Below are 69642 nucleotides of genomic sequence, written 5' to 3' on the forward strand. Positions count from 1 at the left end.
TTTCCTTAACTATTGAACCTTTTTGGGGGGGACGTAGCAAGTAGGTGCATTCAGTCACCATGAAATGTCACTGGAGCTTTAAATGTGTCCAGCAAAACAGCACACATCTATACACAATGCTGCGGTAAAAAGAAACTACAGTTAAACGCAATGAGGTCTTCATGGTGATTTTTAGACATCATCTAGCAAAGAAGTGCAATTCCTTGATTGGCCACTTGCCATTGGCGCAAAAAACGAGTCATTTCCCAGAGACGCCCATGTTGAAATGCCCAAATTCAGCATGACATGAAAATAACATATTTACAAGAAACAGCTGGGCGAAGCTAATTTCTCCCACCATGACAACTAAACTAGAGCTGAGTTTCTTTTTAGCTATAACCATCCATCTGGATAAAGTTAAAGGCTTAAAGTGAGGGTGTGGCTCCTTTATTTCACAGGTGTGCCACACAGGCAAGTAACTTTCTGCCAGGCCCCTCGACTATGGAACCAGCTCTAGTTTGGATTTGGGAGACAGACACTATCTCTACTTTTAAGATTAGGTTTAAAACTCTCCTTTTTGCTAAAGCATATAGTTAGGACTGGACCAGGTGACCCTGAATCCTTACTTACTTATGCTAAAATAGGCATAGGCTACTGGGGGATTCCCATGATGCATTGAGTGTTTCTTCTTCAGTCACCTTTCTCACTCACTATGTGTTAATAGACTTCTCTGCATTATACTAGTCATCATACTAGTTATTAATCTCTGGCTCGCTTCCACAACATGCTTTTTACCCTGTCTTCCTTCTCTCTCCCCAACCAGCCGCAGCAGATGGCCCCGCCCCTCCTGAGCTTGGTTCTGCTGGAGGTTTCTTCCTGTTAAAAGCAAGTTTTTCCTTCCCACTATCGCCAAAGTGCTTGCTCATAGAGGGTCATATGATTGTTGGGTTTCGCTTTGTATGTATAAATTTAGGGTCTACCTCATAATATAAAGCGCCTTGAGGCGACTGTTGTTGTGATTTAGCGCTGTATAAATAAAATGTCATTGAACTGAATCTTTTAAACCAACTTCCCTAAATTGACGTCTCCATTGTGCCGATGCTTTGTGAAAGACTTTTAATGGCTGTCTGTGTGGAAAAGCCCATCCAAGCTGTCCGTGAAACTTAAATATTCATTATTATTTTCATAATTTGAAGTCTTTTACTTGGAACTATTTAGGATCAATGTTTGTGGACCTGTGCACTTTATGGATGCAGTTTGCTAACGAAAGTTAGCTGAGCCCTAGCTAGCACCCCACCCTCTCATCTAAATATGGTCACTTCTGACTCCAAAAGAAACACGGCGTGGAAGCTTCCAAATTGCTAATGCTGAGGTTTCAAACTGTGGGTTGGTGATGTCACAGTGCCTACATCCATCCTTTATACACAGTCAATTCATGCTGCTTTATAGAAAACAGTAAACATGTTCCGTATTCTTTGCTGAAGCAGGTTTGAAACAGATTCCAGGAGTTAATCTGAGTCAAAGGACCTTTTGATTACTGCCATGTAAAAAAATTTAATAGATATTTACAGTGAGATTCACATCTAGAGTAGAGCTTCAAAGAATAATTCAAGTAAACTCAGGAAATGGTGGCCTAACATCTGTGGCAGTATAAAACTGAACAAGATTGCTCTGCTCGCTTTCTCTTGCAGTGTTACAGGAACCAGTGTCACAGTCGTCTGGGACTGGCGGGGGGGGTTCCAGCCAGTTTTCCTTCACTAACCAGCTAAGAGTGCCAGCCTTTACCTACAGCCAAGTAAAGTGCAATGGAGTGTCTTCTGCATGTCAGTGTACAACAATCTTTCCAGGAGCTTTGAAAGGAGTCAGGCAGCTTGGTTACAACATTAACCAAATCACCTAAATCACCTGTAGATTGTGGCTGTCTTTAATTAGACCTGGCTCACGCCCGGCGCCTTCAACTTTCCAAGTTTTAAGGAGGAGATTTTTGGCAACAAAAAGCAGGTACTGCTGTAGGTATTTGATGCCAACTTGTTTCCCACGGGAGCAGGGAGATAGTCTCACTTGTTTGTGATTGTGTGACTTGGCAGGTCACAGTGAGGTTTCACGAGAGAAGCTGACTGAGGGCTCCATCTTGTCTCCATTGGATTTCTTTTCTGAAGGGCAGTCTCCAGGACAATCAGTAGTAAGCTGGGACACAAACAAGAAATCAAAATGAACTGTAATGTAATTAATCAGACTTGATGCACACATCTCTTTTTGGGCTTTTTCTAGTAACTGCCAAATAACCCACAAAAGAACAACTCCTGTGACTCTTGTAACTATAAGATATTTCTGTCATGATCCTGGGTCTGCTGACCCAGCGTTTTGTGTTTAGTTTATGTAGCCTTCAGGTTTCCTAAGTTCATCATAATCATGCCTAGGTGTTTCTAGTTATTTTCCCCTCGTGTTTCCACTATGTTAAGTCTCCCCTGCTTTTCATGTATTTCATGTCTGTGGCTTATGTTGTCAGTTCAGGTTGTCATGTCTATATCTCACTGTGTTTCCTGTTTTATTGTGAAGAGGTCTGGTGTGTCTGTGTTCATCATGTTCAGTTACTCTCCCCCTGTGACGTAATTATGTTTATGTGTCAGCTGGGTTCCCATGTGTTGCCACTTCCCTCATTATCCTCCTGTGTCCATTTAGTCTGTGTGTTCTCAGTCATTCTTTGTCAGGTCGTCCGTTGTACTGCTCCGTTGTTTCCTATGTCTCCGCTCCAGGTATCCCTGTCAGTTTGTTATGTTTAGAGTTTTGTATGTTTCGTTTTAGTTCACCCAGTTTAGGTCATTGTTTAGTTTTCATCGATTCCCTATTATTTTGTACCCTCATTTCTTGCCTTAATAAACGGCTTGTTTTGTTATTCACATCTCATTTTGGTCTGCGCTTGAGTCCTTCCCTGCAACATACGGTCTGCCCTAGCCAGACTGTGACAATTTCCTTATTTACATCTCTTCTCATGGTTTTAGGTTTTTCTGAGCTGTGGATTTCAGAAATGTGGCAATTCAGGGTTTTATCCAAATCCAGCATTACTCTTTATGTAATTTATTATCTACTATTTGTAGATTTTGTGTGATTAAATCTCTGTTCTGATTGAAGCTGGCACAGTCCTGTGCTCTATTTAGCACCTACTAAAACGTTATTCTTAACACTGCCACCAGATGGCACCAATAAAAACATGCAGGCATTACTTGTGACCCCTGAAGCAAAGGAACAGTTGGACAAATCATTTTTGCTATTTTATTTTTTGCATTTATTAAATTGTGGTAACCTCATAACCTACAAAAGATTGTGTGAACCATTTTTAAAAAAAAAAAAACTTCAAACGTGATAAAAGCAACGAAGGAGAGCCTGAATAAACTCGGGTCTCTAAAGGGCGCTTCAACTGTGACTCAGCAGGATGGTGGGAAGGTGGTCTATCAACTGAATGGAGAGTCCTTAAACAGATTTAAAGGCCTGGCTTGTCTAAAGGGTTTTAAGCAAAATGATTAGAAACAACCAGCTGGCAGCAAGATAATGTGCGAAAGATAGGGTTTTAAAGCCTTGTCTGCTTAGAGGACAATTTGCAAGGCTAAATGCCAGAACAGAAACAAAAAGAGACTCAATGTTCAGGGAAAGTAGAGAAAGGTTCAAGAATCTGTCACCTCTGAAGGTCACATTAAAATATCACACAAAGAGACACTCAAACTAAATACAGTCAGCTGTACAGGACACAGAAAGCCAACAACATAATGTAAAAGAGATATTTTGAAAGGTGCCTGTGAATGGTTTCCATTTACTATCAATTATTGCTACTTTTCTGCCATTACAATAAAAATATAATTTTTATTTTCTGTAAGCGTGTGAATTTACATTTGTTTGTTTCCGGATAAAGACTCTACTTTCAAGAGGCAAAGAACTTTATTAGGTTACATTTTATAATACTAATATTTTATTTTACTGTTTAGCTAAACTGTTTAATCTAGTTGAAACATTCCTGGAAGGACTTACCGCTTTCAGGTGATTGCTGTCTGCTCCCATGTTCACATTGTGTCTTTTCAGTTCTGATTTGATTAAGGCTGAAAACAAAACATCATGAAATATTAGAAATCTAATATTTCATTTAATGAACACATGAACACATAGTGACATCCATATATACCCCCCCCCCCCCCCACCCCCACACACACACACACTGCTTACCTGTAAGAATTATTCCCAGGAAGATCCAGGCACAGAGAAAGAGATTTCCAGACAGTGGGCCATGGTCTGTGGTCAGTTTTCCCTGAATCAGAGTGAAAATAATCCCAAATATCTGCAAGATAAGTAAACACCCACATAGCATGTTAGCAACAATTGCTAATAAAGTACATTACATCCTTAAAAAACATTCCAGTCTCTGATCACTGGCAAAGTGATAAGAAGATGTGGAAAATTTGTAGCCAAAAGGTATAAAATGAAAAATAATATTTAGCTTCTTTAAATAAATGCTTCAGATAAAAAAAATGTTTTATTATTAGAGGAATCAAAAGCTGTTTGGAGAAAGAGGTCCAATCTTATGTTTTCTTACTGCAGATGTGGCCCATAGTGCAAATAGAAGGCGCTCCTTAAGTATGAGAAAGTGTTGCACAGCTTCTGGAGTACCTGAGCAAAGGCATTGAGGAGTCCTGATGATGTTCCCTCAGACTCAGGGTAGGTGATCTCCACTCCAAACTCAAAGCCCAGTGGCAAGTAACCTGTCATGAAGAACCTGAAACACAGAAGTCACAGAAACGAGGTTTAGAGTCAAAACAAAATCCAATGACCTGATCTACATAATGTGCAAGAATATGTATTTTCATTTGGTATTTACATGTAAACATCGGCACTGTATCTCCCTAGGGGTGGGGTGTGTTTCAACAAAAAACACTGAAAGATGTGTGGCCTGCAAACAAGCTAATTTAACGTACTAGCATCAGCAACAGAGCCTGCAAAATGAAAAGCAGCTTTTGTAACTGAGATCTGTATACTCAGTTTAAAAGGAAGGTAAAGCCTGTTCTCTGTTGGTTTGTTTGTTGTTGTTATTAAATAATATAACTATAACACTAAATATATTCTATGTATATATATTTCTTTAATGCTTCTTAAGAACAGCTGGACCTACCCCAGGACTCCAGCAGTGACAAAGACCAAGTGGATGTTTTTGAGGTCCAGAGTGAAGGTGAAGACCAACATGCCCACAAACGACAGGATGTACACGATCAGTGTGGTGATCCTGTGAAAAAGCAACAGCGCGAACATGAGAGCCCCCGTACTCATTTGATTATGGTCACCAAGCACAAACACAGCCTTCATACTTCTCAACATATCAAACTGTTTTTTCTCCCACACAGACCAAAACAAACTGACAAAAACTATGAGAAAACATTAAAATAGAGCTTTAATTGCAGAAACTGAATCATGGCCAAAGTGGCAGGTGTTTGACTGCTTTAATTTACTGTACCTGCCCTCCTGGCTGAGGGATTACCACTCTTTGTGTCAGACATATGAAACAACTCTGATATCCCTCTATATGATCAAAAGTATGCAGCCTGGTCTTAGCTGTCATGAAGGGGAATCTTACTGCTACAGTTCACAATAATATTTTAGTAATGTTATGTCAGCTCTCTGGGGAGGGTTTTTTCCTGTCTCAACCTTAAAATGCTTCCTCCGTTGGTTCAGAGCCTGTTCTCAAACACATTCAAAAGTGCTGAATGTGAAATAGACCTTATAATTCAAGCAAATGCTGCTGTGGCAGTGTCCAGTAAGCAGAGGAGGCTGCCATAGCATGCCATAGCATGCCATAGCATGCCATAGCATGCCATAGCATGCCATAGCAGTTATTATACACTGCAGTGTATAATAACCGCTGAAAAAACACTTTTCACTTTTCAGCAATATGTCTCAGTTTTTCTTAAATCAATCAACCTTTTGTAATATCCCTCAGAAACACACTGGCACAGCTCCTTGGTTTAACAGTCTTACTTCAGTGTCCTTTGGCAGATCAAAGGTAATGTCTTTGTTATTAGGAAGTCTTTCTGCCTTTAATGGATCACCGTTCTTAAAGATGTGCAAAATACACTAATATTTCTGCCATCCAGAAACCATCCTGCAGGCTGATGGGTCATATTTTTGACACCAGCCTATAACATAAACTATATCTATAGCTTGTGTAAGTGTGTAAGTGTCGCTTACTTGTACAACTTTGTGCGGTCCAGCCAAAGGCCACAGAGGATAGATCCAACCATCCCAGCAACAACCAAAGTCAAACCGATTCTACCAGCATTCAACTCCTGGTTCTGAGGAGAGGAGAGGAGAGGAGAGGAGAGGAGAGGAGAGGAGAGGAGAGGAGAGGAGAGGAGAGGAGAGGAGAGGAGAGGAGAGGTTACAAGAGCCACAGAGCAGACAGCTGATTCAAAGGCATTAGCCTCCGTTTAAACTGAGCATACAGTATCTCAGTTGCAGGTGGAGATTAAAAAAAAGTCACATGTTTTGTCAGTATGATGGCTGTTAATTGGAGGCTGGGGGGAGGGGGGGTCAGAGGTTTAAAATGCTTCTGGTGGGAGAGGGCTGCAAAGTCATCTAACAGTTTAGCCAAGAGACGGAGACTTTTTTAAGGTCATGTAAGGTTGAGGATCTGTGTGTGTGTGTGTGTGTGTGTGTGTGTGTGTGTGTGTGTGTGTGTGTGTGTGTGTGTGTGTGTTTGTATTGCTGAGACAAGCAGCAGCTGAATGAGCATCAGCTTTTCCATCACTCAGTGTGTGTACAGTGTCTGATGGCGACAGAGAAAAAAAGACATGAGTCTTTCAAAGTGGCTGAATCAGCCCGCTCTCTGTTGATTTAGCTTTGTGTGTGTGTGTGTGTGTGTGTGTGTGTGTGTGTTATGGTGGGATGCAGGCATGCATGAAAGCAGCTAATGAACTCAGAGCCATAGACAATAACCTCGTGTCTCATCGCAGCCGTCACAAGTTGCTCTGTTCTTTGCTTTCTCAATAACCTCTCTGTATATTTCTCCCTCTCAGCCTCTCCATCCACTCTGCAGTTTTCTAACACCTGTTTTATCTGCATTTTACATTCACCAGAGTAACATAAATGACACAAACATGGTTTACAGTGGTCGAAGTGGAGCAGCTGGTGCACATATGTGCTGACAGAGTAACAATTTTCCACTATGATGACAGTATTTTACCCACATTGCGTCCACACTCACGCTCTTTTCATCATAACCTTTAAGAACATGAGGGTCAAATCAAAGAGAAACAGTGAACTGAAGGCTTCACTTTGCCCTTTGGCTCAAAATACAGTACACACAGAACTGCAGCTGCTGATATTAAAGTGCAATATCAGATGGTTTTATGTGTAATTTAAGCGTTTTTTATGCTTAAAGAGTCTATTGAGTTCTGTGTTGTAGAGGTTGGAAATCGGTATATATATTAGACACTTGTATGCAAGGAGGAGAGATGTTTAGCTTTGTTGACTGTCACCAGTTATTGTTTGGGTTATTTTTAAAAGCATTTATGTCTCACATTCATGACTCCCCAACTTTGGTCTCTAGGTGGCTTTTACTTGTTTCTTGAAGTCTCAAAAGCATCAAAACAAAAACAGATGCATCACAGTTATTAGCCTAAGTAAAAAAGCCAGATAAACATGAATAAAGTTAGTAGGTTGTGTGGTATTACTTAACATCTTGCTATATAAGAAAACGGAGTTATCTTACCAATAAGTAAGTAAGCATGTTGATTGCAAGTTTCCAGCGCTTTTACCAAACGAAAGAGCTTCTTAACATCAAAAGTATCAGAATAAGTAAGATGGAAATTTCAAACCAGTGGGTTTCCAGAGTTATTGGGCTTGATCTTGTGCAAACATCAAAATGTCTGCACAAGATTTATTAATATGTTTATTAGTATATCAAACTAGTGAGCAATCCATTGACCAGTTTAATGACACCAGAACCAATCAACCTGATCAAAATTACAAAACTGTGAAGATCGTCATGAGCTAAGAGCTCAGAATAACGATTACTATGTTAATTATTAATAACAACCTCTTCACAATCAAATCAACTTGATTGTGATGAGTGTTTGTAGTCATGGATGTCTGCTACATTATTGTACTGTAATGTGTAACAGCGGTTAGCACTAACTGCCTCACATGCTCTGTGGGGCCTCTCTGTGTGGAGTCTGTTTGCTCTCCCTGTTCCTGCTTTGGTTTGCCTCCGGGTGCTATGGATAACTCCCAGTCCCAAAATATGCATGTTATGTTAACTGGCATTTCTAAAATGACCTCGTGATACTCATAACTTCTCCAGAGTCATCTTGCCCAGTCTCAGCTGGGACGGATGGATGATTTTACCTCATAACAGGCCATGATCATCTGGTTGAGAAGTGTTGAGACAGAGTAGAAGGAGCCAGTCATTATACCTGCAGACAGACAGCAAAGGCAAAGGTGAGCACAGTTTTGCATTTAGCTTAAAATTGAAATAATCCATGAGGATTATGACTGAGCTAGAATTGGATGTTTATAATTATAAATAATAAATAATAAGTATAATTCTGAATGTAAACACCCAAAGCAGACATTAAAATAAGAACCAAACAGTAAAAGTAGCATTAGTAGTAGTGATGTACTGTAAATTGATGTTATAGCTCTTCTTTCATTGAGCCTCTGAGACCCCAAAAAAAAGCAAAATATCAAAGTTTTTGATATTTATTTATTTTTATATAATATAAGTATTGTGGTTGAAAGAAATATGTGACAGTAAAATAAAAAAAATATTTATTTTTAGTCCTATGTAAAGGACATCTGGTCTTGCTTGACTGCAGAATGGTTTAATGTAATGATATTGTTTTCATTTTTGTGTGGGTTTCTGGTAAAATGTATTTTTATTTCATGGACATCAACAGTTAGGTGAAGGTAACATGTCTGAAGACTAAAACATGATTTTAACAAAGAAGTTTTAGCTTAAACTTCGTTCTGCACACCTGATTATCACTAAGGTTGTTAGGTCATATCTCCCACTGATCATGTGTGACATGACAGAGTGATATGAGTGACGCAGAAAGGATTTCACTCAGAATTGTGAAAGGGGACTCAGACTTAGTGCTGTCAGGAGACGAGGTAGAGAAGGGCCAGACAGCAAAACAGGAAAGCTCAGAGGAGGGAATACTAACTTTTGAGGAAATGACTATACCTGAAGTTTATTACTGATACGAAGTGTTGTGTATGTTAGGCTGAAGTTGTGGGATTTGGTTTCTCTGGCACAAAGTGGAGAACAGGACATCTCCTCAGCTACTGATGTAGCACTGATGTAGTCCTGTTGCAGTCCGTTTAAGAGAGGTCTCACCTTCCAGAGGGCATTATTGTTTTCCCCTCAGAGCCAACCTTTAATGTACTTTTAGCAAATGTATTACTAATGACAGAAATCAAAAAAAGTTTTTAATGTAAGCTAAATTTTAGCTCATTATGCATTCTACATTTATGTGTGTGTGTGTGTGTGTGTGTGTGTGTGTGTGTGTGTGTGTGTGTGTGTGTGTGTGTGTGTGTGTGTGTGTGTGTGTGTGTTTAGTGTACACATTGTAATCCCAAAAAGCTTTAAAGCCCTGGGTTACAAATTGCTTCTTACCCATAACGGTGCTGTCACTTTTTCTCTGCTCAGGCTCTGCAATAACTTGTACAGCCTCCTCTGCACTTTCACCATCTTGCTCTAATTCCTACCCTCCTCCACTTCCTCTTCTGACTACAATAGGTCTGATTCTCCTTCTACAATTCTGAGCAAAATCCTTTCTACCTCACTCTTTCCTCAGCTTCCTGAAGGAGGGACGTAGGTTGACACCAAGAGTTAGCAAGTCATTTATCCACGTACACTGCCAAGGACACGGAATACCCTTTGTTTTAAAAGGGTAAAACTGATGTATATTTCTGAAATCCTACTAAACTTAATTAACGCACCCCATATCGAAGAAACAATCTGATATGATTTTAGAAAATATGTGATCTGTTAGCCCAACCCTCAGATAGGATGCATCACTACAAAGCCCACAATGTCCTCTTGCCAGTGCAGTAGGACTCATGTAGGGTGCATACTTTGTGCTTGATGCAGAGGCCTCAGACTGATTTCACTCACAAAGCACAAGAATGAATTGCTGCGACTTTAGAAGTTAATGTTTATTTGATGGAAAATTACTAAATGCACAGCTCTGTTTGTGTGTGTGTGTGTGTGTGTGTGTGTGTGTGTGTGTGTGTGTGTGTGTGTGTGTGTGTGTGTGTGTGTGTGTGTGTGTGTGTGTGTGTGTGTGTGTGTGTTAGATTAGCCTTTATTGTCTCCTTTAGGGGAAAATTGTCTTGGACAAATGAGGAAAACACATCATGTAAGATAACAGTTTGATACCCTGTACCTTTTTCTTGAGGGTTTCAACTCATACTCTTTATAAAGGATGTGATTTATACCCTCAGTGATTTTCAGACAATGTTTTATTAATGACTCTTCAAATATCACCTGGAGAGAAGATGAAGTGAGCATCCCAGTTATCATTAGCATATCCAGTTATTATTATTTAAGTATCCCAGTGCTGCTCTTTTTAGAACAAATCGCCCCAAGCATCTTGAAATTTACACACTAGCAAAAAAAGGTTATGAAATTCAACCTTGGTGCCACAGTGTTTGTTTAATGGAGCTTATCAAAGGTGAGACAGCGGTCAGCTGTTTTCTAAGAATGCAGAAACAGAGGTGTGCATAGAGAAGTAATTCTAGCATAAAAAGAAAGCATACCAAATGAAAGAAAATATGTGTAGCAGTACTGTGGGTAATGCTGCTATCTGGAGTAACTTTATAGTGATAAGGTTGTGACATTGTAATGATAATCTGTATAGGTGATAATGGTGGGTGAGAAGAAGTTGCTACTATTCATCATGATGATAACAGCATAGGCCGTAAGTCCGGATAACATAGGTAATGATCGTAGTATTACGCAATCTTTACTGGACTCCTGCTTCATATCATATCAAATAATTGGAGGAAATATCAGGGCTGAATATGCTGAGTGTGGCCAGGGTTTGTTTTGACTAATGGTAATGTATTAGATCTGCTGACCTGAAAGAGTCTCCAAAATGTTACCAAAAATAAAGACAAACAATGTAAAAGTCAGGTGTTTTACACTTGCCATAGGTGATGAGGAGCAGGACAAAGGCTTTATTCTTCACCAGGTTGAGGATGGACTGTTTGTAAGAGTAATCTTCAGGAGGGGAGTCTGGTAAGACAGCCTGTGCTTGACTGGGAGGGAGAGGAGGTCTGTCTTTTATGACTGTGGAAAAGGCAGAAACAGTGAAGTCATGGACCTTTTATGTGAGAAGAAAATAAATCAGAGCCTCTGTGAGCATACAAGAACCAGAAAAGTTAGGAAATTATTGATATGTGGTATCAAATGTAAATAATACACATCTGCGTACATACAGCCCACATTTTGAATTATAAACTATTTATTTAGATTATTTTTGACTCAATTCAAGTATGAGGTTAAATCAGAGATTTGTTATAGAGTCTGAGGTAGTTTCAGGAAGTCAGCTGCCAAAACCAGGAGTTCCTGAAATTACTGCAATGGAACTTTGATAATATGTCAACTCTTGATTGGCTCGTTTTAAACCAGCTGCAGTTTCAACACTGTGTGTTTACATACGGTGTCATAGATATTTAAAGACACCTACTATTAACCCCACTTTACAGAATGATGCAGAATCTTAATCTCAAACCCAATTCATGATCCTGAACTGGATGCTTAGTGTTTTTTAGAATATTTACAATAATCTTAGTCTCAAGAAGACAACCTGGCCCTTAGATGCACAAAAGCATACTTGCACACCTGTGTACCTGGAAGCAGAGGTGTGCCAGTGTTCTTTGTACCTGCAGGCCTCTGTACACATGTACACAACAGAAGTCTGAGTTTGAGCACCACTCCCTGGCAACTGAAACATTTGGCAGTACCAAGAAAACGTATGCTGCTTTGCATAATGTAAGCCAGCGTGCGACTGTGTGATATTAAATGTGTACCTATCACTGCCAGGACGAAGAGGACCGTGGAGACGGCAGCTGTACCGTAGAACATAATCATGATGTTGTGACCTGTGAGTTCAACATTATCAGGGGTGTTAGGAACCAAAACAGGAGGCAACAAGAAGCCAATGGCTGTCCCCAACTACAAATAAAAGGCACAGGAAGAGAGAGAAGAAGAGATTATTTACTTACACAAATATTACTATTGCTAAACTGAGCATATAAAGAGCTGATAATCTGGTGATGATAGTGTTGTCCATTAGTTGGCTGTGGCTAAGAAATTATTTTTCATCTACTATAGGCCTATTCTTAGGTTTTATTAGTCCTAGTATGTTCCACTGGTCCCTAGTTTTTCTAATTTCTCTATTTCTAGTAATGAAAATGTTGGAATTTAGACTGTTCGTTCGTGGGTACAATGATTTTTGGGGGGTCAATAATTGTCAGTGAGTTCTTGGCTGTTATTATTGTATTTGTTGTTCATTTGCTGTAAAAACTTTGAATGATCACTAAAATAGAATCACGTCTCTATTCCCCCCTGACTCGGTCTGCTCACTAAACTCCACACAAACCTAACCTATCAATAATCTGTGACACGCGCACGCGCTGACCTGATTTCCGAGCACTGCCGTGGCGCACGCAGTGGAAACCTCTCGGGGTCCGAACCACACCGAAGCCACGCGGGAAGGCAGGCCGAGGATGAACACCTGCGCCACGGAGCAGATGACCTGCGCGGTGACGGTGACTGCGAACAGCTGGGGGTTCACGCTCGCGCATTTCAGCCAGGCGCCGGCGCAGTTGAGGCCGGCGCCCAGCAGGGCCGTTAAGCGCAGACCCTTTCGGTCCAGCAGCCAGGTGGCGGGGAAGATGAGCGGCACGTAGGCCACCATGTAGACGATGGAGAGCCAGTCCACCTTGTCGTTGGTCACCCCGTAGTACTGCGTGAACACGTTGGTGATAATGCTGTACTGGATCCACTGGAAGGCGTTCACGAGGGAGTACAGGCTGAAAACAGCCAGCACGGCGAACCGGCGGGCGTACACCCTGGTCTCCAGCCTTTTCTCTTCCTCCTCCTCGCCTTCTCCTCCTCCTCCTCCGTTAGGTAGCATCACCTCTCTTTCATCAGGCGGAGCTTCCTTGTCCTCCTCCAGCTCCTGCGCGCGCTTTGAGATTGTCTCCCCGGCCCCGCCCGCGTGCACCGCTTCGTTTGGCCGTTCCTCGTCCTCTGGCTCCTTCCTGCCGACCATGATGTCGTCAGGTGCGCCGGTACCCGCGCGCAGATGCTCCTGCACGAGCTCACCGGCGACCATGATGCGTGTTCGCAGCCTTTTGCTCTTTTTGCGCGATGCTGAGTCCAGAGATGATCGACTGAGGCGAGCTGAGCAGGAAACAGAGAGGTTTCCTCATTTGGTTACCGGTGAAAAAGAAGGCTGAGCTGCAGATGACTGAAATATGAACAACTGCTGACTACATATCCTTAAATATGAAAATACTCGAACACTCAACACTCCTTAGAAAACAATACCCGGCTTCTGTCAAACAGCGTGCTGCTCCCGGTCTGACACACTTGATTCTCTCTCTCTCTCTCTCCCTGTCTGGTGGTTTCAATACGTCTCTCTACCTTTTAAGCCGACTCTGACACAAAGCCTTTCGATAACGATGAGCCAATAGCAGAGCAGCATGAGCTTGTAGTAGTATCTAGTAGTGCTGCCTGTCTGGGCGTATGTGTGAATGGTAACCGTGGAAGCTCTGATGCACACGTAAAGAAAAGTCTCTGCTAGGAAGTCAAAACGAGTCAGTTTCGTCACTAAATCATCTTCACTTTAATCTGCTTTCTAATACCAAAAAAGTAACGCGAGATCATTTAAATGTTTGTGGATGTTAGACTGTTTCTAATTTCTACCAAATTAGATGAGTGAGTTATTTTCATGTAATCTGTGCTTCTTGTGAGATCTCTCGGTACCATAGTCAGCGGCTCCTAGAAACACGGCCTTAAACTGTCAGACTCTCCCGTGGAAACAGCTCAGTTTGGGAGCAATAGACACACCCTCTACTTTTAGAGCCCTGCTTTAAACAAAGTAGAGGCTGCTTTGTTTAAAGCAGGGCTGGAGCAGGCACGCTTGACTCACCTGATATTTATGCTGTTGTATGCCCAGGGTGCTGGGAGACTTCCCATGATGCACTAAGCATTTCCTTCTTTTTCTTTTTACTCCTGCTGCTAATATGCCACTACTCTATGCGACTAATGTTTGGCCACTCTCTCGTGGATTTTATGTTTACACTGTCTACACTCCTCTTTCTTTGGTCACAACAGATGGTTGTGCCTCCCTGAGCCTATGGGAGACGTGGATAAAACAGTGTTCTTCCTCACCACAGTCGCCAAGCCCTACCTTAATGGGGATTATCAGATTGCAGGGGTTCTTCCTCTAATACTGTAAATGGTATACAAGTAAAGATGAACAGAACTGATAGAAAAAATATAAAACTAATCAGTGTTCCTTTAGTCTGTAGCTACGCTGCCTGTTCCATATACTCAAAGTAGCCTGTCCATATGCTGAGCATTATCTGCTCTAATCCTAGTGTGACCCAGTGAGACTGGATGCCGCAGCAAGTCTGATCCTACAGGTGATTCACACCTACAGTAAAATCTACACGCATCTGATCTCTTTACTGGACTTTAAAATGCAAAGCAAGCAACATTTCACAGCCCTTTCTGTGTTTCTTTTCCAATGAATGGCAGTGCAGTGTTGTTTGACTTCACTGAACAATGTGTAAATATTCAGCTTGCAATCATTTATAAATCTCCAGCTTGTAAATATCCCAGTTATTATTATTAGGTTCTTTCTCAGTGGGCTTAATCAAACTTCTGTCCACTCCGGACGTCACAACTACGTTAATTATACACAGTGGTTGGTTTTATTTATTTTGTTTTTATGCAGCTGGCTTTACAGGTTCTGCAGACTGTAGAATACCTGATGTTGAATCTCGTACAAGGCTTGTTTTCTCATGTATCAGTGTTTTATGAAAGCCTGACAACTAAAGAATAAAACAAAACCAAAGGAAACTAAGATCACACCTCGACTAAATTTGAAATTTAATATCTGATGTGGGATTCTTACTCCACATTCTAGTAATCTCGAGGCGAGGGATGTTCTACTTTCGCTCGCACAGAGTGGCTCATCTCCCTTAATAAATTATCTTTGAGACCCCTCTTCCGGTTTCTTGTTGCCCAGGTAACTAGTGCATTCTCACAGCTTACCTTTGGATAATTTATGAAAGGAAATCTAGTCCACATTAATACTTCCTACAAAGATAAAAAGTAATGTCCGGGTATGAGGATCGGGCTCTGCTGGAGCTGAATCAGAGCAGGGAGACGTGGTGTCAGGTGGAGATGAACCCCCGGCAGGGCTGGGAGAGATCACAGAGGAGACATTACCGGAGTCACTTGAAGTCCAGCTCGGTTCTCCTTACAGCTCTGACCGGCGGACCGCAGCGCAGAGAGGCCTGCACCCAGCGGCCTGCCCCCATCAAGCTCCCGGAGAGAAGGCACTTCGAGGAGGGCTGTAAGAAGGCTTCTCTGAAGATTTTACAGAAATGTTTCTGTAGATCTGATATGGACACGAGAAACTGTGTGTCTGTCCCAAATACTTTAAAGATATTAATATTTAATTAGGTAATTAAATTCTAAAAGGCTGAAAGATTCAATATTTTAAAACTACAGCAAACCTGTATCCACAGTTATTTAGTTTATCAAAGAATCCCACTTTCCAGATATTCCAATTTCCCGTATTACGTTATTAAAGATGAAATTTGTTTAGTACCTTCATTTGCTCCACAGTACAGAGAAATGAAATGAAATGTTAGTAATGAGAGATAGTTTGCACACATGCCATTACATTAGGACCCTACAGGTCACCTGTTTTATGACTGCTGTTGTCAAACATGTGGCCCACATGTTTTTGCTGACAGACCCAGCCTCAGTAGGTCCTTTCCACCTCATTGGATGGTTTTGCAGAAAAGGAGAGCATGGCTGTTTAACGTGCTAAATCTGAGCCTCAACCCTGAATCATGGTCAGTTTCTCAGCCTTCTCATTAAAAGATTTTACCCACAATGTGTCATACAACACCTTACTAATCTACTTACACCTAGGAGCCACGCTGATGCCTTTCTCTAACAGTAGACGGGAAAAGTAAAAAACGAGGCGTATTATTATTAGCTTGATGTTAAAAACTTGATGCAGTGGTCTTACCAGTCCAGTCTACTTAAGGTTAAATTGATGGTATGTGGCCCACAAAGTAAAATGAGTTTCACATCACTTACCCAGGCAATCATCTAATGCAAATTTACCACTTGTACTGTAGTTAACTGGCTTAAAGTTTAAAATCTGTAGTGCACCACTTAATTGCTGCATGTCTTGATCAGGCTGACATAAACATATTTATCAAAAACATGAGGTGGAACTATGCTGTATCAATGATTTATGGAGGAAAACAAAACTGATGCTATTCTTCTTGCTTTTATTTAACTGAAATTCTACTTAAGTATTGTTTTGTTAATGTTCAATAGAACTTGTTTGAAAAACAAGTTTGAGAACAGCCGTATTATTTGATTTTCTATAAAGTGATCAAAAAGAAAATGAGCAGCTGTTGACTCCTGAGATCTGTCTCTTCTCTTCCAGATAAAACTCACCTGGTCTAGAGAGCTGCAGCCTTAGAAGATGACCTGAGCTCATACTGCAGATACACCAGGGACCCAGACGTGGGGCAACTTTCAATATTTTATTTTCACAACTAATATATGACGTGATACAAAACCCCAAATACGCTGGAGATCATGGCACATGAGGTCTTAAAAGATTTGATTGTACTTGTTATTGACAGTACCGAAATTAAAAACTCATTTTTAAAAAATAATTTCCATGCATCACTCGCTTTGGTCAAGAAAGACACATCTCATTAATTATTAAAATCATCTGCAAGACTTTGCAAAAAGCTTCTAGCTTGTGTGAAACTTAAAAAAAACCCTCAAAAGTAAAGAAAAACCTTTCTGATATTCAAACGTTAGCAGTGTTCATCACGTGTTTAAAAAAGTTCACAGCCTCGCAGTGAAACACTGAGAGGCGGACAGTAGTAATAGGGCATCGTCACTGATCTCTAGAATCGATTAGATTCCGATTCACAAGGTCCCGAATCGATTCGATTCAATTCGATTCGATTTGAATCTGGGAAATTTTGCCTCAGACAGTCAGAAATATTATATATAGGTGTGAGCATCAGAGCAGATGGCTTTGTGTCAAAGTAGCTGAAGATAAAACACAGAAAAACATGAAGGTGATTTTCCTGGCCTGGGATTTTATAAAAAATATGCTGCAGTAGATCAAAAACGAAAGAAAAACATTAATCAACATATGAACATTACCTCTGAAGTTACAGAGGTTTTATTAGAGACACGGCTAAGCGTTTTGCACAATTTAAAAAGTTTAAATTTGTTCAGAAGCCTATTTGAACGGCAGAAATTACGTTTTCTTTTTGGAAGTAATTAAACAACGGTAGACTTGTGCGTAACAAGCAAGCGAATAATGCAGAAAACAGTACAGAGAGAGAGAGAGAGAGCTGTGCATGAAGTGTGATTTTATCGTGGTGGAAGCAAAACGGCAAAAGTCAAAGTGAATTCATGACACTGTTTATGTGAAGCGTTTGGATCTTCTTTTGCTGCTGGTTCAGTCAATATATTTGGAGAGAGATAAAACTAACAGCTTTAGAATCAGCGCAAAAAGGGCGTAAACACAAAGCGCGACCGCTTTCAGCCCCGAACGTGTCCGTGCCGTCGGGTGAGAAAGGCGACATCTCACTGATTCGTCAGCAGGTCCGCGCTTTGTGTTTACGTCTTTGTGCAGAATCCGTGTTCCTGCTCGCATTTACTGTTTTAGCTGTTTGGTGGTTGTTGAAATTTTGTGAGGTTTAACCTGAGATTCTGGTGTTTTGGGCAAAATAAATTTATATTAAAAAATTGATTCACCCCTAAGTAGTAAAGGGAGTTATCTTTTCCATGACGTCACACACTGGGTGAGCCTTGGATTTCGAAATCACGCTCATGTCACTGTCAGCGTGTTTTAGCTTTGGGGAAGAGTCTGTATGCATTGTGTGCGGTGACCAGCCGAACAGTTTCTGGAGGGAGACCTTTGACATCGGCGATGTAGCGACATGGCAGGATGATGTTAGCGGGCTCATTCCTCACCTGGCAGACAAAAGACAGATTAAACATGTCTGCACTTGTGGCGCTGTGTCTCAATATGATGATGACTTTAAAGCCTTTAAAACTTACATGCTGGTGAAGCCCGAGGGCAGGAGAGTCGGTCTCAAGACAAATGTGCTCCAATGGGATCTGCTTGATTAACTTGTCTCTCTGTGTGGCGGTACTAAAACTGTTTATTCAGGTGACTCAGCAAAAAATGTTAAAAAATGTTTTTCCACAGGACGACATTTTTCATCTCACCTGTTTGCTTCTGCAGACGGCGGGGGGAAAAGAGAAGAGGTAGCCCGCCTTCACACCTTCCAGAGCGACCGATGGCTTCCCCGCAAAGTTATGAAGCAGAGCTCGGCTGATGCCTGACAGAAAAACAGAACATGAGATAACGTTCAGATGTCGGCACGGTTCGCTGGAATCTAACACTCACCTTGTTCCTTCATGGTCTCAATCGTGACCCTAGCAGCTGATCTGGAGTGGACGTTCCTGAACAGAAATTCACAATCGACACGTTACACAGACTTCTATGTGGATTAAAAACCTTCACTTAGCGACTTGTGCATGCTCGGCAGACTGACTGTTTGATTATTTCTGGGAAACACAGGCTCGGGGTAAAAAGCTCAATGTGAGCTTCATATTTTTATTCTTGGACTCTGCATGATTTGTTCATTCATGTTTACACTGAGTCTTGATGCACTAGGACTTCTTTAAGCTATAAGATCTTGTTTGGTCCTAAAATGTGTTAAATGAAATCCGTCATTTAAAAGTTCAAACACTTTAGAAGTTCAAACCTTAAAGCAATGAAACAATGGAATTCAACACAGTGGAGTACACAAATATAAACCCTGTGTTATATTTGTGAAAAGGGAAAGAACTTGAATTTGAACTCTAACAACAGCTATTTTAATTAGTCCTCACACAGGTAAGTCCAGCTCCTTGGCGATGCTGAGCTGTTTGATGAAGACGGTCACTTGGTCATCTCTGTCCTGCTGAGTCGGGGCGCACCAGGGAGTGAAGTCTAAACCAATCTGAAAAATTAAAAGAAGGCTGTTATGGCCCTAGCAGGGCCTCCTGTGAAATTGAACTTGTGTGGGTGTGTCCTGCTCTCTCCTACCGTAGGTGCCACCCTTTTTGCACAGCTGACTCTAATCAGCAATTAGGACCAGAGACAGGTGAGGTCTAGTGCCAAAGAGCCTTGTTGGGTTTTGTAGGTGGCCTGCTCTGTGGAGAGGAGTGTGTTTCGGTGACTAACCCTTTTTTGACTTACTTTTCAGTTTATTGACCAACTACTGGGTTTTGTCGTTTTCCTTCTTTAAAATGTGATAGGGCTTGTCCGTCTCTTTTAGTTGAATTACTAATAAAAACATTAATAAAACCCTTTAATTTAACCATTTTGCCTCCCACGTCTCCTTTAGATATTTCCCTCATCCCCTGGACCCTTTAAGAGTACGTAAAAGTTTGGGGCTGATCCGGGATTACACACCCCAAGCCCAAATCGTAAAAAATAAATACATTTTTTTTTAATCAGTCATCCCATCCCAGACTACTATTAATGTAGGAAAAGTTTTAGAAGACCAGAATCACTTTGCATTTCTTTTTCACTATGATCGTTCCAAATTTTAAGTCGTTTTTAGAACAAATTTAATCAAAATTTCATTTCCTGAAAAGGTACACTCAGACTAGCATCTTAATGCTCACCATTAACTTGACATAAACATTTAACGCACTGATCTACAAGTTCAGTATTCAAAGGGTTTATGCATGCTACGGTAGAAACTAAACCTTGGTCTCAGGTTCGCTCTTTAAACTCTCAACTTTGATCTATGTCAGTGAATCGTTACTGATTAAGTTTCATAAGAGAAGAAACATAAGAAATTTCTATAAGAAACAGAAATGAGGCGCACCAAATGCTACATTGGATTTGTGTGTGCCACCTTAAAAACTGACACCTGCTCTGGTGCATGAGCCTCTGGCAAGGAAGAGGTTTAAGTCGCCATCTCTCAAGTGAGTCAGTTCTCACAGAGCTTATGTCCAAATGAAGTCGAGTCAAACTGGTTTGATTGCTCAACCTAAAACCACAAAGTACCCTCAACCACTCAAGCATCCGCAGATTAAAGAAAAAACTGCCAGACCAGATATGAGGGAAAAGGTTACAGATTCAAACTGTAGCTGAACTAAAATGTGCTCAGTGAAGCAGAGGATGGAGCTCTACGTCTCCAACCTAATCCAACAGCTGGAAACAGCAGTAGGAGAGTGTCGATTTAGCCCTGTGACGCCTGAAATGTGCTGAAAAAACACACATTCCTCATTGAGACCATGTAGAAATTCCCTGCACCATCAGCGCCTGCTGGAGAGCAGTTAGTGTGTGTGACTGTCTGTGAGCCTGAGAAAGATTGTTACTGACCGTGTGCATTAACCTTTTCTTACAAGCGAGATTAGCAGGTAAATCGGGGCTTTTAACAAGTTTAATCTGCTTTGCTTCAAGACAGGTTACGTTAACAATGTAAAGATTTTTTTAACATGGGGCAGACACAGTGTGTGTTAGTGTGTGTGTTTGTAACAGTTGAATCCATGACCACCCTTAAGCCTTCAGAAGCTGATATAACTTAAATGATCTATGAAGTCTTCCAGTCATGGAATTATTTATTATATAAAACTTTGGTTAAACTTTTTCCTACTGAGCTCCATTTCATGGAGTCTGAGATGCAGCACACTTCTTAGTCAATTTAAAAAGACGTTTAGCTTAGACATATAAACATGTTTTATTAAATCCGCAGAAAAATTAAAAATAGTTTAATAAAAGAGATTATTATAAGGTTCAGTTAGAGGTTAAAAGTCTACCTCTCCAACAGCGACCAGGCGTTCTTTGTGATTATAGAAGTGTGGAAGGGCGACGTCCAGATCCTGTAGAACATATTTCTTTATTAAAGGTGAGGTTTAAAAAAGAAAAAAAAAAAAAAACATTAAAAAAAAATATTTTTCTGGGTATTCAGCAAACACTGATCTACTGGAAATTTCCCACACCATCTTCAGGGTTTACAGAGAATAGTCTGAAAAGGAGAAAACAACCAGTGTGCAGCAGTTCTGTGAGTTTAAATGTGAAGTTAATGACAGTGATCAAAGAAGAATGGCCAGACTGCTGCAACAATAACTCAAACAACCACTTGTTATAGCTAAAGTGTGCAGAAGAGCATCTCTGAGCACACAGACACGCACTCACAGATACTTGAAGCAAATGCGTAGCAGAAGACCACAATGGTGGTCTGATTACATCATTTCCTTAGGGATTAATAAGCATTCTGTTTCTGATGGGCTGCCGCTCCCGTCAGCGAAGAAAGGAAAACTGACGCTAAAATTAAACAACAATAAATTTGAAAAACAGAAAGCCAGAATTTGGTATAAACAACATGAAATGGATCCTGCCTTGTATTAACTGTTCAAGTCTGCGGTGGTGTAATGGTTTGACACGTTGCACCACCTTAGAACAGATTGAACATCCTTTAAACATTACAGCCTTTCTGATTACTGTTGCTGACCATTTCCATCCCTTTATGACCACAGTGTGCCTGTCTGTTGATGGTTGCTTCAAGCTGGTTGGTACATCCTTGTCAAACTAGTTTCTTGAACATGTATGCAAATGTCCTCCACAGTCACCAGATCTCAATCCAACAGAGCACTTTAGGGTGTGGTGCGGTGGAACAGGAGATTCATATCATGGATCTGCAGCCAACAAATCTGTACTGGATGGATAATGCTATCTTGGACCAAAATCTCTGAGGAATACTTCAAGCACCTGGTTGAATTGCTGCCATGAAGAATTAAAGCAGATTTCTACCATAGTAAGCAAACTACATGAATCACTGGATACAGTCTGGATACAGATTTCCTTCCCATTTTTTCATGATTATTTAAGTAAAATATTTAAAAGACAGATGCGCTACACATTGGTTCACTACCTGAGGTTTCACGCTGCGCTGCTGAGGGCCCTCGGCAGCCTGCAGCGGATGGATGCCAAAACACGGAGCCACGAGATCTGGATAGCTGTGAGAAAGGAATTCAACATAACATCAAAGATAATAAATGCAATGCTTTCCAGCTGTGAACAGCTGTGCAGAACAGTATATACACATTTGTTTTCTTTACACTCTGCATGACTGACTTTAGAGGAAAAGTAACACAAGCTCTGTTCTTACTGTGAGCGCACCTCAGTGTGTCTGTGTACTTTTACTATACAAATATTAGTTCAGAAAACCTAACCTTTAGTTGCACCCAAGTTCCTGGATAGTTGTATTTATTTCATCAGCAAATAACTGAAATTTTGTCTCTTTTTCTCCTGTCTTATTTCAGCTTAATGATTCTTTTAGGCTTTATGCTGTTGATGTCGTTTTTCTTCAATTTGGTGTCCTCTCAATAAAAAGCAAGCAGCATAATATATGTTTGTGAGACAGACAATGTGCTTTGCAGACGTGCAGACCTTTCCTGCAGCTGGAGAACTCGGGCAAACTCTCCGACTTCTTCTGTAACTGCAACCAGAGTCTTCACACCAGCCTACACATAGACACACATAACTGCATGCTTACTATTTTAAATATTATATTAAACTGCACTTATTGTACTTGTGTGAAACAAGATGAAACATACAACTACACGTTTTCTTCATCTGTAGTTTCAGGCTGTATTTCCAAATGGCTCTGAAAATATCTACAGGTTTCAAATGGCCAAGATCTGTAAGGCATATGTGAAGGTATAAAAGGAATTCATTATGCTTACCTCCCTCGTCCTCAGGATCACATCCTCGAAATCCTAAAAGTAAAAGAAAGGCTATATTTGAGTAGTATATATAAAGCTAGGAGCTGTAATCAGACTGTAAATAAAAAGAGTAAATAATGCTCCAAATTTCCTGCAGTTCATGAAGAGGTGACGGATAATTTCCAACATGTGACAATTTACCTCTTCAAACTCATGAGCCGAGATATGACAGTGACAATCAACGAAGCCATTCTCCATTGAAAATCAACAAATAAACGCTAAGAGACCAAATAATATTAGAATAACTTCTCTGCGTTAGTAGCATAGCTAACAACCATCCCGGAACACTCCTCCAGAAATAAACGTTGTTCCTTCACGGTCATTTATGGTAGAAGGACCGGTTCGTTTCTGTTCAGTTCCGGGTTGCGTTAAAAAAAATATAAACAAGTTGGCGGTAAAGATGGAGGCTGTAGAGAGTGAAATCTTACCAAGTGAGGAAACAAATCCAGAGTACAGGGTCCAGGTAACCTCGAAGAAAGTAGTAAGTGAGCAGGTGAACAAATACAAAGAACTTTTAAAGACGGCTCTGGACGGGCAGCCGGAGGACTTTCCGGAGGAGACGAAGCGAGTTTTACTGCAGGAGCTGCTGGCAGTGAGTCCGAGTCCTTTCTCACATTTTGGGATTGACTGTAACTGAACATGATGTGGGCAATGCTAAACTGTAGATGCCAGGCCGCTGATAGTTGTTTTAATGAAGGCGTATTTATAAAATCTTTGCATATATACTTTACAGCTTGATATTATTAAGCCACATCTGTTAAGCTCACCAGTAATAGTTATGAGGTCAGGCATTAGTGTCTGTGGGCTGTGATGTTAGCAGACCACACTGAGAGTAGGTGGAAGAGGGGAAATGGAGGTATGCTCTGGAAAGTCAGTTGAAGCAAGACAGGATAGATATGTGTGGATGAGAGGAAGGCAGGTGTAGCAGCGAAGATGCAAGGAGCGGATGTAGCGAAGGTAGAGGAGCCTAAATACCTGGGGTCACCTTTCAAAGAAATGGACAGTGCACGCGAGAGGTGGAAAAAGATGATAGTTGAACGTGATGAGACAAAATTAGATATAAGTACATCAGAAGGACAGCTCAGGTTGAGCATTTTGAGACAAAGTTGGAAAGGTGAGGTACAGATGGTGTGGAAAAGTGCAGAGGAGGGATAATGGCTCTGTTGGACAATGGATGTTGAAGATGGAGTTGAAGAGAAGATGAGGATGCATGGGTTAGGATGAGATGGAGACAGATGATATGCTGTGATGACCCCATTTTTTTTGATCTAGTTATTTTTACAAATCCTTTATGCACCTATGATTACAGACTGTCTGTGCCAAAAAGAGACAACAGACAGACAGCTGAAAAAATGCCACTATGGTGATTTTTTTTTTTTTTTTTTTTAATTACATAGAGGAAATCTGATATGGTGACAGTACTAAATTTCACTTAGGGGTAGTCTAAATGCTCTAGGATGGAGAATAATTAAATGGAGAGTGTGTAAATACTGTGTGTTTGTTTGTTTTGTGTTTTAAGTTGTGCTGACTGCTGTGTGGATACTTGCGTTATAAACTTACAATCTACAGATATTGCCGGCTGTCAGTATTCTAACGAATTATTTTATTGTAACCAACGCAGCGTTTGAAGTTTATGTTGTGACTCGTGTCAGTTTTTGCACTGACTAAATCCTCAAAGACAGGCATGACTGTTTTAGTCTTTTTATCACACTATTTATCACACTATTATTTTAAGTACACAGTAAGTGCATCCCACGTATTTCAAGCTATGTGCTTCATACTGAATCATCATCACGCTGCAGCAGAAGAAACCAAGTTTTCATGGAAATTTGGGGAAAACAGTGTTTCAGTTGTGCAGATTATTTGTAGCCCACTTTAAGCTTCATGTGAACTAAGTACAGAAACAACTGTGATCAACGTTTGACCTTTGTATGGAGGACTGTACAGTGTTCATATAATAACAGCAACAGAGTTTCCTGAAAATGATCCTGGTAGTCTTCTTTGGGACTAGATTAATCAGGACAGTCCTGCAAAATAAAGTGTAATATGGCTTCCTGTGTTGACCAAAATAGAAACGTTATCAAATTGATCTGATCCTGCTGCAGTTGAACAGCTGACATCATATTTTAATGTGTGTTGCCACTGATTGTGTGTTTGTTTATTTGAAACTGTGCAGAATTTTGAGGCTGCTGTTCAGGCTAACGTGTTGGTGAATGGACGGCCTTGGGAGGAGGCGCCCGATGATGAAGGTGATCCTTCGCCCTTTTCATACTCTTGTTTCAATTATTATATTTTAAGGAAAGCTTTATTAAGTCAACTATGCTGTCTGTTTCTCTACCACCAACACCCTCAGCAGAGGATGAAGCTGTAGATCTGGAAAGCCTCCTGGACGATACTATTGTTGAGACCACAAGAAGGCGCCGTACATTCCCCAAAAAGATCCTTCCTCATGTGGTGCATGCCCTCAAGGCTGAACGGAAAATCATGGTGGGGCTTTTTTTTTCTCCTTGTTTATTTTTTGATTTACCAGCTCTGATTATTGTGCATTACTCTCAATTTGAGTTTTTTGTATAAAAATAAACAAATATATTGAATAACTAAAGTGCAAAAGTGGCAAGTGTTTTTCAAAGCAAAGAGTATTTTCTATCTTTGAGAAAATGTTTATTGCTAATTATAGATTTCACAGAATCTTTCATGAACAGATATTTGTCTAAAGATTGAAACAAACTGTTTCATGTTTCAGGGGCTGTATGAGCAGGCCATCAAACCTCAAGAGGTGGTCAAAGATCCTGATCAAGGTAGTAGCCTCTGATCATTTCTATAGACACAGACATTTTTTATTTTAGCTTCTTCCCCAAATCTTTACAGGTATACCAGTGACTGTTCACCTGCAGCTGACTTGAATTGCTGAGCACCAGCTACAGAGTGCTGTACTGCTGGCTCAGGACAGTGTTACTGTCTTACTTTGGAGAGTAAATTTAGACATCTTATGGTTACGTGTAGAGTCAAAAAGAAAAACACATAAAGCGCCCTTTGTTCAGTGAGGGGGTGTTTGCTATTTTAAAGTGCATTTAGGAAGAACTGGTTCTTTTTCAAGGCAGACATGAAAGTTTCAGCATCACTGAAGTGAAATACCTAAACACATCAGTACTTCTTGTTCACCGTTTTTAGTAGAATGAAGCAAAGGCTGTGAATAAAAACATATCGGCAGGTTGTAAATGACTCATGAAGCGATAACAGTATCGCAGGTCACACAGTCATTCATACAGTTGCCATGAAAAATGTTTATTTATATATATATATATATATATATATATATATATATATATATATATATATATATATATATATATAACTTAAACACCCAGCACGCCCCTGCGGGCGGTTTATCCTTCAAGCTCGGGTCTTCTACCAGAGGCCTGGGAGCTTGAGGGTCCTGCGCAGTATCTTAGCTGTTCCCAGGACTGCGCTCTTCTGGACAGAGATCTCCGATGTTATTCCCGGGATCTGCTGGAGCCACTCGCCTAGCTTGGGAGTCACCGCACCTAGTGCTCCGATTACCACGGGGACCACCGTTACCTTCACCCTCCACATCCTCTCGAGCTCTTCTCTGAGCCCTTGGTATTTCTCCAGCTTCTCGTGTTCCTTCTTCCTGATATTGCTGTCATTCGGAACCGCTACATCGATCACTACGGCCGTCTTCTTCTGTTTGTCTACCACCACTATGTCCGGTTGGTTAGCCACCACCATTTTGTCCGTCTGTATCTGGAAGTCCCACAGGATCTTAGCTCGGTCATTCTCCACCACCCTTGGGGGCATCTCCCATTTTGACCTCGGGACTTCCAGGTTATACTCGGCACAGATGTTCCTGTACACTATGCCGGCCACTTGGTTGTGGCGTTCCATGTATGCCTTGCCTGCTAGCATCTTGCACCCTGCTGTTATGTGCTGGATTGTCTCTGGGGTATCTTTACACAGCCTGCACCTGGGGTCTTGCCTGGTGTGATAGACCCCAGCCTCTATGGATCTTGTACTCAGAGCTTGTTCTTGTGCTGCCATGATTAGTGCCTCTGTGCTGTCTTTCAGTCCAGCTTTGTCCAGCCACTGGTAGGATTTCTGGATATCAGCCACCTCCTCTATCTGCCGGTGGTACATACCGTGCGGGGCCTGTCCTTCCATGATGGTTCCTCGTCTCCCTCCTCTTTCTTGGGTTTCTGCTGCCTGAGGTATTCACTGAGCACTCGGTCAGTTGGGGCCATCTTCCCAATGTATTCTTGGATGTTCGTTGTCTCATCCTGGACTGTGGTGCTGACACTCACCAGTCCCCGGCCCCCTTCCTTCCGCTTAGCGTACAGCCTCAGGGTGCTGGACTTGGGGTGAAACCCTCCATGCATGGTAAGGAGCTTTCTTGTCTTTATGTCAGTGGCTTCTATCTCCTCCTTTGGCCAGCCTATTACCCCAGCAGGGTACCTGATCACGGGCAGGGCGTACGTGTTGATGGCCCGGATCTTGTTCTTACCATTCAGCTGACTCCTCAGGACTTGCCTGACCCTCTGCAGGTACTTGGTGGTTGCAGCCTTTCTAGCGGCCTTTTCATGGTTCCCATTTGCCTGCGGGATACCCAGGTACTTGTAACTGTCCTCTATGTCTGCAATGTTGCCTTCTGGTAGTTCAATCCCCTCAGTTCTGACTACCTTCCCTCTCTTTGTTACCATCCGACTACACTTCTCCAGTCCGAACGACATTCCAATGTCATTGCTGTATAGCCTGGTAGTGTGGATCAGTGAATCGATGTCTCGTTCACTCTTGGCATACAGCTTGATGTCATCCATGTACAGGAGGTGGCTGACAACTGCTCCGTTCCGTAGTCGGTATCCGTAGCCAGTCTTGTTAATGATCTCACTGAGGGGGTTCAGGCCTATGCAGAACAGCAGTGGGGACAGAGCATCTCCTTGGTAGATCCCGCACTTGATGGTGACTTGTGCTATGGGCTTGGAGTTGGCCTCTAGTGTTGTGCGCCACATCCCCATTGAGTTCCTGATGAAGGCTCTTAGGGTCCCATTGATCTTGTACAATTCTAGGCATTCCAGTATCCAGCTGTGGGGCATTGAGTCATAGGCCTTCTTGTAATCAATTCAGGCAGTGCACAGGTTGGTCAGTCTGGTCTTGCAGTCTCGGCTGACTGTTCTGTCTACCAGTAGCTGGTGTTTTGCGCCTCTGGTATTCTTGCCAATTCCTTTCTGTGTCCCACTCATGTATTGACCCATGTGCCTGTTCATCTTAGCCGATATGATGCCTGACAGGAGCTTCCATGTAGTACTGAGGCAGGTTATTGGTCGGTAGTTGGAGGGGACCGGTCCCTTCTTGGGGTCCTTGGGGATCAGGACCGTCCGACCTTCGGTTAGCCATTCCGGGTGTCTCTCGTTAGCTAGCAGCTGGTTCATTTGTGCTGCCAGACGCTCGTGGAGTGCAGTCAGCTTCTTTAGCCAGTAGGCGTGAACCATGTCGGGCCCTGGTGCTGTCCAACTCTTCATACTGGAGGCCCTTTCTTGGATATCTGCCACTGTGATGGTTACTGGACCCTGTTCAGGGAGGTCGCTGTGGTCTGCCCTCAGATCCACTAGCCACTGAGCATTGCCGTTATGGGTTGCGTCCTTCTCCCATATGCTCTCCAGTATTGCTCGGTCTCCAGCCTTGGTGGTGCTGTTCTCTTATTATTGTTCCCTTGCCACTGAGAGTACACCTTTGCTGGTTCTGTGGAGAACAGCTGGTTTATTCTCCTGCCTTCTATCTCTCTGGTGTACCTCCTCAAGCGGCTGGCCAAGGCTGTGAGTCTTTGCTTGGCAGTTTCCAAGGCCTCAGGTATGGACAGCTTGCTGTATTTCTTATGCACCTTCTTTGTCGCACCTTTCTGCAACTCCGTTAGTTGGCTAACCTCCCTCCGTGCTACTTTGATCTTGCCCTCTAGCCTCCTTCTCCATGGAGGGTACTGCCCCTTGTGGCTGTTCAACTTGTAGCCAAGCATCTCACTGATCACTGCTGCCGTATTGTAGATCAGCTTGTTAGTGTCGGTAATTGTGGTTGTAGGTATTGTCCGTAGTGCTGCATTAACATCATCTAGCAGACTTTCTGAGGGTACTTCACGTAATCTTGGTAACCGGCTACGGGGGATCCAGGTTTCAAGCTATCCTATTTTTCAGGTCAGTTCCTCTCGCACTCAACGATCCTTCTCCTATCGCACTTGGGGCTATGTACCCAATCTCGGGTGGGGGTGATGATATCTCCCCCCTGACCTGGCGTCCTAACTCCTCCTTGCCGTAGCATTTGTGTTGTACCTCGTCAATCTCTAGCTGTGAGAGCAGTCCCTTCTTTCGAATGTTGGAACACTGAGCTACTAGTTGTTTCGCCGTCATTGTGGATGTTGGGTATCGAAGAATCCATAGGTCCGTCATCCTATTCATGTAGCCCCTTCCGCTATATATATATATATATATATATAATATATATATATATATATATATATATATATATATATATATATATATATATATATATATATATATATATATATATATATATATAGTGCCACTTTAAATGGTAAATGCACAGAATTTTCTACCTTATTTTGCCACTCAAAATTTTTATCAGTCATACATATATAAGGTATCACTCATTTACACACTTTCACGTTTTCCTACGTGTTAGTGCATTTTATCATTCTGTGAAACTTGAGATTCAGTATATTTCCCATCGATTCTTGGAGATGAAGACTGGAGCCTTCCAATTAGTACATGACCTACTTCTTGAGCCACAGCCGCCGAATCAATCGCTTTAAAATACATTTGAATCAACATTAGCTTGAAAACGATAAATGATGCTTGAGGAGCAAATGGCTCAAGCAGATATGTTTATATGGTGTATAAATAGATGAGTTCTTCCACCAGTTTACTTTTAATCATTAGTTGTTATTCATCAATGGCTGCCTTCCACAGTATGTCCTGTCTTCTTACCTTCACCCCCAACCGGTCGCAGCAGATGGCCACCTCTCCCTGAGCCTCGTTTTGCTGGCAGTTTCTTCTTGTTAAAAGGGAGTTTTTCCTTCCCACTGTCACTAAGTGCTTACTTGTAGGTGGTTGTTTGATTGTTGGGTTTTCTCTGTATTATTGTAGGGTCTTTAACTCAAGGTAACTGTTGTTTCGATCCAGTCCTATATAAATAAAACCGCAGTATTTGTCCAGATATAGTCACTGTTTCCTTACAAATTTTATACCAGACAGTATTCCCTTCTGCACACACCTAGAGTAAGTTTAGTTTCAGTATTTCCAATGATTCTGTGACTATTTTGTGATATTCTTTGTGTTAAATCAGTGTGGACAGTTCTTTTTATTTTGCAGCAAATCTCCACAATGCCTAAGCAGACAGACAAGACTAACTGTAGACACAGCTGACGTGCAGTTTACCCTCGATAACAGAGCCGTTCTTGTGTGTTTTACCAGAGAACATCATGAATGATTTGACAACAGCCGCTCCTAGTGTGGTAAAGCAGGCCATCCAGGTCATAAAGGTAACACACTGAAAGCTCTTAGCAAGTTGTCCTTCATGTATAGAGTCACACCTTCATGTATGGAGTCATTACTCACATATTTTTTTTTCTACAGTCAATCAACACTCTGCAAACACAAGTTGAAGGCCTATGCGAAATCCTCAAAATGAAACCCAGCCAAGCCTCTCTGGAGATACACAGAGAAGTGTTTGGTTTTAATGACCAATCAGAGGCTCCTTTTCCTCCTGCGAAAAGAGCCATGGGAAACAAGCAACCAATCAAGAGAGCTGTAGAGGAAGCAGCAGCCGCAGAGGGCTATGTGCCCCAAGCCAAGAAACCAGAGTGCTGCGTGGGAGAGGACAAGCTCGAGTGACACTTCAAGAAACATTAAACCAGTGTGAAATTCCCAAACACTGCAGTTCCTCTAATGGCCACTTGGCTGATCCCAAGAGCCAGCACATCCATAGACTCCCACATTAAAATGTCTAACTTTACAGCGGAAATAAATGTGCTTTACAAGCTGCTACAAAAATGTTTTGCTCTCTGTAACCTGCTCCACCCTCTTTAACAATTGTACAAGGTTTAGCTTTAGTATGATCTGGTCTGTGTCTGTATGCAGCTTGCCGTCCAAACTTAGCCAAAAACTTTTCACTGCTCTCTCTGTCAGCACTTCACCAGCACTGTGGTGGCCAAAATAGCAACACTGGGGCCTTAAAATATACCAGATTGTGTCAAAGTGGATACATCCCTTTTTAATATCCAGTCTGTGGCTGAAATTAATAAGTGTAAACATGATCATTCTTTTCCATGAAGCCAAACAGAAGTTTCAGTTCCATGTGTGGGCGGCAACAGAGATACTGTTTGGCAAGTCAAAAGCACAAATAAAAATACCTCAAACTGGCTGATTTGTTTGTCCACTTGCAAGGACTAAAGTAGCATCAGAGGTTTAATCTTGTGGAGTTACGTGCAGCATGTTTTTGCATATTATCTGAACTTGATCAGCATCAGATTTGTTCATTTGTTAGTCTAAATTGATTTTTGTAAAGGAAAAACTGATTAGTGTTGAATCAAATGAAATCATTTATGTCATTTCTGTTATCTTGTGCATGATGTGTATATAATACAATTCCAGGGGCTTTGCTTGTACTTCTTTCTCATATTGGTCACTTTGTGGTCACTTTAATCCACTTTAAAGAGCTTCATAAACCTTAAATTTATGGTTAAAACTCCGTAAAAGCTGTCGGCTTAGTTAAATATATTGTTATGTCATAACTCTTTAAATCCCTTTTCTGTTTTTCAAAACTTTAACTGAGAGAAACTGTAAGTAGTGGATTTATAGTTGTCACCTGCAGAATATGGGAATGATCTGTGCGCACAGTAAAAACAGAAACTTTAAAACATGTTTATGAATGGAAGAAGTGTGTATTTTAATGCACAACATTTCATTCTGTAAATCTAACCAAATAGTTTTGGTGCATAAATCTAATGTGTGAGTGTAAACAGTAGCTGAACCCTAACCTCCAGGGTGAAAGTCCTGCGTCTCACCAGTTTGTTGTTTTTAAATAGAATCTGCTTCGTCTGTTGATTATCTCAGTTGGCTGTCTGGTAGTCCTGAAGACAGACTTCTTCCATATGCTAAATACAGGTTAACCATGGGGCCCCACAAGTCACGTGACTTACATTAACTGTGCTCGCCACTTCTTTAAAAAAGGCAGCGAAATTGAAAAGTAAGCTGAAGTGAAACTCAAGCTAGTTTTCTACCCAGTGTGTTTGAACTTGACTGGACTCAGTGCCCAGCACACACACACACACACACCTATCAGTCTCCTGACAGAACCAGTGTTAAGAACACCGTCGTCTTTCCTTTTAGGTTTTGATTTTAAAGCCTGTGATGTCAGTCTCTGGTTTTTCATGCCAGTCTCAACAGAATAACATCAGCACCAACCAGCTCTGTGAAGGATGGGAGGTAAGAAAGATCACGTCATCGTGTTTTTTCTTAACACGTGTACATTTAGGTTTGTTTTTTTACTGTTTACCTTCCTATTAATCCACGGGGAGGTCAAGGGTCAAGAAGTTTTAAAGATGGTTTAAAACATCTTGTGTATATAGGCTGATATCGCTATGGTCGCCCTCGGTGCTTCACATGGAGGTTGTGTGAGAAATAGGCAGATATGTGATGTAACGCTGCCAGTGTCCTCACATGAATCTGCACAAACAAACTGGTTAAGCAGTAAAAAACGAGACGTAAAATATCACAATTGTAGAACGTGTCAACGGATTATAGTGTTTGTTTGTTTGTGTCAGTGTTCGGAGGATGAGGGGCGGAGGATGAAGAGGAGAGAGAAGAACAGAGTTGCAGCTCAGAAGAGCCGCAAAAGACAAACTCAGAGAGCCGACCTGCTGCACGAGGTGGGTGAACGTATTTCTGCTGATCAGATTCTGATATATGCATTAAGTCGGTGTGTCAAACATATGGCACTTGGGCCCAAAGTGGCCCACCAAAAGGTCTATTTTTGGGCTCTTAACAGGTTTGCAAAATGTTGCAAATATTTTTTGCACTGTATTTTTTTCCTCCATGAAGGTTAGTTTGCAAGTCACTGAGAACAGATTGTGTCTTTGAGACTGGTTGTCTGAGACGTTAATTTCATCACAGCCAGATGACCGCCCGCTCACCTTTACAGACTTGTTACTGACCATAACACATCGGCTAAAGTGAGGTGGTTAAACCAACGACCATGCCAACACGTTTCTTTGATTTACAGCTGGAGTGTTTCTGGCTGGCTGTTTTGTTTCTCAAACTGTTTTAGGTTTTACTACAGTTCAGATCAAATTGGGCTGTATGTGGCTGATAAACTAGAGTATTTTGACAGGTCCTTTCTTGCTTGAAGCTGCTGGTTTAAAGCAAACTGTCAGTTGAAGAGCAAATTTACATGTGGACCACCGGGATAAAAATATGAAGTGAAATTGAGTTAATTAATATTACTTTTATAGCTTTTTTTTTTTTTTTTTTATTAATAAAAAAAAAAGTGATGCGTGTCTCCTGACTGTTTGTTGGCTTTTGAAATAGGGCAAGGAGAGTGCTCTCTGATTTCTCTGTCTCCATATTCTCAAATCCAGAGATGACTGAGTGCTTACAAGCTGGGACTGCAGCAATAAAAATCCCATTGTGCATTTATGCAATGAATGTGTGGCAGCCACATTTATGTGTCTATGCAAAAATCACATTTCCAAAGTTACAATCCCAATCAAAATACCCCAAAGATGAAATGTTCAGTCTAGCTTTTGTTTTCAAATAAATATTTTTTTTTTTATTCATATGAAAGCTTTTGTTTTTTAATGTAACATGTATTTCCCACATTGTTTCCCCCTCTTCACCTCCAGGCCTGTGAGCTGCTAGAGCAGAGGAACAGGAAGTTGAGGAGAGAGGTAAACACACTGCTAATTCTGTCTCTGTTCGTCTTTTATAGACAATTTTATTTTATACAAACAGCAGCAAGTCCTGTTTGTATGAAATGCATAAAACACAGCAGAAATGAAAGCAAATAGTTCTGGTGTACCTCCATTGCTTTTACACAGCAGTAACAGAGTGAATTCATCTCCAGGTGGATTCTCTGTCAGAGGAGCAGCACCTGCTGACCGAAGCTCTTAGAGCCCACGAGCCCTTCTGTCCCATCATGCACTGCTCCTTTGCCTCCTCCACCTCTTCCACCCTGCAGCCCGAGAACATGGCAGCCCGTTCTGTCTGAGGCAGGGAACAAAGTCTCTGAAGACGAGTTAAACTTCTGAATGTATCTGAGAGTTGGTGTCTCTGTAATGCTGCAGTGAACCTCTAGAGAGCGCTGTTCACCACGCTTACACACAGTGACGATGCAACAGGTTCGAGCTGCTGCTGATCTGAAATCCAGGTGAAGAGCGTCCTCTGGTGGTGCTGTTATAGAGCTGATCATGTTACTGAGAGCAGACCTGAGCTGCAGCAAATACGAAGCTATCAGTCGAAAAGTAACGTCAGTGTAATATTGTTATCTTTGTTGTGATCAGAATAAAATACTGACTCATTCGTATGTGGACATATGTTTAACAAAAAGGATCTGGTTATACATTTTCACTGTTCCTAAATGATGAAAGATGGGCCATTACTATTATCTCCTTCTTCTTCTTCTCATAGAAGCTAGTCTGAAGCCTTTGCTCATAAAACAACATTAGTTTAATCAGGGATAGGGATTGAAAGAAATTACACATTAAGTAGCCACTTTATTAGGTACACCTCACTAGTACAAGACTGGACCCTATTTTAACCCACAGAGCTGCTATAATTCTTCATAGTGTAGCGTAGCTTCAGCGAGGTGCTGGAAAGTTGATGTGATAGCCTCACACAGGTCCTGCACATCCGTGATGAGAATCTCTTGTTTCATGACATTCCAAAGATGCTCTATTGGATTGACATCTGGTAACTGTGGACGTCATCCATGTATAGCGAACTCCCTGTCATGTTTTAGAAACCCGGTGGAGATGAGTTTTGTGACAGGGTGTGTTATCCTGCTAGATCGTGACACACCCTACTCATCAATAATCACTGCTCAGGCTTAAACATTGCTCATTTGGTACTAAGGGGCCCAAAGTGTGCTATGGAAATATCTCCAACACCAGCAGCAGCCTGAACTGCTGTTACAACGCTAGATGGATCCATGCTTTATGTTGTTTTCACCAAATACTGATTCTACAATACAATACCAGCCCAGTGAGCCAGTGTGAACGGTAGCCTCAGTTTCCCGTTCTTAGCTGACAGGAGTGGTAGCTGGTGTGGCCTTCTGCTGCTGGAGCACATTTGCTTCAAGATTGGACCTGTTGCGCATACAGATATTGCCTTCTTTGGTTGTAATGAGTAATTATTTGAGTTCCTGTTTCTTTCCTGTCTGCTCAAAGCAGTCTGCCATTCCCCTAAGACCTCTGACATCAACAAGGCATTTTTGCCCAGAGGACTGCATATTTTCTCTTGTTCAGACCATCCTCTGTGAACCTTAGAAATGGCCTTAGAAAAATCCCAGCAGATCAGCAGTTTCTGTAATGTCCAGACCAGCCTATCTGGCACTAACAACCATACTGAGTGCAATGTAGTGTAAATCAGATTTCTTTCCTCCTCCGATGCTTGGCTTGAACTTCAGCAGGTTTTTCTGACTGTGTCTACGTGGTGTGGCAATACAGTTTCCTAAAGCACAAGACATATTAAAAAAACCCGTTAATAACCTGTTTATTAACTTTAATTCAGAGACAGACAGTTTCTGTGAGAATGCTTCTTCCAGTAGCTGTTTCACTCTGCCAGTGATTAAAAAAAAGTCAAATCTTAAAACCAAATTTTATGATAATCCCTAAAGAAGCTGACACTGAAGTAAAATGTTCCTTTAGCATTATTTTGTGCTGCTATATGCTAATACGCCATGAGCCCTGGTTGAAAGAAAAGCACAGCAATGCACTTTATTTTGCACTTAAGAGACACATGAAATGTTAGCACGTCAAGTACTAAACCCACAGACCACACTTTGAATCAAAGCTTTGTTTTCTAATGCACGGTGGTGCAGCGGTTAGCACACCGTCTCCCCACAACATAAAGGTCCTGGTTTTAAATCTCCTGGTCACATGGGGCCTTTCTGTGTGGAGTTTCCATGTTCTTCCCATGCTTGCCTCTCAAAGTCCCACAGTGACACCACACCAAACAACGAGAACGTTAAAACTGCTCACCGTGAATTGTGTGTGTTTGTGTGGGTCAAAATCACAAAAGGTCAAGCTCACCAGACCTGCATGATGTATGAAAACTGCAAAATCTCTCAATTGTGTCACGGGCTAATTGCGAAGCTAATGCTCACCATCATCAGTTTAAGTAACAGAAACGTCTTTGAGGACATCACATCCTTTTACTTGAAGTCCTGAGGTCATTTTGAGCATATGAATAGAAGTCTATAAGTTGGTAAATGCTACCAGTTCTCCATTTTGACCGCAACTGCATCAGAGTTTAAGACAGCACAGTACAGAGCCCACTTCAGTTTTCCTTCCTCCTTCCTTCCTTCCCCCTTCACATGAAGAGGTGAGTGGATCATTTCGACACAGAATATGATGAAGCAAACCACCAGAGACCAACCATTTCGTAGCAAAAGATTTCAGGGAAGCCAAACGGATGCTTTTCTTCCACAAACCTGCTGATGAATTCTTTGAAGACAAAAAGAAACAAAGTGGGAAGGTGAGCTGTTTTCAGCGTGTTAGAATTACAGCTGGCAGTAGGCGGCTCCATGGAAAATCAGTCAAAACAACATTAATGATGTCTACATAATGAATAAATTATAATAATATGTATTATTAAAGAGGTGTGATGAATAGTAGGTTTTAAACTTCTTTAAAACTTTAAATCTACTTAGATTCTGGATATTTTTTAACATTGGTGGAATTTTTTAAATAAACACTTAAAGAGATATGTCACTTCACAGCAAAAAGGTCCTGGTCAAATTCACATTTGGGCCTTTCTATGTGAAATTTGCATGTTCTCCCTCTTTCTGAGGAAGTTCTTTCCAAGTACTCCCACTTCCTCCCATAGTATGCTTTCACAGTTTCAGGATTCCCTGAAACTTTCCCTCTAAAATCCATCTAACCACATACAGGTCAAATTTGACTGGGAAAAGCCTCTTTGCACACTTTAAGAGAAGTCATTAATTTTCAGGTTAAAAGAATTTATGGTAGTGGGGATAGGCTGCAGCAGGTCAAATTTAACCCATACTCTATGTATAGTGGCAGAAATAATTATTTGATCCCACGTAAAACATGTTATAGTACTTAGTGGAGAAAACCTTGTTGGCAAAGCCAGCGATAAGATGTTTCCAGTAGTTGGCACTGAGGTATGCCTTCAGGACCCTAATGTGCTTCTTCTTTAACCACTCCTTTGTTGCCTTGGTGATATGTTTTGGGTCACTGTCATGCTGGAAAACATGTCCATGACCCATCTTCAGTGTTCTTGCTGAGGGAAGGAGGTTGTGGTCCAAGAATTTACGATACACGCCCCTGTCCATTGATCCCGGTGAAGTTCTGTACCTCTAAAAGATAAACAGCCCCAAAGCATAATGTTTTCACCTTCGTGCTTGGCTGCGGGGATGGTGCTCTTTGGGTCATTCTCACCTTGCGGGGCACTGCAAGACTTCAATCTATCAGATCATTAAAAAACTCCATGTAATTTTGGGCTGATCCCCCCCATTTCTGCATGCGTGGAGCTCCAGACCGAGGGTTATTTTATATCACACCAACAGCTAGCACCTTCTCACTTGCCTTCTTGCTGATGGTCATATTGTCAAATCGAGCCATGTGCGGATCGTCCCTGATGTCCTTTGACGCCTCCTCTGGTCTTGCCCATGGTGATAGACAGGTTGGAATGGAAGAAACTTACTCTGTGGACAGGTGTGCTTTGTACACATAACAAGTTTAGCTCATGAGTATCTGATTTACTGGTTGATTGACTGATTGGAATCTGTGTGTCACATGGGCACACTGCACCTGTGTGAACCAGAATTCTAGCTGTGTCGTAGGGGATCACACACTTATTTCACTAAATGACACAGAAATCAATTTATAACTTCGATGTAATGTGTTTTTTCCTGGAGTTTTGGTTGATATTTTCTCTTTTCATTAAAATAAAACTACCGTAAAAATGAGAGACTGGTCATTTCTGCCAAATTCAGTTGGGATCAAATAATTGCTTCCCCCAGCGTGAAGGTTAAAATATTCCACAAGTGGTTTTAAATTATTTCTAATGTTCATTTCATTGTCCATGTGTCTGAATACTTTGGAAAATGAGGAAGTTTTACCTTTTACAGCCTGAAGAAACGAATCATGTTAAGCTGTTGAATTTAAGAGAAAATATTTTGCAAGGATATTGGAAAAAAAAATTCTTAGGACCCAGAAAAAGCTGACCTACCGTACATCCACTCATTAATCTGCTGCAATGTAAACACCACTGGCCAAAAAACAGTACAAAATGTTTTCTAATGAAACACAGATCAACAGTTTCAGGGAAAAAAAAAACTTGGACAACTCCCAGTTGCCTTACTGTGCTGAACTCCACCCATCAAGGTCTCCAAGTTACACAAATTAAACCATATTTGGCCTGGCTTCTCCAGTTCCTCAGACATCCTCAGGAAACTGGCAGCACAGACTCTATGAAACTGAGCCAAGACCAACGTATAAGTGAACCATTCTCTAAAACAACTCACCTTGCACAATAAGTAAGGAAACGCTGCCCAGGCGGAAACGAATATGTCACTGACTTATTCAGAGGAATCCAGTAGGCAGCCTGCTGAGACAGATAATTAAGCTACAAATATATGTTCAATCACACAGAACAAAGATAAAGGCATTCAGGCACCTACACAGCTGTGAAGTAACACCACACACACAAATATCCACAGAGTTCTGCTGAAATTCTGATACAATCTTTCATTCTGTGTACAGATAAAGAATGATGAGAACAGGGCTGTAGGAAATGTTTTAGAAATGCTGAGATCATAAATCAGATGAAATTCCATAGTAAAATTTCCGTTTTTCAGGAAACGTATACTGTAATGGAAAAGTTTATCCAGTGACAGAGGTGACCGATATTAAATTGCAAACAAACTCTGCATGGGAATGGGATCAAGTGTTTGTTTTAAAGGAGGACATTTACTCAGGAGAGTACAGTTTGAGTCCCATTGTTGCCTTTTAGCTTGACAATGTTTAGACAGTATGATGTTGTACAGTATCCCCACACTAAACTTTTCAAATTCTACCAAATTTATAGCTGTTTGTTTGTATTTGTTAAAGTCCATGTTTTTTAGCCTAGGCGTTGTTATATTTTAAACCAAGTCTCTCACAGACTACAGTTTATTTCCCTTTGTGTTGGTATCCTGCTACAAACTGTGATTGGTTATTCTTGGGACAGCCGTGACCTGATTAACTGATTTTAAAAGATCGAAGTGGCTTCACAAAGAACGACATGATAAAAAAAACAGGAAACCTTCATGGTTAAAAGGTGAAGCCAGTGCAGAAATGCCAAAACTGCAGTTCCAATGGTCACATGAGGCTGTCTCCAAAAGTGAGTCAGTCACCATAGTCTCTCATGTTAAAATGTCCATCTTCAGCTGTGAAACAAACATATCTACAGTGTTTCTATAACTATATGCAATACACTAGGATGTTCGGGCTTGCCAGAAAAAAGCATTGTTGCTGATTACTGACTACTAAGCTTTACTTTTGACAACACAAGTCTTTGAATTATATGAATTGACTGATTTTTAATTATCTGACATATAATTTGGCTCTTTGTGAATGAAAGTCTATTTGGAAAGCTTGCACTTCAGTTTTGTGGGTGAAATGAAAGTTCTTTATTATGTGTCTCTGTGAGCTGCACTCATAAAATAGATGATTATGATACTAAATTACAGCACTACCGTATTTTCCGTACCATAAGGCACAGTGCACCTTATAATCCGGTGCACCTAATGTATGAATTCTGGTTATACTTACTGTCCTCAAACCAATTTTATGTGGTACGCGGCATTCAAAAAAATGTTTTAGTACGACTTTGGTAAGCTACAAAGCTGCACTGCTTGATGGATTGTCAGAGTAGTCAGGAGCCTCGCAGAGTAATCTGGGTCCAAAACTCCGTCTGTTTCAGGTCCCAAATTCAAAAGAACACTGCGGCATCACTGAGAGTTAAAAACTGTCTAAATTGTTTCTAAATTCTTTCTTTAATAAAATGATCAGCGTTGCTGCTTTACCAGGTGTAACAATTAAGTTTCACATCCAGGCAACCACGAAAACAGAATTTATTACATTTAACGGAGTTCACAGTTAGCAGGAAGTTAGCTCGCTAGTTTCCACGTAAACATGATATACCATGTTCTGACTGAGAGATTTCTGAAATAATTAAAACTTACAGCTCTGCTATCACTTTCAACATAAATGAAGACAGATAACTAAACAGCAGTTACTTTTGTAGGGCTGCTGAAGTTGGACTAGCTGGTATATAATGATGTGCCATGTGATCGCTAGCGGCACAGCTATGTTAGCACAACATAAACACAGTGAAGCTGGAAGATGAATGCTAACGTTTTTTCCACTAGGGTGGAAACCCAAGGGTTCCCGATGGTTAGGGACAAATGCAATCGCATGGCAGGATGCTATAAACGGACCAAACTTCAGTCAGGAGAACAACTGAGGTAATGTATCCACAATACGAGGTTAGTCATTCATATACTGCAACAACACGGGAACAGAGCAGCTGCGAAAGAATTCAACATTAATAATAATAATAATGGATTGGATTTATATAGCGCTTTTCAAGGCACCCAAAGCGCTTTACAATACCACTATTCATTCACTCTCGCATTCACACACTGGTGGAGGCAAGCTACGGTTGTAGCCACAGCTGCCCTGGGGCAGACTGACAGAAGCGAGGCTGCCATATCGCGCCATCGGCCCCTCTGGCCATTAATGAATCAATGGTACGGATGTAGAGGAAGCAAGAGTTGAGTAAAGTTTGACTTATCTGTTTTCTTTCATTTAATGCGCCTTATAATCCGGTGTGTCTTATGCATGAAAACAGACGTGTTCATCAATAGTGCGCCTTAAAATCTTGTGCGCCTCATGGTCCGAAAAATTCAGTAAGCTAATGGGTGACCTCAGTGACCATAGCTCAAAAGTTCCTAGGCGAATTATAAAATGTATTCATAAATGTTAATGAGATCAAATTAAATCAAATTACAACTTCTCTGTCTTTTTTAAAGTCGACTTACACCATAACGTTTCTAGCAATTACTCAGTTGCATAATTCAGGGATAGAAAGGGAGATCATGAACATATTATAAATTTAAAATGATTTATTTTATCAGTTTATTGGTGACCATCTATTTAATAAAGCTTTCACTAGATTTATTATGAGACATTAAAATAAAGTGCTAACTTGCTGAGTGGTGGGGTGCATGAAATAGCATTGGAGTAATTCCAGTTTCCTTTAGAAACTTCTCAAAAACTGATGGAAAGCTGAGGGAAAATAGAAATATAAAATAAAAAAAATAAAAAATGTTATCTCACACACAGACACAATGCACCCACATACTGACATAAAAATTCCATTCACCTCCAACGCATCTACACAGACACACACACACACACACTTCTGCTGAAATATGAACTGCATTCTCAGTAAGTTCCCTAGAAGAGTAGTGGTTGTGCCAATGGACAGATCATCTGTTTCTGCAGTAGTTTAAGTGTCTAAGGTTTTGGTCTGCAACTCACAAATAGATTTAATTTAGTGCAAGCAGCACTAAATAATTATAAACACTTTGAAAGCTTTTTGAATGCCTTTTTCATCACACAGTTCACTCAAATCCTCTTTTAACTCTGGAATTATAAGTGAGGGCTTGTTTTGCTGCTTCTAGCAACGTGTTTACAAAGCCAAAGCAAAATGGTGTCTCTGTCTTTGCACTGGAACCTCTTGCACTTTAATGCAATGTTAACCTTCCACGTAAAGGCCATCACAGACAGGTGCCCTCATTTTTTATATGCGGTATTTCCATTTTTTTTTTTTTTTTTTTTACAGGTCTGATGCTGGACGTCATTGACACCATGAGAAACCATGCTTCCTGTAACTACCTGAGCAACTACAGTGGATTCATGTGCCGTTGAGCACAAAAGAGTCTTTCCCAATTTTTTCCAGGAAGGTTATACCATTCGTTCCAATGTTATTTAGAGAGATAGCAAATTAAAAACAATACATCCTACAACCACTCATGTAATGTAATAGCCACATGTCCCTTCAGGCATCATCTTTTTGAACACCACAGTCAAACTGTATATTGTAATACTACTGCTTTTAGAGGTAAACTTTATTGGATTTCAGTAGTTTTTTGGTTTTTAAACTGTTCCCAGCGCATTCGCCCACAACTTGACTTGGTCCCCTCACAAATAAATAAGGTCAGGTCGAGTTGATTTGACACATCTCGGAAATTAAAGCTACATGCCTGCAATGTTAAATTAGCCTTGGGGTGAAGACTGAAACAAACATGTGAACAATCCACCCTGTAGCTGTTTGTTTACTGTTTGTTTAGAACCCACCCACCACTTTAATCACACTCTAGATCTTGTTTTAACATATGGCATAGAAACTGAACATTTAACAGTGTTTCCTGAAAACCCTCTCCTGTCTGATCATTTCCTGATAACATTTACATTTACAATAATTGATTACACAGCGGTGGAGAGTAGACTTTATCAAAGTAGATGTCTTTCTGAAAGCGCTGTAACTAAGTTTAAGAATATAATCCACCCACTGTTATCATCTTCAATGCCCTGTACCAACACAGAGCAGAGCAGCTATCTGAACGCTACCCCAACAGAGGTCGATTATCTTGTTAATAATTTCACCTCCTCACTACGTACGACTCTGGATACTGTAGCTCCTGTGAAAACTAAGGTCTCTAATCAGAAGTATTTGACTCCGTGGTATAATTCTCAAACACGTACCCTAAAGCAGATGACTCGTAAGCTGGAGAGGAAATGGCGTGTCACAAATTTAGAGGATCATCATTTAGCCTGGAGAAATAGTTTGCTGCTTTATAAGAAAGCCCTCCGCAAAGCCAGAACATCTTACTATTCATCACTGATTGAAGAAAATAAGAACAACCCCAGGTTTCTCTTCAGCACTGTAGCCAGGCTGACAAAAAGTCAGAGCTCTTTTGAGCCAACCATCCCTTTAACGTTAACTAGTAATGACTTCATGAACTTCTTCACAAATAAAATTTTTATCATTAGAGAAAAAATTACCAGTAATCATCCCACAGATGTAATATTATCTACAGCTACTCTTAGTACCATTGATATTAAGTTAGACTCTTTTTCTCTAATTGATCTTTCTGAGTTAACTTCAATAATTACTTCCTCCAAACCTTCAACGTGTCTTTTAGACCCCATTCCTACAAAACTGCTCAAAGAAGTCCTGCCATTAATTAATTCTTCGATCTTAAATATGATCAACCTATCTCTAATAATCGGCTATGTACCACAGGCCTTCAAGCTGGCTGTAGTTAAACCTTTACTCAAAAAGCCATCTCTAGACCCAGCAGTCTTAGCTAATTATAGGCCAATCTCCAACCTTCCTTTCATATCAAAAATCCTTGAAAGAGTAGTTGTCAAACAGCTAACAGATCATCTGCAGAGGAATGGCTTATTTAAAGAGTTTAAGTCAGGTTTCAGAGCTCATCACAGCACAGAAACAGCTTTAGTGAAGGTTACAAATGATCTTCTTATGGCCTCTGACAGTGGACTCATCTCTGTGCTTGTCCTGCTAGACCTTAGTGCAGCATTCGATACTGTTGACCATAATATCCTATTAGAGCGATTAGAACATGCTGTAGGTATTACAGGTACTGCACTGCAGTGGTTTGTATCATATCTATCTAATAGACTCCAATTTGTGTATGTAAATGGAGAGTCCTCTTCACACACTGAGGTTAATTATGGAGTTCCACAGGGTTCAGTGCTAGGACCAATTCTGTTTACATTATACATGCTTCCCTTAGGCAGCATCATTAGAAGACATAGCATACATTTTCACTGCTATGCAGATGACACCCAGCTCTATCTGTCCATGAAGCCAGATAGCACACACCAATTAGTTAGACTGCAGGAATGTCTTAAAGACATAAAGACCTGGATGGCCGCTAACTTTCTGCTTCTTAATTCAGATAAAACTGAGGTTATTGTACTCGGCCCTGAAAATCTTAGAAATATGGTATCTAACCAGATTCTTACTCTGGATGGCATTACCTTGGCCTCCAGTAACACTGTGAGGAACCTTGGAGTCATTTTTGACCAGGACATGTCCTTCAACGCACATATTAAACAAATATGTAAGACTGCTTTCTTCCATTTGCGCAACATCTCTAAAATTAGAAATATCCTGTCTCAGAGTGACGCTGAAAAACTAGTTCATGCATTTATTACTTCCAGGCTGGACTACTGTAATTCATTATTATCAGGATGTCCAAAAAACTCGCTGAAAAGCCTTCAACTAATCCAAAATGCTGCAGCAAGAGTCCTGACAGGGACTAGAAAGAGAGAGCATATTTCTCCTGTTTTGGCTTCCCTTCATTGGCTTCCTGTTAAATCCAGAATTGAATTCAAAATCCTGCTCCTCACATACAAGGTCTTAAATAATCAGGCCCCATCTTATCTTAATGACCTTGTAGTACCATATCACCCTATTAGAGCACTTCGCTCTCGCTCTGCAGGCCTACTTGTTGTTCCTAGAGTATTTAAAAGTAGAATGGGAGGGAGAGCCTTCAGTTTTCAGGCCCCTCTTCTGTGGAACCAGCTTCCAGTTTGGATTCGGGAGACAGACACTATCTCTACTTTCAAGATTAGGCTTAAAACTTTCCTTTTTGCTAAAGCATATAGTTAGGGCTGGACCAGGTGATCCTGAATCCTCCCTTAGTTATGCTGCAATAGACTTAGGCTGCCGGGGGATTCCCATGATGCATTGAGTTTTTCCTTTCCAGTCACCTTTCTCACTCACTATGTATTAACAGACCTCTCTGCATTGAATCATATCTGTTATTAACCTCTGTCTCTCTTCCACAGCATGTCTTTTATCCTGTCTTCCTTCTCTCACCCCAACCAGTCGCAGCAGATGGCCGCCCCTCCCTGAGCCTGGTTCTGCCGGAGGTTTCTTCCTGTTAAAAGGGAGTTTTTCCTTCCCACTGTCGCCAAAGTGCTTGCTCATAGGTTGTCATATGATTGTTGGGCTTTTCTCTGTATCTATGAAGCGCCTTGAGGCGACTTTTGTTGTGATTTGGTGCTATATAAATAAAATTGAATTGAATTGAATTACTAGGAACAGGAATGTAGAACCACCCTTCGTAACAAGAATCTGAGTAAGTAAGTGATACATTTCTGTGTAATTTTATCTTATTATTTCATCTGTGTAATTTCATATCTTTATCTCTTACATTTCAGTGGGGGGGGGGGGGGGGGGGATTTTGGCCCTCCCTTCTTGATAATATTGCGTCAGTTCATTGAGGACTACAGGCATTTATTTGTACGCGGCATTTCAATCAGTTCAAGATGTGGACTTTGCCTGGGCCATTGCCAAATCAGACCGTTTATCTACACTCTCCTTCTGTATTTTGACAAATAAAGAGATAATGACACAGGTTGTAATTTTTAAAACCTCATAATGACCAATATTTTTTGTGCTGTTAAATCAAACCTTATAAGAGGATGTGCTGTGTTTTTACCACAAAATACAAAATACACAATCAAAGCTGTTGAAACTGGTTTTGACACCAGGGTGACTATATTAATTAAATCAAATGTTTTGACAGGATACTCCTACATTAATAATGCAATACATTCCAGTGTTACCAAATCATTTCCCAGATGTTAGCGGATACTTACCCAGACAGATTCTTTGAAAAATGGAGCCCTTTGGATGCCAGATTTTCCTCATATTTCACACTCATCTTTCTCGTATTCTGTTAATGCGTCAGTAGCTAAGTAAGCAGCTGTGATGATTAGAACAGCGAATGCACTGAATGTAGTTTCGTTAACCGTGAACTGCTCCCTTAATGACCTTTTAGTCTTCATTGGACCTTTTGACCACACAGGGTGACATTGGTTAGAGATTATGACACTGCTGTTTCATCAGTTGTCTTTCCTCTGCTTGTCACTGAATTGCCTCAGTTTCCCTCTCATTTAAGCAAGTGACCAACCATCCTTCCTCTCCATTACAACCCCCCTTCTTCCTGCCTGTGTGTACTTTGGCTCCATATTAGCCAACAACTCATGGGACACACTCAAGACAAACAACCAGCAGTTGAGACCACAGGCAGCAATACGTGTTTGGCAGTGAAACAACCAACTATGATCAAACATAGAGGTAGAAACTGAGTTCGCCCTCTGGAATGACTTAACATGATGTCACCTTTTGACCCCAAAAAGACCCAAGGATAAACTGTCCTCTGATTTCGCAGCACTCAGGGTGTGTCAAAGCATGCACTTCCCACTTCTACTTCCGCTTGAAATTTGAGAAACAAAGTTACTTTTTAAAAAGAAAAAAAAAGAATTTAAAGGGAAACAACCCATAAAGGATGTTAATTTGTGTTTCAGTTATTTTTGAGTTAAGTTAAGTTACAGATTGATTGCTGTTGAAAATATAAAACTTTATTTCAGCAGCTTATTTTTTTTAACTTAATTATTTATTATTAATGAATTCAAAATGACATTAAACTGAGCAATGAAGCAGAACAGTTCTCATCAGGTTGAAAACATCAGCCATTTTCACTTCTTGTAAATAAACTTTTATTCATAGACTAATGTTCAAACAAACTATAATGATTACAGAAGGAAAATATTCTTAAATCTCCAGCATCATTGGTGTCTGACATTTCCTAAAACATGGCCAAACATCACTGTAATCAACAGGTCGCAGGCACTATAGAGCAATGAACTTTAGGATTGGTAGAGGAGGGGAAGTACAAATTCAAACAAACTGATTATTATGTCACATAGTGTCAAATGAATTGAAACAGAGCCAGGGACAAGTAGTTGTCTATTTTTAAAGTCTGTTTAGAATCAGGCTGAAGAACGGACGCACAATTTTTTCGTAACTTGTCTCAGAGCACAACTCGGACCCAAACAGATGTGTGCATGCTTATAAAACCATAACACTTATGTAAGCCACCCTGCCCTTAATGGTGTTGCCATTAAACTTGTCCCAACAACTTTGTTGACCTGCCAAAAGTAAACATTCCTGCATGGCAACAAGCAACATAAAAACTCAACTTAAAAGTTATGGGCCAGAAATAATGTTATCTGCCACATATTATGCCCTTACACTATAACAGTTTAGCAATGTTTGTTAATTTTGTGATTGTGTGCAATGAGATTGCGGGGCGATCGTGGCTCAAGAGTTGGGAGTTCACCTTAGTTACCATTACTAACACTTTAATGAGTTTGAAAACTATTGTCATATCAGTGCATAACGACACTCCCCATGCCTGCATACTGTGAAGTAGTGCAATCTTAGTTCCTTTTTAACGAGCGCACAAAAAGATTGACCAAATAGTTGGAACTGTTTTTTTTCTCAAAAGCAAAGGAGAAATCCCATTTGCATTACAAACGCCTTCATGTGAGATGCTGTTCTGCTGATGTATCTCCTCCTGACATTCCCACTGAACCTGTTAATTACAGCCTGCAGCTGAAGAACGCTGAACCTTGGCTCACCTCTGAAAAGATCCCATACACAGTTTTGAACTTTTTATTGTAGTTTTTTATGACACAGGAGTATACCTTAAGCCAATCTGAAGTCATCTCTTTACAAGATGATAATAATGAAACTAAGGTGTTTATACAGATGTGATAAATTGGTCACAGCCCCGTTGTTGTTCATCCCAGCGTTCTAATAAACTGAATAATGAGGAGTGGAGTCCTCTTTTATTCTATTTGTTGCACTCATCATTCACTAGCAAGTACCAAAACCCCACATGTGAATGTTTTATAATAATGAAGCAACAAAGCTTGGAGCCTTATGAAGTATTGGCAGCAGCTCCCTGACTGATACCTTTGACAAAGTGCGCGTGAGAGAGGGTAGGGCATAGAAACAATGAGAAACGTATGTGGGCACAGAGGCATTTATAGACAGGAGTGTTTAGGGTGTGGATTCAATTCTGGACTTAAGATAAATTCTTCTTCTTCCAGTCGCTCCCTTTAGGGGTCTTCCCAACAGATCATCTGCCTCCATCTAACTCTGTCCCTATCATCCTCCTTTGTCAAACCAAGTCTTTGCACGTCCTCCTTCACTGCATCCACAAATCCTCCGTGGTCTTCCTCTTTTCCTCCTTCTGTCTGGGAGCTCCATCTGTAAAAAATAAAAAACTACATCCAAAATCCAGGCCTCAATTGTACTCTGCTGCCGGAGCTGGAGAAGTAGTTCCTTTGAAGTCAAAAAAGTTGTCATATCGTATGGTCGGTACATTGTAACGTGATGTAAATGATCTGTCGACAAGTCTGTGCAGTCACGAAAATTGGCAAGCATGCAGACATCCACATGGACCCTTGGTCTCAATGTCTGATGACTCAGAGCCAAGCAGATCCCAGCGGTCTCATGAACAACTCTGAATGTCAGCAGAGACAGGTATCAACAGAAGTGAGTGTCAGTGAACCTGGACTAGCCGGCAGATATGATCTGTGAGCTATTTTTTTTACAGGAAATTGTAGAAGGATACATTTCTCTAAAATGTCAACAAGTTGAAAGTCTCTCATGTTCAAACATCATTTGAGAGCATAAAAACATCAAAAATGGACTAAACGCCAGCCAAGAAATGCCTGAGATGAGCACACACACAGCACAAGGTTAGAGATTTATATATGAGCGCAAAGATCCTGAACCTGACCTTAATATCCACTGAAATCTTAGGTAACCCAAGACTGATACTACTGATGTCCACATATATCTGGAGGCTGGGACACCACCTGTAGGGCTGCAGTGTACAATAGACTCAAAGAGTGTCGTTATTTCATCACTTCAACAACTAGATCGATAAATGATAAGAGCCGTTGTGAAAGGCCTTGAATAATTGACATGTGAACACAAAAAATGCCACCGAGCTCAACATCAAAAAGGTTTGCTTCTCCCTATTAGGAGAAGTATTTGGGGAAATTATTAAAATGTCAATATGGAAACAGAGCGGGAAGAAACTTGAGAGTAACTGGAATGTTATTTTTGGTTTGTGATGAGTTGTAATTAACATACCAGTTGTGTAAATTAAACTGATGGGCAGGTTTAGACATCACCTTCGGTAAAATGCTGCCCCACCCACTTTTTCTCACGCTGCTTGGTTTATGAGAATCTTACTCACAAGGATTCTTCTGAAAATATCAGCACAATTGTGAACTGAACTCTTTCTTTATTGATTGTTTTCACTCTTTTATTCCATGCATGGTTTCCTGAAATGAGATGACTTGCTCTTTAAGGAGTTTAACAGGAAATCAGAATACTTGTGATAGGAAAGAGGCGGAACGTCATGTGTTCTCTAGGTTCTGGGCAGCTTACCGGAATACTAACTATTGGTACCCTGAAACTCACTAGGACAGGTGCAAAGTATTGATTACAGTGATTGTATACCTGGATGTTTGCTTTCATCCACTTTCAGTGACAGCTAGGTGGGGTCAAACCATAGCAGATCTCGGGCTGGCAGACCTGGAACAAGTTATTTTCTGTGTGAGTTTTAACGTCCTGGTGCAGGTGGGTGAGATTTGATGCTTGAGGGCATGAAGCTTCTTGTGTAATCACATAATTATCTGTTTATACACTTTCAGTTTGCCGGGATTGTTTAGAACACATATGTCACGTTTCATCAGAAAGCTCATTTGAATGGTTTCATCGGATTAATTCCCTATCACATCATTCACATCATTCTATGTTGCAACTTTGGCATAACTATGTATTGAAAAAAAGACGGGAAACAAATGGATTTGATTTTGCACATTCCACATATTGGCTCGTGTTTGAACACGCTTGTTTACGGTGTGATGTACCGCACATCTCTAAGGCCAGTGGCCTTATTGGGCGGGTTTGTTGTTATTTGAACTGCATGTCAGAGCCTTCTTGGACAGATACTGTAGAAAACATCCAGTCATATCTAACAAGGCAGTGTTACCTCACCCTTCTGCCTGCCTCTACCTCTTTGAAGAGAACATGTTCAGTCTTGTCCTTCAGCTCCATCACATGCACAGTTGCTCTGTGATTACATGTAGGAATTCTGTCGGAGATTTTTGTAAGCAAACGTTTATGTTGTGAAATTGTTCCACTTGTGGAAAAAAAACATGGTGATAGAAGTACAGCAGCTTCCTAGTACCCATGGGTACTAGGAAGCTGCTAGTACATCTGGGAATGTAAGCTTTTAAAACATTTTAAAACCGAGTATCCTTCAAGGAAACTGTGTTATTTTTCCTGATATTCATAACACACTCTTTATTTTAATGAGAGAGGGCCCGGTGCTGATGTAACTGTGTTCCTAAAGTAAAGCAGAAGACCACAGCTGCAGAGTTAGTTTTCTAAAGATCAAGCATGAGTTTTGTTAGTTCTGCTGTTGTCATTTTCAGACATGGAGAACATGAGACATACGCGAGCGGGTTAATGGCTACAAAATGAAAATCATTGTTTCAAAACTGATCTGATGCAATCCAAAGCAACTGACCGGTCAACTGCATTGTCAGAAAGTGGTGATTATTGATGATAAGCATTGCAAACATTTGTTTTACAACGTGTTGCATCAGATGGCACATGTTTTCATAAGTGCAGAAAGTCTATAGGTATATGATATTGTACAGCTCCAACAGCGAAGAGCAAGGCACTAATATTTCTGTTTCTGCTCTGTTTAGTGTTATCAACGTACTATCACAGCTTTTTTTCCAACAGCATCATGTGAGCTCACTGTAGCAATAATCATATCATAATTTAATTTAAGATTATCATAAGAAATCAGCTACTCAGCCCACTTCCACTGAGCTTCAGGGAGCTTGTTTTTGGTTCTACAATTATTGCTGCACATTTATTAAGCTCTAACCATTATTATTATTATTATGTACTACTGATATGTTAATAACAATTTTTTTTGCATTTTTGTCCCAGTTACATGTTTCAGATCATCAAACAAAATATAATATTAGAAAGAGATAACTAGTCGCTAACATCTATCAGTCTGGACAGGGTGACAAAGCCAAATGTTTTCAATAATGAGTCCCGTTACATCTGGTGTGAAACTAACACAGCATTTCATTAAACGACAGCCAAACATGGTGGTGTCAGGGTGACGGTCTGGGACTGCTGTCCTGTTTCAGGACCTCACTGGTTGCTGTAATTGATGGAAACATGAATTCTGCTCTCTACCAGAAACTCCTGATGTCACATCTGCCCATCCATTTCCAGAAAAGGCATCTCACAGGTCGCATTTTCAGTTCACATCTTTAATTATCAAAGTATCAAAAATCAAAACAGAGATGGAAGTAGTTACACAGTGATAGTAGCAGTGCAGTTGTACCTGACATCCTTTATTTATTTCTGCTATGACACAGCTATAGAGAAAAAAAAAAGTCTTCAGTAGTAGAAATAGGCACAATATGAATACATGCACTCAGTGCTCAGTGACTATCTAGTAATGACTAGCATCGGGACAACAGGTGACAAAAGTACTATGACCACAAAGACGCCTGCGTCCCTTTAACAATGTGACTCTCACACAACACATACAACAATATAAACCTTCTAACAGAGGAATACAACTTCAGTCTACAAAATTCATTATTATTCTGTCAAAGGAAACCCCTTCTGGTATGTACTCATCCTTCGCTTTGTGCGTCAGAGTTTCAGTTTGATTGAGAATGAGAAGTTAGAGTGTCGCTCAGGAATAAAGGGCTTCTGATCTCATGTTTGGCTTTATTTTACTGCCAATAAACAACAAACAGCAATCATCGTGCTTGTCAAATTTCTGTTTGAGCAATAAACTGCTTTTTTCCTTGGGCTATTTTTTTTTTTTTTTTTTTTTTACAATGGAAAAGGGTGTGCAAGTGAACAACAACTATTTTGGCAGTTCGTTTTCAAACAGTGGAAGTTCACGACACACTTAGATTCTAACGTGTCAACAAATCTTGCATAACTTCAGAGTAAACTGATGCAGCGCTTCTGATACCTAGCTAACGATATCTAATGAACACAACATCCGGACCAAATGTTTTCAATAAATAAATTTTTAAAAAAATAACTTTTGGTTTTGCTCTGTTGAGACCAAAGGAGGCATTGGTGTTTACATACAGCAGCACATAGTTAATATGCATTTGATACTTTATACAAGACACTGGGTAGAAAACACATCTGTAAAATAACACTTATGTAGCTTCATTGTCACAGAACAGGTTGAAAAAAAATCCCCTTTGCTTTAAGAGAGAACACAGTGATAAATAAAGTGTCCATTGGGCAATTGTGATTGCCATAAAATATTGAATTCTTAAGAAAAACCCCCACAACAAAACACTTATCTATACATGTGATTACACTGTCTTTTGTACTAGGCTTTTTTCATTAAGTGCAGAATTAGAAACCCTGCCTGCAACGTACATTTCCCTTTTGTGTCTGCTACACTCACAGCAAGGAACCCGACCCGTACTCATGCTTTTGGACGAGTCATCTCATATTATGTATAACAAAACGGACGTCTATAGCATACCTAGGTCCTGAGTGGTTAGTAGTAGCAGCGTTTTTAGTAATTCACTTTGTATACAGGACAAGCAGACAGGGTTAAAACAGCAACATCCTAACATACAGTAATCATTTAATAAATATGTCATCTTTGCTGTACACTAAACAGAGACCGCTTCTTTTTAAAGTCAGTGACTTGCATCTGTACACACTCACACAGTCATTCTGAATCTCCTTACTGTCGGGGTGAACTCTTAAATAATGTGCCTTGATCACCTTGAAATCGTGCTTTGGTACAAAAATCAGACCATCAACTATTCAAAATACTAATAAATCAAGAAAAGCTGTTGAACTTTGTTTAAGTGCTTTAGCATCTGTTCTTGGCCCTGACTGTTTAAAATGTTTAAAAAAAAAAAAGAAACACAATGCAAGTCAAAGTGCTGTCCATCATTTCTCACTCCTGTCCAATCAGCAGCTACGGGTTCAGGGAGCGGAAGGTGCTGAGGTCACTTTACACCGCTCTCTTTTTCTCTAGCAGCATTATGGACGGCAGGTGGGCGTGAGGAGTCATAGGTGGCGTTTCATTCTCAGGTCATAAGTTTGTATGTGGGAACTCCACCTCCTGCGAAACCAGTCAGTCCTACATCAGCAGCAGGAGATGGAAGAATTGCAAGCCCTAGATAACACTCTGGGCGATCATAAGTGACTGGGGCACTGGACATGATCGAGAGTCAGAAGTCCTCCGCCGAGAGGCGCTGCTGTGGACGTGGATGCGGATGAGGTGGTGGTGGAGGTGAGGTTGTGGAGTTGTAAGGTGCTCTCCTGGATGTGCTGGATGAAAAGGTTTCGCTCGTCCTCGGGCGTCTGGGGGTTCTGGGCTCGGACGATGCACGTCGGCCGGTGCAGGTTGAGCATGTAGACCAGCTGCTGCTTCTGCTGCTTAAGCTCCTCAATCTGAGCTTTTAAGTCGGCATTGATGCTCTCCAGCTTTTCAGACTCCTGCAGAGAAGGATGGAAGAAGAAGACTGTTATTCACCCGAGAAACATAAGCTACTTCTCACCGCAAGCTGCGAATGTCATGCTTTATAAATTGTCTAACTGTGAGGGTGCAAAAAGCTAAGAGTAGGTGCAGAATAACCAATGCTCAGATTGATGAAAGTGGAAAACTACCTTCTGGAGTGATTCAGTCTTTTCCTTCTTCTTGTTGCGGCACTTGGCGGCAGCGATTTTGTTTCTCTCCCTCCTCCTTTTCCTTCTTTCATGCTCCTCAGATGTCAACTAAAAAAAAGTGAGAAATATAGACCATTAAGAAAAAAATACTCTCTCTCTCTGTATGTATGTATGTATGTATGTATATAACAGACACATTACAGATAACTACATGCTGTAATTCCCCCTCTGCCTTACCTCTCGCTTGACCCCGTTCCTGTATGAAGTTAGCTCAGAGGCTCGATCCGAGCTGGAGCTGGCACCATCGGAGCTCATGTCGGTGCTAAGCCCGTTGGACAGTCGCTTGCTCTGGATTGCCAGCCGGAGCTCCTCTTTCACGATGGGTGTGAAGTTGGTGAAGTCGTCCAGGGTGAGTGTGCCTTGAGGGGAGAAGCAAGGAACCAAGGCGGAGCAGCTGATGTCAGCCAGAGAAGGACCCGAGTGCTGAAGCATCATTCTGTAAACGCAAGAGATGAAAATCATCAGGTGGGTTAGAAACACTTAATATAATTCAAAAGAAACTGAGCTAAAGTCATTATGAACCCAACGCTGAAAGTCACAAGCTAAATAATGTGGGAAGAATAATAAAGGAATGTTCAACTTTTTGCTGAGTAACAATGACACAAATGTCAGAAGGAAGTCCAAAGCTAAGATCGGTTTGAAAGGTCAACATGGCATGTTAAGGAGGACAAACAGATTGTGATGACAAGACAAATAGCTGTGTCATTCAAAACTGAGCAAATATTTGCTTTGTGGAAAACATGCTGTAAAAAAGGCTCATTAATTAGGGAGGTGTGGATGTTTGTTATCTAAACGGAGAAGTGAAAAGAGTTGAATTATGGCCATCAGCCAGATAAGAAGGTGTTTACATCAGCTCTGAGACCAAAACCAAAACAAGCACATTTATATTATATTCTTATGTTCTCCAGTAATAAATCATTTGCAACGAAGTCATTAATGATATGGTTTGTATTAGTCTGCACACAGCTGCACCTTCTTAGAATTTAAAAAAAAAGTTTTAAAAAGTCTTGTTAGCTCTACAAATATTTTACCACCGCCTCCCTCTGTTCCCTTCAGTTTCGTTATTATGTGTTCAGGTAATTATAAAAGAGAATTGTGCTATTCATATGTTTGTTTTGGTTTTGTTATTATAAAGTTAACTCAAAAGAAAGAAGAAAAAAAAGAAACAACAATATTAAAAGTCTCGTCAAAAGTGAGGAAACAAGTGCAAAAATCCGAAATACCTGATTATAAATAAGTTACAAAAAAAGTGTAACAAAATGCATTCAAGCAGAATCCAAGAAAAACGTCGCATGATGTCATATTTGAAACAAAAACAATAACAAGTTTTTATAAATACAAAATACGCTAAAATTAAAAAAAAAAAAAAGAAAAATCGTTAGTGCAAACTGCTCCAAAAACATGCGCTTGTTTATATATTTTATATTTTCACGCAAAAACACGCGCGGAAGTTTTCGCAGTGTCCCGGGACGGAGCGCACGGAGACACCGGCTCTCTGCGCTTCTCACCGGGATCAAAGAGCGACAACACCGCCTCTCTGCCCCTCACACACACGCTCAAACACCCCCGTCCTCCTCCACGGGAAACAGATCTCCAGCCTACCTGTTAAAGCTGTGAGTGTCCGGATCGGATGAAGTGCGCCGTGAAGAAAATAAACCTTCTCTTATGTCTGTGCGTTCCGCTCTTCCTGTGTCGGCTTCCTGCTCGTTGGCTACGGTTGCTCTTGTGGCCTTTACGTTGCGTCACCTCGCGCTTTTAAATTGGTTGAAGGGGCGGGACACATGACGCAACGCAACGCTACTAGAGAGCGAGAGAGGGAGGGTGCTAGGGTTGGGAGCCTGAGAGTAGGGGGGGTGACGTCATCCTATTTTTAGAAGGCTGATCCGGCGATGATGCAATCTAGCAACCCCGAGTGTTCTTCTCTGCCATAACAGGACAGGCGTCCCCTCCCTCCTCCTCCTCATGTTTTTTCCTCCTCTGCCTATCCTCCCGCAGATTTTCAGCTCTTCCTCATTCTCCTCCTCCTCCTCTCTGCTTCCTACCCTCTTCCCACCAACGCGTTATTCCTTTCCCAATCTTTTAATCTTTTTTTTTCCTTTTTTGTTTTTATATTTGTCTCTTTTTTCAACACTTCATTCATCATCTCCAATCCTCTTTTTTGGTATAGTTTCTATCCCCCTCCTTTTTTAATCCCCCCCATCAGCTTTGGCCTTTTTCACAAATTTCCATGGTTTATGTCCCAAAATCCCTCTATTCTTTGCCACTCTCATAACATGTTTTTCTCTTATCTTCCCTCCCATCTAATCTCTGTCATCCTATTTCCAGTTGTCTCTTCTCCACTCGTTGCTGTACCTCCTGCACACGCATCTCCACTAATCACTTGAATCTTTTTTTGTTATTGTCTCATAAATTTACCAAATTTAGAAATACGGGCTAATTTTCCTCTGCGACACCTGGTAGGTTGATGGTATTTACAGATAACCAGTTTAACCTGTTTGATCTTTTTCTTTTTAAAATTGCAGTTTCTTTTATTCCCTTTTTATTTTGTCTCCTGTTTTCTACTAAAAACCTTCACGTCTTTTCCTTTTTCACTCCTCCATCATTATATTTCCAAGTTCTTTCTGCTCACTTTTTCCCAGTATTTACTTTGATACTTTTTTCTTAATTATCCATGTTTTTATATTCTTTCATCATAGTACTTGTACATCTTTCCTTCTTCTATTCACCTGAAGTCTTTTGCCCTCTTTCTTCTACTTCTTTTATCTTATTTCTCTTCTCTCTCTTTCCTCCACTTTTTTCACCCCCATACATGTCCCGTCTTGTACTAATCAGCCTCATTTTATTATTCCTCTTTGCCCTCCATTATTGTTTCCATAAGCATCACCTCTTCACACGCTTCCCTTCCCTCTCTGTCATCTCTCCCTGTTTTGACACTGACATGGATTTCCATTCCAGGCATTCCACACTAACGAGTGAATAAGGCCGTTCAGGCTGAGTGACAGTGGACGGTTATTTATTGTGCGGTTACACCACACTCACCAGCTGGGGTATAAAAGAGGTTAGACAGACATGCAGACAGATATGGACCTTTGCATGGATGGATGGATGGAAGGATTATAATGATTTTCCTTTTCCTGTCTGATGATATGATGACATTTACCTGTCATGTGAGGACAGGTAAAGAAAACTTTCTGCATGTTTTCATTTCTGAACTACTTGTGCTTTTACATGTGTGTGTGTGTCACAGATTTGTAGACTGCCAGTAAATGTAATCTACACGCAGGGATTTTCTTGATTAGTCGTAATCAGATGATCTTGTTTACTCGACTGCTGACACAGATTTCCTGTGAGAATGTTGGTTTTTGGCTTCAGAATACAAAAATATGTGCGAATTTTCACTATTTAACATCTAAATTTAAATTGTAAGTCGTGGCAGCTGTGGAAATACACAACTAGTAAGCATCTATATGTTAATAATATTCAGACATAATAATCGATATTATTAGCAGTCTTTCACACTAGTTTTATGTATTATTATTGATAATAGTTTCAAAGTTACACCTGCAACTTCAGCACTAGCAGTAATGTCCTCGTCCTAGCAGTCAGATTAAAGGAAAATACATTTTAAAGGGTTTTACCTTAGCTATAAAACTCTGCTACTGTAACATAATGTTTATTTTATGCTTACTGAATTGTCCAAAACTGGAAAAGAAGATGGTTCATGAAACGCACGTTTATTTTATTTTATTTTTTTCCATATGGGCTGACCCACATCAGGTGCAGCTGTTTATGTTGGGCTGTTTTAATGTGCAGCCATAAAGCAGAAAGCAGCATGGCTTTAAAGTGCACACATATCTAGCAAAGACAAGCAGAGCATGCTGACGTCATCCTGATTCAGAATCATTCCAAAAAAGAAAGAAAAGAAAAGAAACAGATTGTTTTGTCTCAAATATTTCTGTCAGAAAACAGAACAACGTTATTATTTTGTGTGTGTGTGTCTGTTATGATGCCTACATATCCTGTCAAAGCAGAAAACTCGGCTCAACTTTTGCGTACATGATACAATAATTTCCTGATAGATTGTTATCTAACACGAACCATGCAACAACAGCTCTGCAGTTTTGTAAAATCCTGCTTCCACTAGATTACTCCTACTAGATTTTAAGTGACCTGATTCATGAGGATGTTTTAATTCTGATTAAAAGATGCAAGCTTTTGGGCATCTTGTTGACCTCTACTGCAGTTTATGTGCTTAACTTGTAAGTGTCATAGGTTTTTTTTATTTGTTTGAGTGATTTCACACACTGAAGAAAAGGTTCTTTCCCTCCTATTTCCTTGTAGTCTTTCTATCTTTTCCTTCCTTTTCTCATTTCCTGCCATTTTCAGTATAATGCCCTCTCGGTTTTGTAATTTTGAAACTCCCAGTTTCTCTGAGTGTACCAACAAAATTGACTTTCAGTTTTGCCAACTCAAGACTTTCTTGGAAACAATATTGCTTCACTATTTCATGAAATTATGAAATGTCAAAATCGAGTGATCATCAAGTGGTCACTATGTTTGCATCTCATCTTTTCTTAACTTTACTTGAAATGAAGCCAAGGAGACATGACTTGTCACATGAACGATGACTGCCATGACTGATCTAGAAATTCATGTAACTATGAATCCCACCCAGTTGTAAAGGCCATAAAATGGTTAATAATTAAACAAATGAGTTTCCACTGCTAAGGAAAACATCTTGCCTTATGTGAACCTCTGAAAAAACACTCCCTGACAAAGAAGGTTATGTAGTGGTGACCTGCTGAGGTGTTTTCTCCATTTTTAGACGGTGAGTTTGAAGGCCGAGTTGAACAAGGGAAATATTTCTCTTTGCCAGGAACTGAAAGAAAAGATCTGCTGTTTCCCCAAGCTGTAAATCTGAAACCCTGAAATAGGTTAAAATAAATTCTAATAAAAATTATTTTAATATAATTTAACCCAGCATAAATATTCTTATAAATAAAAACATACCACAGATGCTTTTGTCGGCCTCAGACTAAATGAAAGTGACTTCAATGACTTATGCCCTTGAATTCTTCAATGCATTGTCTACGTTTCCTGTGCATGTGACATGTAATGTATGTGCTAACTCACAGTCACATGGCTTGATTTTGTGCTTTTAGTTTTGGTCCAGATGGAAAACATAAATGCAGAGTGACTGCTGTTTGGAAAGTTAAGAAAATGCTCCGACTCAGAACTCCTGCTCAATCAGACATCACAGAGGATAGGGGAGGGGGTTTCCAAAGCAAACTTAGGATCCTAAAAAGCTCTTCCAACGAAGAATACTCACTCACTCAAAGAAAGAAAACATAAATTGTTACAGACAAATCAGAGGCAGGCTAAATAAAAATGAAAGTAAGAAGAGTAATATATTAATAAGAACACTTTTAGGGGCAAATTAAATGAAGGGACTGAGTCTGAGCTGCTCAGCTGCTCTACTGGGAGCAGGAAGAGCCTCAAAAGTAATCAAAATGACAAATCTAGACTATTCCAGAACATACTGGGAGCCAGTTTAAAAATGCCAAAATGGGAGTGATGGGAGGCTGCTGACTTCTTTATAGTCTACAGTCGTTCAAATAGAGTTTTAGTTCAGGAAAGAAAAAAAGGCTGACACATGTAAAAGCACACTTTTAAATCTTAAATGACATCTTTTTTTAATTTTTAAGATGATAAAAGCATGACTGCATTAGTCTCACAATGTGGTGCTCGAAATTTAGGTTTTAATTAAATCAGATTTCAAGATAATTTGCAACCAGCTTGAAATTTTCAGGCCGAGAAGCAGCCGGTGGGAGAATCTGTTCAGCGTGACCTACGACCTGGTGGCAAGTTTCGTCTGAATTTAGCTGAAGGAAATGAAATGACGTCCAGTTCTGAACCTCATAAAGAGTCACATGATCTGAATTAGCCATCACTTACATTTATAACAGTGAGTCATGCAGAGACTCAATGTATACTTTGATTCAGTGTAGTTTCAGTTAACTCATAGAGTAGGTACGCTGGTTTCAGTTTACTTTTCCCCGTTTAACTGGTTATATTAATACTGTTTAGATGGTTTTAAAACATTAAGCTTGTAGTGATGATTTCATTTCATTGGGAAATTTATTTATATATTTTTATTCTTAATTCAGAACAACTCTTATGATAAAAAGCAAAAATGCGTAACCAACAAAACCTATAAATAAAGATGATTTTTATCTTGACAAAAGCAAAAAAAATAGAAAAGAAAAGTGTTTTCGCACATTTTGAGTTTGTTGCTATCAAAGTGAATACATTCAGTGGAATGCGGAGCCTTGGCTTTTGCAACACATTTTGCAAACTCCCACCAGCTCTGGTTATCCACCTGTCAAAATATGTTTATGTCCTATAGTATGTGATGTCTCATAGCTCAGAGCCCCAGATGGAGAACTTCAGGCCCGGGTGTGCACGCTGTTCTGGAAAGTTACAGTACTCCCCTTCCTCAGCCTGACGTTGGAAAGGTGCTCGGGAGGAGGGAGGTGTTTCCAACATAAATGCGCCAGAGTTTTCCAAAGAAACATATTTAATCTTTTACAGCTGACAACTTCCTTTAAAAGGTCACCAGCCCAGACAACTAACGTAAGAGCAGAACATCACAGTCATTCACAATAACATATACAAACATTATGAATAGAGATGTTATAGGTTTTACTAAAATATTTTTAGTTGAGCTATTTTCACATCTAGTTTAGTTGAATTTCTGTCAACTTGTCTTGAATCTGCCAGAGAAATACTCGACATATAAAGTCCAGTGTCGTTTGTTCCCAGCTCTGATTTTAAACCGTACCATTAGTTAACTGTGCCTTTTAGAAATGCTACCTGTGCTGATTATCACTTCACAGATCTACTGTGGCGCATGCTTGACCTCGCCTCAAAATACATCCATGTTACACTGCATCTAATTAAAAGCTGACACGCTTGGAGTTGTAGTTTTTATTTTTGGTACGCCAGACAATCGTCAAAATGCTCGAGCTGAATGGCACAAATGTTCACGCTCGCATTTCCACTCCTCTGTCTTTCTCCGCGAGCAGCCAGACGAGTGTTGAAAAGTTTATGAGGTCAGTGTGGTCATCCAGATTGATGCTGCGACATGAAGTCATTGCTGACACTGTCGCTTATTAATACCATATGATCGGAGTGCTAACCCTCCTCAGCTAAATATTGCATTCTCTATTTTTATGTTTCAAGTGTTTCATGCCAAAGAGCTACGTGTGCTCATATCCACATACAGTATGGAGGAGCAGGCTCTTTGGGCAGCTTTTAAAAAGGAAAATACAGTCTATCAGATTAACTTTCTTAATGTCAAACTTCAAAAAATTCATACCTTTTTAAAATATAAAATCCAATAATGGAAACAGGTGGACTTTAAAAAGCTAAATTAAAAGATAAACAGTGAATTTTAGCTGGTTTCTAAATAAATCTGGTGTAAACACATTACAAAAACATATGAAAACAAATATATTAATCCCAGAAAGTACATAGGGTGATGTATAATATGTAAGTGGGTCTTTGGCCAGTTAACCATAACTTTTCCTTGTGATAATAAATCATTTTGTTTCTATTCAGTTTAACCTAAAAAAAAAACAGTTCTTCTTACAAGTTGTAAATAAGGGCACCGCAGGATTTCGCCACAAAACTCTCACTTTCACCTGCTATTCTGCTTACAGTTCACATCCTGGACTCCTACCTAATCTCCAAAACAGTTCCTGATGTGAGCTGATAAAGAAAACAGGACAGAGGACGGGTTTCACTATGACAGAAAGGAATGTGAATAAGAGCGAGTTTCTCATTCTGAGAGTTTGCTCTCAGTGGAAGAGAAAGTGAAAACCAAAGAAGAATTCGTAAGCCCATGTGCAGCAGTCTAGAGAAGCAAAGCCTACTTTTTAAACCCTCAGTTAAACACTAAACACCCTGCAATTCGTGGTTCAGGCTGCACATTAACTCACACCTCATTCATGCTTCTGTTTAGTAAAAGCTTCCCTACTGCAACTGTGTCTTATTAAAAAAGTCACCTTCTTGCCTCCAGCCAGTTCTAAATGCAGCAGCAGCTTCTTAATGGTTTTAGCACATGCTGTCACATGTCCTGGCTCTTGTCCATTGGCACCCTGTACGTTTTGGAATTGATTTTAAGATTTAGTGTTAAAGTGTGTCAGCGTCTGCGTTCAAGCTACATGACAGAAATACTGACCTCCGCGTGAGCAGGTTAACAGCCTCAGATCCTTAACTGGGGTTGTAGGGCAGTGAGTAGAACTGGGCAATGGCTGCACAGACAAAGTAAACAAAGGGCTACATGTTGGATTAACTTAATCAAAATGTAAGAAAATGTTACAAAGAAAGGGATCAAACCCACTGCACTGGAATCAAGTTAAATAGCAGTAAAAACTCACTGCAGCCCTAATAATGATTCAACGGGGGTTCCTTTTAGGACTTTACAGGCTGGCTTTGCTTTTGCTGCTGTGTGACAGCACGCCGCATACTGAGACAATGTCCTGCATGTTCAGTGGCTCTATATTTTACCAACAAGAGTGCACGTGTCACAAGAAACTTGTGGCTGAAAATGTGATTTATGGCTATTGAAACTCAAAGGCGGTTAGCAAACAGAAAAGCAACTGACCGTTAACGGTTGTCACAGTTACTGTAACAGAAAAAAGGAATAGAAAAAGGGAATAAACCACTTTAGCTTTCCTTTTCTGAGTGTAGGAGATGGGAAAATTCAATTAAAATAAAAAGCTTCACATGCTTGATGGCATACTTTTTTTCTGAAACAGGGTTGTTTTGTTTGGGCATTTTTATTTTCATTTTAGTTTTTTTTATTTACCCCCATTTTATTTATTTATTTATTTTAGTTTTTAGTTTTTTCCTTGTTTTGTTTGTTTTTTGGTCTCATGGTCTGGATTTTTGCTTTTCCTTGTCTTGTTATTAGTATAACTTCAATAGACATGGAGAACAGATCAATAAAACAATAGTTCTGGCTCTAATCTGAACTGTATGAAGAATGAAATCTTCTTCAGATCCTATCTCGACCCTTACATGTGTAATTTTAGCTCAGACAGAAAACTCATGGACACGCCTCATATTCAGCACCATCTATATATCCATGTGGTGATACTCATTTATAAATTCTTTGTTTTTTTCCTCCGCATTCACCGGACAATGCTGCAGGTTTTTTTTTTAAAAACTCTTTGAGATCAATACTTGGATTGAACAAATGGTAGCTTCATAGTCTTACAATTTGGAATTTCACAAGACCCAGTGAGGCATGGGGAAATTGTCATAATCAATAACTAATATAAGTAGCAGTGTTGCAACAATCAAAGGAAAAGATCCATGATCTACAGTTTTCAGGCCCCTCTTATGTTGAACCAGCTTCCAGTTTGGATTCAGAAGACAGACACTATCTCTACGTTTAAGATTTGGCTTAAAACTTTCCTTGTTGCTAAAGAATATAGTTAGGGCTCAATCAGTTATGTTCCCCTCACTCCCAATAGATCACAGTAGATGGCCGCCCTTCTGTGAGCCTGGTTCTGCAGGTGGTTTCGTCCTGTTAAAGGGAGTTTTTCCCAAGTGCTTGCTCAGAGGAGGTCATCTGATTGTTGAGGGGTCTTTAGCTTACAGTACAAAGCACCTTGAGGCAACTGTCGTTGTGATTTAGTGGTATATAAATAAAATTAAATGGAACTGTCTGTAACAGCAACACTAAGAGGTTATGTTAAATTCAGTTCCTTAACATTTGATTTAGATTTATAGATGATACTAGAAAAAAATAATTTAAATGATTTTGAGGTTTTGGGGAAAAGGAGCTCCCAGACTTAAATGATGCATAATGTAAACTAGAAATGAGGAAAATAAACTAATCATCTGCCCTCAAAAAGAAAGAAACTAAAGAAAAAAGAAGAAGAATGCGGGAGAGTTTCTTTATCTGGAAGGGAGAGCCTAGTTTTTCAGCCTCCTTCATACAGAGGACGATCCACCCACCAGTTATTCCAGGCTGAATTTGTTCAACTGGAACCAGAAACCCACCGGCCCACTTGCAGCTGCTGAAAGACACAGTCCACCAACAGCAAACACTGTTCTCAGAGAAAAGATGAATATGTTGTATTCAGGACCGAAATCATGGAGCCTGACATTCCTCCCAACTTCAAATGTCCAGTTGTGAAGCAATAAATAGTGAGTTCACTGCCTGGTACAGAAGACAGTTTGCGCATCATTGGAAAGTTCGATGACAACTACACAGATATTGTTTTGAACACATCAATGTGTCACTGCTTTGACAGGCAGGTGTGTTGATCAGGAAGCTGTGAGCATACCTGCAGTGGTTTACCTGTGCTGAATGGAGTCACTGAACACGCACCACTTTTAATTTAATTATCTGACAAATTTCTGTGTTAACTGATATCTTAGCACCCATTTGTTGAGATATGATTAATTCTCACTTCGAAAGGTGAAAAATTATGAAATTATTTGGTAACATCACTTGGTGACATCCATCCTTTATTTACAGGGTATTTTACAAGCACAAACCCATGATTGGCGTTTAATGATGCTGTGATATATGTGGTGGATTGTGTCTGTATAGTATGCTTGTCCACAAGAAAGTTACCAATAAACAGAAAGGTTTTGTAATTATTTTCTAAAGTTAAATGAGGTGCAAAAGCTAAAATGAGTCCATAACTTTGATATAGCGATATCACATAGAATGCTTATTACCTTTATAACAGTGGGATGAAAAAATCCCTTTGTTCCAACAACAGGCCACGTTCAGTTATTTGAACACTTTTCAGAGACACTTACAACTCACGAGAGTCCCGCACTGTTTAATTGAATCATGGAGCATGATCGGACATCGTTTTCATCTTTGCATATGTATCAGAGAAATCTACCCATATAAACCTGCAGTTTTAAAGCTCAATTTAAACAAACAAACAAACAAAAAATCTATATTAAAACAGTAACATATATAGCAATTATAACGTAATATACACCTCCTCACTCAAATTTCCAGATTAGGAACAAATGATTTGTTTTTTGGGAAGATCAGCCTTCCTGTTTCCTGTTTCACCTTTAAAATGTTCCGATAATAATATAAAAGTATTTATGGTGAAAACGATAAGTGTTGGAACAGGAGGAGGCTGTTTATCCTGCCGGTGTCTCTTCCCGGTTCCCAGCTGGTTGCCTGGTAAAGCCACCGGGAGGATAAGGGGCATTATTTCCCGGAAAGGGTGACGTAATCCTGGAGGGAATAATAAAAGATGAGGAGGCGGAGGAGCTTTTGTTTACAGTTTTTACACCACAAGGGGGAAATAAATAAATAAATAAATATTCTGAAGAAAACACAAAAACAAGCACAATACATTTTATTGTATTTTTAAAGCCTTATTTAGCTGTTCTAAAAATTGTACTCTATTTATTTATTTATCTTTAAAGAAACATGAACTACTTTTTGTGTATTATTTATAATTTAACAATATTAATTTATACAAGATTTCCACTGGAGTCATTTTCATCAACTTGCTTGCGTTGTATTTATTTGCATTTATTTTTTATTTATAATCATTACTATAATTTAACGGAAAGGATACAGTAGAATCCCTAATATTTAAAGAAACGCAATAGACTTACATATGCAGCTCATAGTAGAGATTCGTACCATATACCTTTTAGCACACAACAATATATTTTATCATAATTCATGACATTTTATATTCTTAGTGAATTAAAATGAAGAACAAAAAAAAAAAAAGAAAAAACAACCCAACTTTATTTTGTGTTATTAATCTGCTTAATTTAATTCTTCATCATGTCCTCATTTTGCCCTTCCCTTTCTTTCCGGGAAGCTGCAGTTCTTCCTCGCCCTCCTCCTCCCCGTCTTTTGTTTCGTGTTCTTCATCATCTTCACGGGGTATCCGGGAAATCCCCCCCGCCCTTCTGGTCTCCTCTTCCTCCTCCCACTGATGAGAATCTGGGCGTGAAACACGGCGGTTGGGTGGATGCTTAATGCGAGGCTTACAGTATATTGTTAATGTGGTAAACGGGTTTTCGAGTTTACGGCAGCCGGCCCGGATCATTTGCACTTTCGATCTGAGTGATTCAACGCATTCTGGTAAATCTGCATTTCGCTGAAATGGAACTGCGGCACCAGCGGATGCCCGAGAGCTACATCACGAACCGTGCAGATTCATGCTTATTTCTAGAAACAGGCATAACATCATCTGACATCAGCTGTCCTACTTTCCTGTTAAACGGAAGATCGTTCACTTAATTTTTTTAATAAGGGATTTCAGCCAGTTTACATTATCCTGTAATATTAGCCTGTGGCCCACATGCTAGGTAACCACGAAGGGATATACAGTGTAATATTATTTCCACAATAGTATCTCATTCTTGCTTTGAAAATACGAGCTGATACGAGCGTCTTTTTTTTGTTATGCTGATGTGATTAGTCATTAAATTAGCTGAGAGACAGAAAACTACTAACTTTGGTATTAAATCGATTGACTGCTGTTAACCTTACTAAACCTTATTTTGTAGGGAAACAGGAAATGTTTGCATGCAAACATAAAAGGAATTATATAAAGCAAAAACGGGTTATTTAAAATGTGATTTGTGTTAAATCCAAGTTTCTTCCTTTATTGTGGTGATTTTGCTCACACGTTTACTGCCCCTCCATCTGCAGGCCTCTGCACATGAACAGTTCTACATAGTTTCTATATAATTATGCAAATCTGTTTGTAGCATTTAAGTGATGGATTTAAGAGTATGTTTTGTTGCCAGAACATTGAATTTATTACTCTGCCATTACTCTGTTAGACACGCCGCACTATTTTGTGCCACCTGTTGAAGAGCGTTAATGAAAGCGTTACAAAAAACAAGACTTTCACAAAATATTCACACCTCTTTTCTATTTTTGCACACTTCCATGTCTTGTAGATTTTGTCCATCAAGCTACACGAACATTGGAGTTAAAATACTGCAAGTTTCTTAAACATTATAAAAGAACATTTAGACCTTTAATTCGTGCCACAGCTGCACGGCAGAAGTACAGCTGTGGCAGTTGTTTCGCTGTGTTTATTCCCTTTTCTTTGGAATACATTGAGAAGTGGAACCACATGTGAACTTCTGGCTATGGTCTCTGAGCTGAACATCATTCTAGGGATTCGTGCAACAGGTTTTGAGATGTGTTTTCTCTTATCAAAGTTCTTAATCAGCATTAACTTGTATGTAAAACACCCTGTTGAACATCCTGCTGAACATCCTATTTTCTCAGGGCTGACAGCAGCTCAGGGCTCTGTGAGGTTTTAACCCAGTTGATGGCATGCTGCTTGGAGGGACTGCTGGGTTGGTCACATCACTCACCAAGCCCCTTCCAAGTAAGTTAGTCAGTGTGGCCAGATGCTCGACTCTAAGTAAAGTCCTGGTTGTTCCAAACTTCTTTCATGTCACATTTTTTCTTACCTTTGCCCTCACTAAATTTTATGCTGGGGTATGCAGAAAGTTTATTTATCTTCACAGCTTAGATTTTTGTCCTGACATGTAATGAGAATATTTAAAAACTTGCCCAATACCTTCACTTTCCCACAGGTTGTTCTAAACAAGTGACTCCAATTTGAATTGCAAAATGTTATTTTAGCAAATGTTTTGTAAGTAAAAGTTTTTGAAAACCCTCTCGGTGCTCTCATGTTGTCATGATGTGTGACCAAGTGTAGACTGATAGAGCACCTACCCCAAAATCTATAAACACAAGATTGCAGAACATTCTGCAGAGACTCTGGGTATAAATGAAGGACCTGCCTTGATGTTATACTATGCGGCAGACTTATTTGCAGTTATTAAAACAGATCAAAATAACCTGATTATGCAGTAAATTTGATTTTTGGAGTGATTCTGTGGCTCTAGGCCAACTGTGCATTTACTGTATGAATTGAAAAATATGCAAAGTTTCTTATTCTTACAAAAGTTGAAAAGAAACCAAAGACTTGTGTGTGTGTGTGTATATGTGTAGTCATTCACTTTTTATGGTCCTATAGTCCGACTGTTATTTGCTATCACAGTGTTTATAATTTGGTTTGAAATTCAGTAATAAAAGTACAGTGATATCATACCCTTGCGCATACGTCATTCCTTTGTCTGTGTTTCACTGAATTTTACTCTCGGTTGTTCTTAAACTATCTTTCTGTTGAGATTCAATGATCATTCTGTCGTTCAGGTTTTGAACTGATATCTGTGGAGATTTCTTTCTGTGGTGAACGGTGACATTCACCACAGAAAGCAGAGACAAAGATCAGGCCCTATGTGAAACTGTATTGTGGTTATGATTCGTCATGATTACACTGCATTAAGGCAAAAAGCAGGCTGATGATTCAGTTTTTATGGTGCTAACGTGAGCAGTTTCACGTGACAAGAGATGACAAGCAGTGTTTTGTGAACTTTAACCTTGATGTCTGACTTATTTGTAGCACTTTCTTCAAAAGGACTTTGTAGGTGTTGCATGTTTGGCATTCTTTTAGAACATGTCACAACCGTTCTGTGGATTTATTCAGCTTGACTCTCTTCTGTCTCCTGATGTAATCACAAATTGACTGTATGATGTTTAGGACTAGGTCCATGTGAGCAGTCACACAATCTGATTGGGGATTCTTTGTGTTTCTTTGTTGTTGGCATTTTCTTTTAGATCTTTATGGTCATGCTCTGACTCTCTGTGGCCATTTTTCTGCATGGTCTTTGTTCTCTTTTTAGTCATTTGTCCAGTCTTTGTAGCCATTGTTTTATTCTACATGGTCATTTTTGCCTTGTGGTCATTTTCAGTCTCTTTCTGGTAATTTCATGCTTTGTTTTGCTCGGTCAATTAGTCTGTGGATGTTTTTTTTTTGTCTTTTATTTAAATTTTGCGCCTATGTGGGATTTTTTCTGTCTCTTTGAAGTCACTCTCAGTTTTTTGTGGTCATTTAGAGTCTCTGTCGTCACTTTTCTAAAATTGTGTGTCATTTGTCTCTTTGTGGTAATTTTATATGTGACCATTTTTTTAAGTCTTTTTGAGCCCTTCATCTCCTTCCAGACCTTTTTTTTTAAGTCTGTATGATCATTTATCACTTTTTGTGATCAGCCTGCGTCTTGTTTAAGTTATTTTATGTCTCTCAGTCTGTGACAGGCTGGAGACATGTCCGGGGTTTAATCAAAGCCAGCTGAGGTTTTAGCCCCTGTGGAGCCTTAGTTAAAAAGATGTTTAAGAAGCTGGATGGACGATTGGACATATTTATAATTTTGACATTATCAAGGGCGGCAGCGTTGCTTGTTCAGATTCCAGAGGTAACTGTGCAATCCCGAGCCAACGCACTCTAACGAACTGTCCTTGTACTAGTTCTTTACTTCCCTGCTTACAGCATGTGTTTGATCTATCCAATTAATTATTATTGTTTTCTATTTTATAAATACTTTTTGCTACCTTGA

The 69642-nt window shown here is 40.2% G+C and overlaps 6 protein-coding genes across 11 annotated transcripts; 3 read left to right on the plus strand and 3 right to left on the minus strand.

The window, feature by feature from the left end:
• Positions 1–881: 881 nt before the first annotated feature.
• Positions 882–13725, minus strand: flvcr1 (FLVCR choline and heme transporter 1). Of its 2 annotated transcripts, none has more exons than XM_026194864.1 (10): positions 12663–13718; positions 12052–12196; positions 11168–11308; positions 8362–8429; positions 6205–6308; positions 5135–5245; positions 4636–4741; positions 4195–4306; positions 4003–4070; positions 882–2166 (listed from the first exon to the last, which is right to left on the minus strand). In XM_026194864.1, the coding sequence occupies exons 1-10, from the start codon at positions 13359–13361 to the stop codon at positions 2068–2070; spliced, it is 1653 nt and encodes a 550-aa protein (XP_026050649.1). In that variant the 5' UTR covers positions 13362–13718; the 3' UTR covers positions 882–2067. The 2 variants fall into 2 exon arrangements, with proteins under 2 accessions (XP_026050649.1, XP_026050650.1); XM_026194865.1 differs by lacking the exon at positions 882–2166 and adding an exon at positions 2510–2741 and having other exon boundaries at positions 12663–13725.
• Positions 13726–13854: 129 nt separating this feature from the next.
• On the plus strand, positions 13855–17267 carry spata45 (spermatogenesis associated 45). Of its 2 annotated transcripts, none has more exons than XM_026194872.1 (2): positions 13855–15614; positions 16731–17267. In XM_026194872.1, exons 1-2 carry the CDS (start codon positions 15374–15376, stop codon positions 16748–16750), a joined length of 261 nt encoding a protein of 86 aa, XP_026050657.1. In that variant the 5' UTR covers positions 13855–15373; the 3' UTR covers positions 16751–17267. The 2 variants fall into 2 exon arrangements, 1 of the variants encoding a protein (XP_026050657.1); XR_003274639.1 differs by having other exon boundaries at positions 15550–16122.
• A 744-nt stretch (positions 17268–18011) lies between these two features.
• On the minus strand, positions 18012–23410 carry tatdn3 (TatD DNase domain containing 3). 3 transcript variants are annotated; one of them, XM_026194869.1, is made up of 10 exons: positions 23249–23407; positions 23069–23101; positions 22773–22846; positions 22255–22339; positions 21140–21202; positions 19217–19326; positions 18729–18784; positions 18548–18660; positions 18377–18457; positions 18012–18289 (listed from the first exon to the last, which is right to left on the minus strand). In XM_026194869.1, the coding sequence occupies exons 1-10, from the start codon at positions 23303–23305 to the stop codon at positions 18155–18157; spliced, it is 807 nt and encodes a 268-aa protein (XP_026050654.1). In that variant the 5' UTR covers positions 23306–23407; the 3' UTR covers positions 18012–18154. The 3 variants fall into 3 exon arrangements, with proteins under 3 accessions (XP_026050654.1, XP_026050655.1, XP_026050656.1); XM_026194871.1 differs by having other exon boundaries at positions 18223–18289; positions 18377–18470; positions 23249–23410; XM_026194870.1 differs by lacking the exon at positions 21140–21202.
• Positions 23411–23441: 31 nt separating this feature from the next.
• On the plus strand, positions 23442–31796 carry nsl1 (NSL1 component of MIS12 kinetochore complex). Of its 2 annotated transcripts, none has more exons than XM_026194866.1 (6): positions 23442–23699; positions 25284–25356; positions 25461–25594; positions 25851–25905; positions 30604–30671; positions 30766–31796. In XM_026194866.1, exons 1-6 carry the CDS (start codon positions 23508–23510, stop codon positions 31021–31023), a joined length of 780 nt encoding a protein of 259 aa, XP_026050651.1. In that variant the 5' UTR covers positions 23442–23507; the 3' UTR covers positions 31024–31796. The 2 variants fall into 2 exon arrangements, with proteins under 2 accessions (XP_026050651.1, XP_026050652.1); XM_026194867.1 differs by having other exon boundaries at positions 23444–23699; positions 25464–25594.
• A 663-nt stretch (positions 31797–32459) lies between these two features.
• batf3 (basic leucine zipper transcription factor, ATF-like 3) lies at positions 32460–34659 on the plus strand. Its single transcript, XM_026143190.1, has 4 exons — positions 32460–32616; positions 32955–33059; positions 34032–34076; positions 34253–34659. Exons 1-4 carry the CDS (start codon positions 32542–32544, stop codon positions 34394–34396), a joined length of 369 nt encoding a protein of 122 aa, XP_025998975.1. The 5' UTR covers positions 32460–32541; the 3' UTR covers positions 34397–34659.
• Positions 34660–51670: 17011 nt separating this feature from the next.
• On the minus strand, positions 51671–55889 carry atf3 (activating transcription factor 3). Its single transcript, XM_026143062.1, has 4 exons — positions 55747–55889; positions 54322–54580; positions 54085–54192; positions 51671–53913 (listed from the first exon to the last, which is right to left on the minus strand). Exons 2-4 carry the CDS (start codon positions 54577–54579, stop codon positions 53611–53613), a joined length of 669 nt encoding a protein of 222 aa, XP_025998847.1. The 5' UTR covers position 54580; positions 55747–55889; the 3' UTR covers positions 51671–53610.
• Between the last annotated feature and the right edge of the window lie 13753 nt (positions 55890–69642).

The sequence above is a fragment of the Astatotilapia calliptera genome, chromosome 15 (genome assembly GCF_900246225.1).
Source record: "Astatotilapia calliptera chromosome 15, fAstCal1.2, whole genome shotgun sequence".
NCBI classification, from domain to species: domain Eukaryota; kingdom Metazoa; phylum Chordata; class Actinopteri; order Cichliformes; family Cichlidae; genus Astatotilapia; species Astatotilapia calliptera.

Coding starts and splice junctions, on each gene's coding strand:
- spata45 (XM_026194872.1), top strand. CDS start 15,374: ATGTCCGGGTATGAGGATCGGGCTCTGCTGGAGCTGAATCAGAGCAGG. Junction 15,615..16,730: donor AAGGCACTTCGAGGAGGGCT/GTAAGAAGGCTT, acceptor CTTCTCTTCCAG/ATAAAACTCACCTGGTCTAG.
- tatdn3 (XM_026194869.1), bottom strand. CDS start 23,305: ATGGAGAATGGCTTCGTTGATTGTCACTGTCATATCTCGGCTCATGAG. Junction 22,847..23,068: donor TGATCCTGAGGACGAGGGAG/GTAAGCATAATG, acceptor GTCTATGTGTAG/GCTGGTGTGAAGACTCTGGT. Junction 18,785..19,216: donor AAGGAGCTGGACTTACCTGT/GTGAGGACTAAT, acceptor ATTTCTGTTCAG/GAACGTCCACTCCAGATCAG.
- batf3 (XM_026143190.1), top strand. CDS start 32,542: ATGTCAGTCTCTGGTTTTTCATGCCAGTCTCAACAGAATAACATCAGC. Junction 32,617..32,954: donor AGCTCTGTGAAGGATGGGAG/GTAAGAAAGATC, acceptor TGTTTGTGTCAG/TGTTCGGAGGATGAGGGGCG. Junction 33,060..34,031: donor GAGCCGACCTGCTGCACGAG/GTGGGTGAACGT, acceptor CTTCACCTCCAG/GCCTGTGAGCTGCTAGAGCA.
- flvcr1 (XM_026194864.1), bottom strand. CDS start 13,361: ATGGTCGCCGGTGAGCTCGTGCAGGAGCATCTGCGCGCGGGTACCGGC. Junction 12,197..12,662: donor CGGCAGTGCTCGGAAATCAG/GTCAGCGCGTGC, acceptor TTTTATTTGTAG/TTGGGGACAGCCATTGGCTT. Junction 4,742..5,134: donor GTCACTGCTGGAGTCCTGGG/GTAGGTCCAGCT, acceptor TCTGTGTTTCAG/GTTCTTCATGACAGGTTACT.
- nsl1 (XM_026194866.1), top strand. CDS start 23,508: ATGGAGGCTGTAGAGAGTGAAATCTTACCAAGTGAGGAAACAAATCCA. Junction 25,357..25,460: donor GGAGGCGCCCGATGATGAAG/GTGATCCTTCGC, acceptor CAACACCCTCAG/CAGAGGATGAAGCTGTAGAT. Junction 25,595..25,850: donor AGGCTGAACGGAAAATCATG/GTGGGGCTTTTT, acceptor TTCATGTTTCAG/GGGCTGTATGAGCAGGCCAT.
- atf3 (XM_026143062.1), bottom strand. CDS start 54,579: ATGATGCTTCAGCACTCGGGTCCTTCTCTGGCTGACATCAGCTGCTCC. Junction 54,193..54,321: donor GGAACGGGGTCAAGCGAGAG/GTAAGGCAGAGG, acceptor ACTTTTTTTTAG/TTGACATCTGAGGAGCATGA. Junction 53,914..54,084: donor AGACTGAATCACTCCAGAAG/GTAGTTTTCCAC, acceptor CCTTCTCTGCAG/GAGTCTGAAAAGCTGGAGAG.